The sequence below is a fragment of the Engystomops pustulosus genome, chromosome 9 (genome assembly GCF_040894005.1).
Source record: "Engystomops pustulosus chromosome 9, aEngPut4.maternal, whole genome shotgun sequence".
NCBI lineage: Eukaryota > Metazoa > Chordata > Amphibia > Anura > Leptodactylidae > Engystomops > Engystomops pustulosus.
The window spans coordinates 16,316,458-16,386,202 of record NC_092419.1 but is presented as its reverse complement, the minus strand read 5'-3'; the positions used below and the strand labels follow the sequence as shown (position 1 = coordinate 16,386,202).

Genomic DNA, 69,745 nt, shown 5'->3' with positions numbered 1-69,745 from the left:
TAGTGAGTGCAGCTCTGGTGTATAATACAGGATGTAACTCAGGATCAGTACAGGATAATTAATGTCATGTATGTACAATGTGACTGCACCAGCAGCAGAATAGTGAGTGCAGCTCTGGTGTATAATACAGGATGTAACTCAGGATCAGTACAGGATAATTAATGTCATGTATGTACACAGTGACTGCACCAGCAGCAGAATAGTGAGTGCAGCTCTGGGGTATAATATAGGATGTAACTCAGGATCAGTACAGGATAAGTAATGTCATGTATGTACACAGTGACTGCACCAGCAGCATAATAGTGAGTGCAGCTCTGGGGTATAATACAGGATGTGATTCGGGATCAGTACAGGATAAGTAATGTCATGTATGTACACAGTGGCTGCACCAGCAGCAGAATAGTGAGTGCAGCTCTGGTGTATAATACAGGATGTAACTCAGGATCAGTACAGGATAATTAATGTCATGTATGTACACAGTGACTGCACCAGCAGCAGAATAGTCAGTGCAGCTCTGGAGTATAATACAGGATGTAACTCAGGATCAGTACAGGATAAGTAATGTCATGTATGTGCACAGTGACTGCACCACCAGCAGAATAGTGAGTGCAGCTCTGGGGTATAATACAGGATGTAACTCAGGATCAGTACAGGATAAGTAATGTCATGTAGGTACACAGTGACTGCACCAGCAGCAGAATAGTGAGTGCCGCTCTGGGGTATAATACAGGATGTAACTCAGGATCAGTACAGGATAAGTAATGTCATGTATGTACAGTGACTGCACCACCAGCAGAATAGTGAGTGCAGCTCTGGAGTACAATACAGGATGTAACTCAGGATCAGTACAGGATAAGTAATGTCATGTAGGTACACAGTGGGGCAAATTTACTTACCCGGTCCATTCGCGTTCCAGCGGCGGCTTCTCCGCTCTGGATTCGGGTCCGGCCGGGATTTAATAAGGTAGTTCTTCCGCCGTCCACCAGGTGGCGCTGCTGCGCTGAAAGTAAACTCATCGCGCCGGAATGCACCGAGCTGGACCAGGTGAAGGTAAGCGGTCCTTATGCGACACATTTTCGGTTTTTAAATGCGGCGGTTTTTCCGAATACGTCGGGTTTTCGTTCGGCCACGCCCCCCGATTTCCGTCGCGCGCATGCCAGCGCCGATGCGCCACAATCCGATCGCGTGCGCCAAAATCCCGGGGCAATTTAAGTACAAGCGGCGCAAAACGGAAATATTCGGGTAACACGTCGGGAAAACGCGAATCGGGCCCTTAATAAATGACCCCCAGTGACTGCACCAGCAGCAGAATATTGAGTGCAGCTCTGGAGTATAATACAGGATGTAACTCAGGATCAGTACAGGATAAGTAATGTCATGTATGTACACAGTGACTGCACCAGCAGCAGAATAGTGAGTGCAGCTCTGGAGTATAATACAGGATGTAACTCAGGATCAGTACAGGATAAGTAATGTCATGTAGGTACACAGTGACTGCACCAGCAGCAGAATAGTGAGTGCAGCTCTGGGGTATAATACAGGATGTAACTCAGGATCAGTACAGGATAAGTAATGTCATGTATGTACAGTGACTGCACCACCAGCAGAATAGTGAGTGCAGCTCTGGAGTACAATATAGGATGTAACTCAGGATCACTACAGGATAAGTAATGTCATGTATGTACACAGTGACTGCACCAGCAGCAGAATAGTGAGTGCAGCTCTGGAGTACAATATAGGATGTAACTCAGGATCAGTACAGGATAAGTAATGTCATGTATGTACACAGTGACTGCACCAGCAGCAGAATAGTGAGTGCAGTCTTAGGCTATATTCACACTGCCGTTGCCCGCCCGTACCGTACCGGGCAACGGCAGTGTACAGGGAGAGGAGGAGGAGGTGAGCGCAGCTCACCCCGCCCCTCTCCATAGCAACCTATGGCGCACGGCGCCGTATTACGGGAAAAGATAGGACAGGTCCTATCTTTTTCCCGGGTACGGAACGGTACGGTGCCTCACGTGTGCTGCACCGCACCGCTCCCGTAGGGTGCCGTGCGCCCATAGAAGTGTATGGGGGACGTATATCGGCCGTATATACGTCCCCCATATGTTCGTGTGAATGTAGCCTTATACAGATGCTTCTCCTTATCATATACATAACTATATAAATCAAGTGACACTTGGGGTCATGACCTCTTATTGTTACCTGCGCACACATCACCTTGCATCTACACTGTCATATTGGTAGGCGTGACTAACAGGGAGAGGGGCGTAGTTTGTCGGATACATAGTGATGCCCTAATAGGAAAAACATCCGGTCACACGTCGCCCTCTAGTGGCGGGAGGACGTCTGATGGCCGCATGAGTCTCTCCCATGGTGCTCGGCGCGGCGACCCTGGCTGAGGGCGTGTCCTAAGACGACGCAGTGCAGCGCATGCTCAGTGGGTGGCGGGTGGAGAGGAAGTAGAAGAGGTGGAGCGGGAGCCGGAGCGGCTACAAAAAGGTAAAATCCCCCGAAATCTGCCCGGACTCCCCGCCCCCCGCCGATCCACGCCCCGCCCCACACCCTACAGCTGTGGAAGAGCCGCTATACACCAGGGGGAGGGGGCAAATACATAAAGACCGATATATAGACGTAACGTGCACGTCATATATGTGTGTATACATCACCCTACACGTCATACATGTATATACACTACACCTCATACATGTATATACACTACACCTCATACATGTATATACACCACACCTCATACATGTATATACACCACATGTCATACATGTATATACATTACACGTCATACATGTATATAAACTACACATCATACATGTATATACACCACACGACATACATGTATATACACCACACATCATACATGTATATACACCACACGTCATACATGTATATACACCACACGTCATACATGTATATACACCACACCTCATACATGTATATACACTACACCTCATACATGTATATACACTACACCTCATACATGTATATACACCACACCTCATACATGTATATACACTACACCTCATACATGTATATACACCACACCTCATACATGTATATACACTACACCTCATACATGTATATACACTACACCTCATACATGTATATACACCACACCTCATACATGTATATACACTACACCTCATACATGTATATACACCACACCTCATACATGTATATACACCACACCTCATACATGTATATACACTACACGTCATACATGTATATACACTACACCTCATACATGTATATACACTACACCTCATACATGTATATACACTACACCTCATACATGTATATACACTACACCTCATACATGTATATACACTACACATCATACATGTATATACACTACACATCATACACGTATATACACTACACCTCATACATGTATATACACCACACCTCATACATGTATATACATTACACGTCATACATGTATATAAACTACACATCATACATGTATATACACCACACGACATACATGTATATACACCACACATCATACATGTATATACACTACACCTCATACATGTATATACACCACACCTCATACATGTATATACACCACACCTCATACATGTATATACACTACACCTCATACATGTATATACACCACACCTCATACATGTATATACACCACACGACATACATGTATATACACTACACCTCATACATGTATATACACTACACCTCATACGTGTATATACACCACACCTCATACATGTATATACACTACACCTCATACATGTATATACACCACACCTCATACATGTATATACACCACACGTCATACATGTATATACACCACACGTCATACATGTATATACACCACACCTCATACATGTATATACACTACACCTCATACATGTATATACACTACACCTCATACATGTATATACACTACACCTCATACATGTATATACACTACACATCATACACGTATATACACCACACCTCATACATGTATATACACCACACCTCATACATGTATATACACCACACGTCATACATGTATATACACCACACGTCATACATGTATATACACCACACCTCATACATGTATATACACCACACGTCATACATGTATATACACTACACCTCATACATGTATATACACTACACATCATACACGTATATACACTACACATCATACATGTATATACACTACACCTCATACATGTATATACACCACACCTCATACATGTATATACACCACACATCATACATGTATATACACTACACCTCATACATGTATATACACCACACCTCATACATGTATATACACCACACGACATACATGTATATACACTACACCTCATACATGTATATACACTACACCTCATACATGTATATACACCACACCTCATACATGTATATACACCACACCTCATACATGTATATACACTACACATCATACATGTATATACACTACACCTCATACATGTATATACACCACACCTCATACATGTATATACACCACATGTCATACATGTATATACACCACACGTCATACATGTATATAAACTACACGTCATACATGTATATACACCACACGACATACATGTATATACACCACACATCATACATGTATATACACCACACGTCATACATGTATATACACCACACGTCATACATGTATATACACCACACCTCATACATGTATATACACTACACCTCATACATGTATATACACCACACCTCATACATGTATATACACCACACCTCATACATGTATATACACCACACCTCATACATGTATAAACACCACACCTCATACATGTATATACACCACACCTCATACATGTATATACACCACACCTCATACATGTATATACACCACACCTCATACATGTATATACACCACACCTCATACATGTATATACACTACACATCATACATGTATATACACTACACCTCATACACGTATATACACTACACATCATACATGTATATACACCACACCTCATACATGTATATACACCACACCTCATACATGTATATACACTACACATCATACATGTATATACACTACACCTCATACACGTATATACACTACACATCATACATGTATATACACCACACGTCATACATGTATATACACTACACCTCATACATGTATATACACCACACCTCATACATGTATATACACCACACCTCATACATGTATATACACCACACGTCATACATGTATATACACCACACGTCATACATGTATATAAACTACACGTCATACATGTATATACACCACACGACATACATGTATATACACCACACATCATACATGTATATACACTACACCTCATACATGTATATACACCACACCTCATACATGTATATACACCACAACTCATACATGTATATACACCACAACTCATACATGTATATACACTACACCTCATACATGTATATACACCACACCTCATACATGTATAAACACCACACCTCATACATGTATATACACCACACCTCATACATGTATATACACCACACCTCATACATGCATATACACCACACCTCATACATGCATATACACCACACCTCATACATGTATATACACTACACATCATACACGTATATACACTACACCTCATACACGTATATACACTACACATCATACACGTATATACACCACACCTCATACATGTATATACACCACACCTCATACATGTATATACACTACACCTCATACATGTATATACACCACACCTCATACATGTATATACACTACACCTCATACATGTATATACACCACACCTCATACATGTATATACACCACACCTCATACATGTATATACACCACACCTCATACATGTATATACACCACACCTCATACATGTATATACACCACACGTCATACATGTATATACACCACACCTCATACATGTATATACACCACACGACATACATGTATATACACCACACGTCATACATGTATATACACCACACGTCATACACGTATATACACTACACCTCATACACGTATATACACTACACATTATACATGTATATACACCACACCTCATACATGTATATACACCACACCTCATACATGTATATACACCACACCTCATACATGTATATACACCACACCTCATCCATGTATATACACCACACCTCATACATGTATATACACCACACCTCATACATGTATATACACTACACATCATACGTGTATATACACTACACATCATACGTGTATATACACTACACATCATACGTGTATATACACTACACATCATACGTGTATATACACCACACCTCATACATGTATATAAACTACACATCATACATGTATATACAACACACGTCATACATGTATATACACAACACCTCATAGATGTATAGATACTACACTAAGCATCATACATGTATATACACTACACCTAATACATCATACATGTATATACACTACACCTCATACATGTATATAAACTACATGTCATACATGTATATATATTACACTTCACATTATACAGGTATATATATACTACACGTTATACGTTTATATACATATAGACTGTATGTGATGGGCACAGTAGGACGTTGGCTCTCCTGAACTGTATGTGATGGGCACAGTAGGACGTTGGCTCTCCTGGACTGTATGTGATGGGCAGAGTAGGACATTGGCTCTCCGGGACTGTATGTGATGGGCACAGTAGGACGTTGGCTCTCCTGGACTGTATGTGATGGGCAGAGTAGGACATTGGCTCTCCGGGACTGTATGTGATGGGCACAGTAGGACGTTTGCTCTCCTGGACTGTATGTGATGGGCACAGTAGGACGTTGGCTCTCCGGGACTGTATGTGATGGGCACAGTAGGACATTGGCTCTCCTGGACTGTATGTGATGGGCACAGTAGGACGTTGGCTCTCCTGGACTGTATGTGATGGGCAGAGTAGGACATTGGCTCTCCGGGACTGTATGTGATGGGCACAGTAGGACGTTTGCTCTCCTGGACTGTATGTGATGGGCACAGTAGGACGGTGTCTCTCCGGGACTGTATGTGATGGGCAGAGTAGGACATTGGCTCTCCGGGACTGTATGTGATGGGCACAGTAGGACATTGGCTCTCCTGGACTGTATGTGATGGGCACAGTAGGACGTTGGCTCTCCTGGACTGTATGTGATGGGCAGAGTAGGACATTGGCTCTCCGGGACTGTATGTGATGGGCACAGTAGGACGTTTGCTCTCCTGGACTGTATGTGATGGGCACAGTAGGACGGTGTCTCTCCGGGACTGTATGTGATGGGCAGAGTAGGACATTGGCTCTCCGGGACTGTATGTGATGGGCACAGTAGGATGTTGGCTCTCCGGGACTGTATGTGATGGGCACAGTAGGACGTTGGCTCTCCTAAAATGTATGTGATGGGCACAGTAGGACATTGGCTCTCCGGGACTGTACGTGATGGGCACAGTAGGACATTGGCTCTCCGGGACTGTATGTGATGACCACAGTAGGACGTTGGCTCTCCTAGAATGTATGTGATGGGCACAGTAGGACGTTGGCTCTCCTAGACTGTATGTGATGGGCACAGTAGGACGGTGTCTCTCCGGGACTGTATGTGATGGGCACAGTAGGACGGTGTCTCTCCGGGACTGTATGTGATGGCCACAGTAGGACGTTGTCTCCCCTAGACTGTATGTGATGGGCACAGTAGGACGTTGTCTCTCCTGGAATGTATGTGATTGGCACAGTAGGACTTTGGCTCTCCTGGACTGTATGTGATTGGCACAGTAGGACTTTGGCTCTCCTGGACTGTATGTGATGGGCACAGTAGGACTTTGGCTCTCCTAGACTGTATGTGATGGGCACAGTAGGACTTTGGCTCTCCGGGACTGTATGTGATGGGCACAGTAGGACGTTTGCTCTCCTGGACTGTATGTGATGGGCACAGTAGGACGGTGTCTCTCCGGGACTGTATGTGATGGGCAGAGTAGGACATTGGCTCTCCGGGACTGTATGTGATGGGCACAGTAGGATGTTGGCTCTCCGGGACTGTATGTGATGGGCACAGTAGGACGTTGGCTCTCCTAAAATGTATGTGATGGGCACAGTAGGACATTGGCTCTCCGGAACTGTATGTGATGGGCACAGTAGGACATTGGCTCTCCGGGACTGTATGTGATGACCACAGTAGGACGTTGGCTCTCCTAGAATGTATGTGATGGGCACAGTAGGACGTTGGCTCTCCTAGACTGTATGTGATGGGCACAGTAGGACGGTGTCTCTCCGGGACTGTATATGATGGCCACAGTAGGACGTTGTCTCCCCTAGACTGTATGTGATGGGCACAGTAGGACGTTGTCTCTCCTGGAATGTATGTGATGGGCACAGTAGGACTTTGGCTCTCCTGGACTGTATGTGATTGGCACAGTAGGACTTTGGCTCTCCTGGACTGTATGTGATGGGCACAGTAGGACTTTGGCTCTCCTAGACTGTATGTGATGGGCACAGTAGGACTTTGGCTCTCCGGGACTGTATGTGATGGGCACAGTAGGACGTTGGCTCTCCTGGACTGTATGTGATGGCCACAGTAGGACGTTGTCTCTCCTGGAATGTATGTGATGGGCACAGTAGGACGTTGGCTCTCCTAGACTGTATGTGATGGGCACAGTAGGACATTGGCTCTCATGGACTCTTTGTGATGGGCACAGTAGGACGTTGGCTCTCCTGGACTGTATGTGATGGCCACAGTAGGACGTTGGCTCTCCTAGAATGTATGTGATGGGCACAGTAGGACTTTGGCTCTCCGGGACTGTATGTGATGGGCACAGTAGGACATTGGCTCTCCGGGACTGTATGTGATGGCCACAGTAGGACGTTGGCTCTCCTAGAATGTATGTGATGGCCACAGTAGGACGTTGGCTCTCCTAGAATGTATGTGATGGGCACAGTAGGACGGTGTCTCTCCGGGACTGTATGTGATGGGCACAGTAGGACGGTGTCTCTCCGGGACTGTATGTGATGGCCACAGTAGGACGTTGTCTCCCCTAGACTGTATGTGATGGGCACAGTAGGACGTTGTCTCTCCTGGAATGTATGTGATGGGCACAGTAGGACTTTGGCTCTCCTGGACTGTATGTGATGGGCACAGTAGGACTTTGGCTCTCATGGACTGTATGTGATGGGCACAGTAGGACTTTGGCTCTCCTGGACTGTATGTGATGGGCACAGTAGGACTTTGGCTCTCCTGGACTGTATGTGATGGGCACAGTAGGACTTTGGCTCTCCTAGACTGTATGTGATGGGCACAGTAGGACTTTGGCTCTCCGGGACTGTATGTGATGGGCACAGTAGGACTTTGGCTCTCCGGGACTGTATGTGATGGGCACAGTAGGACGTTGTCTCTCCTGGAATGTATGTGATGGGCACAGTAGGACGTTGTCTATCCTGGAATGTATGTGATGGGCACGGTAGGACATTGTCTCTCATGGACTCTTTGTGATGGGCACAGTAGGACGTTGGCTCTCCTGGACTGTATGTGATGGGCACAGTAGGAGATTGGCTCTCCTGGACTGTATATGATGGGCACAGTAGGACGTTGTCTCTCCGGGACTGTATGTGATGGGCACAGTAGGAGATTGGCTCTCCTGGACTGTATATGATGGGCACAGTAGGACGTTGTCTCTCCGGGACTGTATGTGATGGGCACAGTAGGAGATTGGCTCTCCTGGACTGTATATGATGGGTTGTAGGCAGGGTTATTATGCGGGAGGACCAGTATAATGTCATCTCTTTTTATCTCATTTAGCCAAAACACTGGAGGCCATAGTGAATGCCCTCGCCATGCCTGGCGACACGGAGGAGGTGACTCGTCTCCGTAAGCCCAGATTTTCATACGAGGAGAACCAGATTCTTATCCGGGAAGTGCGAGCCCATTATTCTATGCTCTACGGTGCACAGAGTCGACGGCTTAGTGTGGCAGAGCGACGCCATGTATGGGAGGGCATCGCCGCCAAGATCAATGCCATCACCAACTGGAAGCGGACAGCCCAGGAGGTTCAGAAACGCTGGAATGACTTTAAGAGGCGGACCAAGGAGAAACTGGCTCGTATACCTCACTCCACGCAGAATGGAACTGCCGAGGATGTCCTAACAGCAGAAGAGGAAACCATCTTTGCCATCTTGGGACCTGGGGTGGTACCTGGGAGGGAGCCCTATCTCCATAGGACACGGCTGGGAGCAATGGGTGAGCATCAGATTGCACAAAATCCGATTATCTCTAGTAGGAACAAGAATATCTCAGGTGACGGCTGCTTTGATTCTGCTGTAACGAGATCCGTCCTCAGGAAGTCCACTAAGCAGAAGTGATGTAGAGTTCTTCCTAGTGGCTGCCATGTATGCTAAAGCCTCCCAGTTATACAACTTCAGGCTGAATAGTACAGTTAATTAATATGAAATAATACAATGCATAATTCAGCCTTCCACTTTTTACACATTGGGGCAGATTTACTTACCCGGTCCATTCGCGATCCAGCGGTGCGTTCTATGCGGTGGATTCGGGTCCGGCCGGGATTCATTAAGGCAGTTCCTCCGACGTCCACCAGGTGGCGCTGCTGAAGTTCCCCGGAATGCAACAAAGTTCACCTATTCCTAGTGAAGGTAAGCGCGAGCCCCGCGACACTTTTTTTTTTAAAATGCGGCGGTTTTTCCGAATCCGTCGGGTTTCCGTTCGGCCACGCCCCCTGATTTCCGTCGCGTGCATGCCAATAATTCTGCACCAAATACCTCATTATGAGAATGTAAAATGAGTATTTTAGAAATGTAAGTAAAACAGGGAAAAATAGGATTGATCCTTGTATTCTTCAATGAACTGTAGAGCTCAGAGACTTGAGGAGGAGAGAACTATTTGTAGAGTTAAGAAACATGATGAAGGGAGAACTGCTTGTAAACTCAAGAGACGTGAAGAGGAGAGAACTGCCTGTAGAGTTCAGAGACATGAAGTTGATAAAACTATTTTTAGAGCTTAAAGCCATAGGGAGGAGGAGAAAACTCCTTATAGAGCTCAGAGACACAAGAGAACTGACTTAAAAGTTGGGCCCTATCTACGAAATAGGGCCTAACTTGCTGATCAGTGGGGGTCACAGTGCTGAGACCCCAACAGATCGCGAAAACAAGGGCATAACTTTAGTTTGTGGGAAAACCCCTTTAAGAGCTCAGAAATATGAAAAATGGAGAAACCTGCCTGTAGAGCTCAATGGGCAAAGAACTATACATAGCGCTCAGAGACCACAAGAGGAGATAATTTCCTGTGCAGTTCAGTTACTTGAGGAGCAAAACTGCTTGTAGAGCTTAAATACCTGAGGAGAGCACTGTCTGTAAAGCTCAGAGTCATGAAGAGGAGAGAACTTGCTATAGACACGAGGAAGAAAGAACTGCATGTAAAGGTCTCCGACCAAATTGTGTGGAGACAAAGAGCCAGAGATAGAACAAAATTGTGTGTGGTACCCAGGAGCATATACAGTATATAGAAGAACAACCAGGACTATTACTAGAGATGGCTCGTGGGGATATCCAAAGGTTTTGTGTGCCGATGGGAGAGACTTCCAGAACGTTTAGCCTCACTGCAGCACTCCACAAACCTCAGCTTTATCGCAGAGAGGCCGGAGAAAAGTCTCTTAATAACTAAAAGCTGCCTGGAGTTTATTAAAAAAAAGCTCCTGCAGGACCCTAAGACTGGAACGAATACAAGCATCATGTTTGGAAAGGTCATCATTTACCTAACGCTAAAGCGAAGTGAAGTAGGAGGTTGGATGATGGGTTACATGGAGCATAACTAAACGTAACTAAAACTTTGAAGACAATTTACAATATACTATATATACCAAGGCGCACCATTTTACTGCCAGCCCCTTTAGTATATAACCAGCCAGCCCCCAGTAGTATACAGCCAGCCCCCTTTAGTATACAGCCAGCCAGCCCCCTTTAGTATACAGCCAGCCAGCCCCCTTTAGTATACAGCCTGCCAGCCCCCTTTAGTATATAACCAGCCAGCCCCCAGTAGTATACAGCCAGCCCCCTTTAGTATACAGCCTGCCAGCCCCCTTTAGTATATAACCAGCCAGCCCCTAGTAGTATACAGCCAGCCCCCTTTAGTATATAGCCAGCCAGCACCCAGTAGTATACAGCCAGCCCCCTTTAGTATACACCCTTTAGTATATAGCCAGAGAGCCCTCTTTAGTATACAGCCAGCCCCCAGTTTGCCCAGCACTTAAAAAACGTCAACTTCAAGTGGTGCCGATGTTCGGCGCAGCTCCTCTTCTGTCTTCTCCGCGATGCTTCGGTCCCCGCAGCTCCTCTTTTGTCTGCTGTAACAGCCGTCAGAGACGCGGCCATGCGCTCTGCCGGCCAGAGCACACTATGATGCGGCAGCTGATGACATCATAGTATGCGCCAGCCAACAGAGCGCATGATGACGTCTCTGCCGGCTGTTACAGCAGACAAAAGAGGAGCTTTTGGGACCGGAGCATTGTGGAGAAGAGAGAAGTTGAGCCGCGCCGAATTTAGGAACCACCCGAAGGTGTGTATGTGAGTTTTTTTTTTATTGACCCGTGTATAAGCCGAGGTGAGGTTTTCAGCACATTTTTTTGTTGTTGAAGAAATCTGCTTATACACGAGTATATATGGTACTTCATTAAGTAAAGCAGCTTCTCTGTATCTTGTTTCTGCTTCTTTCTTCTGTAGTGAGCAGTATATCTGATTTAATTCAAAGCTCTACCCACTGCAGATAAGGAGGCTAATAATTAACTTTTACCATTCCAAGAGAATCTTTCTCTTGATGATTAAGCTCTCTGAGGACATTAGACTATCCAGGGACTGTCTGTAAGGAGTTACATCACAAACTGCTTAAATAAGGAAGAAAGGCAGAGAAAACAACAGGAGTTCTCTGGACTTCAGACTAGGCACATTTATTTATTTAGGGTTTTACACTGTTTTTTTTTTTTTTTACACTTTTCCGACGAATACGACAAAGAGGTGTGACCTAGGAGAGGGGGCATGATTTCACAGGGAAAAAAAAAAAAGACTTGCACAAACTAGACCGACTAATAGACGGCGCAGAGTATTACATCACATTGTCATTAAGGAGTGTGGAGTGCAGAATAAGGAGGCAACTACAAGGCCACAACATAGCAAAATGTGGAAGGGCTGGGGACTGCAGGAACGACCATGCATATGCAGGGATTGCTGAGAGCCGGATGATGTCACCGCCTCTCTGGCTGGAGAAAGAAGGGAGGAGGTAGGCAGGTGTACGTAATTAACATATGATGGAGGCTGTCGTGGCTCTGGTGATGCCCCTCCAGCTCATTTGCATTTTTTTTTTTATTTTTTTTTTTTGTGAAAACTAGGGAATCAGAATCTAAAACAAGACTGTATCCCTACCAAGGGGGCACACACCAGTATGTGTGTTTGGATTAAAATCCCCGATTCTGGCAGTAGATTACCTTTAAGATGAATTTAGTTATGTTATAGATTATTTTTATGCATTTATTTAGTTACCTAAAGGCTGTTCTCTTTAATACTGACTAGTTCACTCACTTTGTGTGTCCTGGAAAAAAAAACAAGCCCTGTATGGCTACTGCAAAGGGAAAATAAAAACATTTTGTCTGTTGGAATGTGACAATGAAGACACCAAGTAAAAAAATGTGATCTCTGGGATCTGAAGGATCAAAGAACGATGCTTTCTCATTGCTCCAGAATACAAAAGGAAAGAAATCTACAGCAGAACCACAACAGAAATGGTGCCACGGTGAGAAGTGCCTTCACTCGGGGTACAAAGTCCCAGTGTCGTACAGGATCTGTATCAGATTCTCCAACTTTAGAGCCACAAACTCTCAGTTGCATCAACTAGAAGGTTCTAGATCCTTTGGAGCCTTGAACTGGATTAAAATGACACCACACAATCTTCATCAATCTCTGCAGTGCCCTGAAGATCAGCGTCAAGATCAACCACAGGACACAAAGTGGTGGAAGTTGTCCTTGTGTTCCTACAGATGGCTCCTCAACTCACTACTGAGGTCACAGGGCAAGATCTGACCACTTAAGACAAGCTACACATGACACCTTCATGGTGGAGACCACCACTGTCCAGGAGGAAAATCTGGAAGGCTGTGATGAGAAAACTGATGGTTCATTGTAAAACATGGAAAAGAAGGTGCAACCCTGAGAAGAATGTCATCCTTGTACCGAGAAATGGCTGAAGGATAGAATTCAAGGGTCCGTTGTGTCCTCCGGATGTAGACTTACTTTATTCTAGTCTTCGATCACTTTATACATTTTTTTCTTCTCTGGGTACGTCTACATAATTTTCCACATGACCGTATTTGATTCTTGTTTAGTGTGTCCTTGTTAGAGACAGATCTGTAAGTGAGAAATCTTGTGTCAAGCACCTGACCACATGAGTATCTATAGTTAGCATGGTTGAAAAAAGACATTTGTCCATCAAGTTCAACCAACATATAGAAAGAGCTCTAGCAATATTGGGACCAAAGTTTCCAGTTATATTATCATTTCACAGGAAGGCAGATGTGACAGCGCTCTACACAGCTAACCCAATGTCTCTTCTTATCCACAGACTTACATTTACCTGGCCCTGGCTCATCCAGTGCAGAAAACTCCCTCAGTGGTCCCTGTTGCCCTCCAGAAACTCCACTGCTGCTTCATCCCAAGACATCTGCTTCTCCAACACCTCAGCTTCATATTGTTCAGTTGCCTCAGCTGAGCCCTTCGCCAGATCCTTCGGATGGGGACTCACCAGAACAGCTTCCCCAAGGCTCTGGTTCTCCTCTACTTGGCCCGGGGGTTGTCAGCCAACACTATGACCCAACAGTTGCCATGCTGAGAGCCCAGCAGGAAACAGCTGAAGCAATTCGGCACCTGACCTATACCCTGCGGCAGAGTATGGACCGTTTGACCAATGTCTTGGCCACCTTATTGCCTCTTATACCGCCCCAGGCAGCATCACCAGTACCCTCAGCCATTACTGAGCCTGTTTATTTTCCTACAAAGACAGAGCCCGAGTCTGAACCATGTTCTGTGGGCTACGAGGCAGAGAGTATTGAGGTACATGTTGCTGAAACCCAGGAGACTACAGTAGAGCTGCCGCAACAAACTCCATCGACCCCACCTCCAAACAAGAGAAAAAGGTTTTCCTACTTGACCCCACGTAAGCGTAGGGGCCGCTGGAAAAACGTGTAGGTGATGATAAACTGTATGATGAGGCGCAGGGCTGCAGGATTCCTGTCTGTCCCCCACCAGATAGAAGACACTGAAATCTTCCCATAGGCTCCATGTTCCTTTCTGTGTTTGAAATGTGACCTCACAATCCTCTTATAGTAGGAATTGTGCAGTAGAAGCACAGCCGACGGGACCTGAACATCACAGGGAATCTCGTTCTTCTCTCTTCCTGGTGATGACCTCTCTGCCCTTCCTTATTGGGTGACCATAGGAAGATCGTTAGTACACGTGGCTTTTCCATAATGATCCCTCGTTGATGGAAGGCGGTGGTGTCCCGTGGGAGGAAGGTTTAATAAAGCACACTGGTGCTAGGGATGTTAACGAGGGCTGACCGCTAGTAGCATGGCAGGAGAAGGTCCCTCATGTGTCCATCACAGTATGGTAGATACCAGGTGTGGTGCAGATGATGACCATGAGCATCCCAGCTGGCATCAATTTCCTGTTGCTCTCAGGTTTTCCTATGGAATGTTCCACATTGTGACAGACTTCTGCCGTCTCCCATCTACATACATATGACTAGACGAGAAAGCAATACCTACGTGTAGAAATCTGCATCCTCACTAAATGGTTTCCCCGCCTCGTTATGTTAATTAGACGAATGGGAGCGCTGATTGTGTATGTAAATAATATAATAAAGCTTCTTATTCTTAATATAACGTCTTCTTTGAGGAACTGTGATGAGATTGGTCCCATAGAGCATCACCCCACCGTCCACTGTGTAATAACTACATTCTTGGGGATGTTGGTGTACGAATTTATTTTGGAGAAGGGATGATCATTTTTTCTTACTTTTGAGTTTTTTGGGGTTTTCCAGAGCCTTCCTTGGGATCCATCGGCCTCTTCCACCTTAAACAGCTGATAGAAGAGGACCAGATTTTGTAGTCACGTGTCCCACCATTAGGGCTTACTTAGGCTACTGTATGCCCCTACCATGTATCATTACACAGAAAGTTGTTAATTTATAATTCTGGACACTATCCTTGTACCTGCACCATAGGGATAGGTGAATAGTGAGCTGGTCACCATACTAGCTAGAAGATTTCCAGAATGTAGTGTTTTCCTTTGTTCTTCAGGAGGCAGCCACCCAGAACTAGCTAATGGGTGCCTCTTAATTCCTTTGCGCACTAAAAAGTGGCTGTTTCAGCGCGTCACGAGGTGCGTCATAAACACACATGCTTCACCTCAGAATTTTTTCCAGCGGCTATGGATGAAGATGTGTGCTCCCTGGCAGCCTCATCTTCAGCGATTCTCTCACTACCGGCAACTAAGAAAGGCTGAGGGAGATTTACCAAAAAGGAGCAGAAAGAAGGTGGTCGTGTTGGACACCTTCCTGACAGATCCTGAGGACAGGGCAACTTGCAACTATGTCACCCTTGGTTGGAATAACAGAGGTGCAAAAACACCCTCCCTGTTTACCTCCTGGTAGTTCGGTTCCGTCGGGTGACATAATGAACTTCAATTCACCATACATGTCTCCGGGAGTACTCCCAGAAGAAGTAGATTGGGTGTCCAAGACGGTCACTGGGTTCGCTGCGACTTCTGAGAGGAGGAAACGCAGTGAGATACAAATGACCGGAGTGGGGCTAGCAGAAAAATCCCCTCCCATTAAATTGTTTAATCAGCGTTGGGCCATATCAGAATCCTCAGACTTCCGAGACTTTACTAGCCTTGCATTCAGAAGCACGCTAGTAAGGGAAGATGGGTTAGTGCTGCGTAACCATATTGGTATCCCCTTACACACAAGCGCTTATTGCACCAGATGGTGATCCAGCTCTGTTGTCCATTACTGGAACCGGTAATACTCCAGATAGTCCGTATTTCATTTTACACACTAGACAATTTAAAATGTCCAAGGCAGAACAGGAGGGCAGCTCAAAGATGGCAAGCAATACCCAGAGGTTTATGGTGTCTAAAATAGCACTGCTAAGACCATAAGCAGAGCAGTTCTTATAGCGGGACAGTCATTTAATTTTGTTACCAACATTAGGAGAGCTTAGTGGCTGTCAGCAGCATCTTTTTGGTCCAAAATTCATTCAAGTAGTTAAGGCTAGGAAATCATTTGCAGATTAGAAAAAAACAGCCTAGACCGTAAAATTGCCCTTTCGTGCAATGGGTCATTCATACATGTCCCAGAGACGGGCACGTGACTATAACCCGGGGCTGCATAAAAGAGAGTTTACGAAAGATAGAGGAATCTCTACAGCCAGAGGTACTCCCTACAGACCCGGGACCTCACGGAGAGGTCAGACAGATACATTTAAATACCGTCCATTCCAGGGCATACTTGAGTTCAATACAGACCATTGGGTATCACAGGTTATGAAGGACGATCTAACTCTGCCATTGGAAAAATTTCCTTTCCAAATACAGGTGGTCCCCTACTTACAGACAACCCATAGTTACAGATGGACCCCTCTGACCTTTGGTGAAGCTCTCTGGATGTTACTATAGTCCCAGACTGCAATGATCAGCTGTAAGGTGTCTGTAATGAAGCTTTATTGATAATCCTTGGTCCCATTACAGCAAAAAATGTTTAAACGTCACTGGGGCCAACATTTTTTTTGTCTGGATCTACAATTATAAAATATGTTTCAACTTAAGAACAAACCTCTGGACCCTATCTACTGCCTGTAGAGTGCCCTGCTTCACCACAGACAAAAGATTAAAAGGAGTGCTAGTTTTAGCAATAATAACGGGAAAATTTTCAAAGGCAGTGATAGGTCAGATAGGCTGGGTAAGCCACATGTTCCCGGTAGTGAAGTCAGCAGGGTCTTTAAAGACCAGTGTTGAACAAAAAGCCACTAAACAAATTCGTAAAACATAAAAGGTTCAGGATGGAAAGTATAATAGACTTGAGGCTTTACTTAGAGAAAGACATGTATCTAATAAAAATAGACCTAAAAGACGCATTCAATATTATATCAATTGCTCCAAAACACAGGAAATTACTCCAATTTCATTGGAAGAGCGGCCCATACCACTGGAAAGTCATGGTGTTTGGTCTCTAGAATTCTCCATACACGTTCACTCTAGTGCTAAAACCAATTATAACACACTTAATGTATTGGAGCATTCTATGCCTATATCTGGATATATTTTCCATTTAGATCCGGTCCAGTTCAGAGAAATATGACATTAGAACGGTTAGAAAAGTTTCCATTTAAAATTACAGAAATACTTGACCCAACCAGGTCCCTGATTTTCTTGGATTTTTGCATTGATACAAGTATATTTCACATAAGCGTGCCCATGGAAAAAAGGATAGAAGTTCAAGGGCTCGAGCACAAGTTTTACAAAAGTCCGGTAATCACATTGAGGCAGATGGTGGTGCACCAGGTGCAGGGAATCACAAATGTGGTTCCGTTACCAATTAAGGAGATAGTTCCCTTTTTTTCGTTCCCTCCTCACACACTCAGTAAGAAGGGAATTAGAGAGCAGGAACTTCCAGCCCTTCCTCCTTCATCGATCCAACCCCATAGGCAGATCTGGTAATAACATCAGAAGCTTCCCTCCCTTTCCGGAACCTTAACCTGTGATACTAGAGTTGAGCTCAGTGAGACTAGCACGCCTTCACATGATAAAAGATACGATTCCCCATCAGATCATTGCTCTCCAGATGGACAAGACAGCGATAGCACATGTGAACAAAATGGGGGTTACACCATTCAGGAAATTATGCTTGGAAGCCCTAGAATTATGGAAATGGAAAATAAAGAGAAACATAGATCTGATTACCTAATATGTTCCAGGTCAAACAAAATCGCGGTCATAGGGGCCCATTTACTAAGGGTCGCGGATCGCACTTTCGTCAGACTGTGCGCTGTTTTCGGGGATTACACATCTGTAACTGGTATTTAACAGGTGTCTGTCATGGGATTGTGTCACGCTGGATCGGATTTTGGCTTAGCTGCACTGCTTCCATGTGACAGAAATCGGGGGGAGACTGATTCGGACTGAGCGCGGGATTTAACATTCAAATTGTGCCGCTAGCCAAAGCAATTATATGTACCAAGAAGAAGAAGGTGAACTCCAGGGACCTGAGTGGGGAAGCGACACATGCCGGATATCGGGCGCACGATCTTAGTGAATCGCCGCACAGGGCACTATAAACGGACAACGCACTTTAGGTGAACTCTAGCGGCCGGGTAAGTAAATGAGCTCCATAATGTCCAGACAGAAAGTCGTTGGCAATGATAGCGTTAACGACAAATAGTTTTGTTGAAAATAAATCAACAGTATGGTCAAAGAAAGATCGACCTGTTCGCATCAGAGACAACAGCCCAGACTTAAATTTTTGTAGCAAAAACATGGTCTCTGAGGGCTTGGAGGGTGGATGCACTCTCATTTCTGTGGTAGGGTCTTCACGACTTACAATCCTTTTCTCCTCTGAATTTAATTCCACACACACACATACTACAGAAAATTCAGGAGGAGACGACCTCACGGTTAGTTCTAGTTTACCAGGTTTGGGAGTCCAAGCCTTGGTATCCCAAACGGTGCAGAAAACGCATATACAAGAAAGTCCGTTGCGGATCACTGTAGAGTGCATGCAGGGTCGCTCGGACCTATTACAGCAACTTCCTTGCAGCGAACTCATGTGGCGGCATTAAATATTCAGAAACTAAAACAGTCTCCTGTTCCCTAAGATATTCCCTAGTTTATCATCCAAAACAGCCCCCTCATGGGTATTTTATATATGCTCCCCTCACTCCCTATAGATTTATTAGATACAGCCCTCTCGCCCCCATGGATTCTTACGAACAACCTTATGAGGGCAGATACTAGTGGAATGTAAAAAATAGAAAATAAAAGTCTATATAAACCCTCGACCCTGATAATCTAAGCACATTGTCAGCACACAGCATCTCATACCACAGAGGAGCTTCCTATTACTCTGTCACACACTATATAGTTTGCCTGGTGGGGGGTCTCTAGGTTTGAGACATGGATTTACTGGTAGCAGTAACAATCAGTAAGCTAAAAGGAAGGGGAAAGAACTCTCTACAATCGTGGACAAAAGCTTGACCCAACCTACACCTCTATTGTCCAATGTATAACCACCAGTAAGTCCTTCTGAAATACGATAAAGCTTGAAAAAGATATTTGGCAATTGGACCAAAATACCACAGAAATTCTAGAAAATATTTACAACATTTTCCGCTACTACATCAATAAAACTCATGGTCCATAGAATCAGTGCCTCAATACAATATCCAAACTTTGGAGATGAAATAAAGACGGGTCAAGCAGCTCACTGGTTCTGATCTACACTGAGCTGCCCGTACAGTAACGCCAAGTGTGCTACCTGGGAACAGATCCCTCCGGGAACAGGGTACCAACAGCTGAAGGTTCCACCGCCTCAGGCTGCTGATCACTCGGAGAAGAGAAGGAACCAGCACTGGTGCTCTACCATTTTGAAATAGGTAATTCAAAACGATAGAGCACCAGTGATGGCTCCTTTTCTTCGCCACCAATCGGGTCAGGATCGGGTTAGGCGGAGGAACCTTCAGGAGTTGGTACCCTGTTGCCAGGCAGCACTCAGCATTACAGTACTGACAGCTCTGAGTGGATCGGAACCAGTGACCTTTTCAACCCTTCTTTATTTCTTCTCTGAAGTTTGGATATTGTATTTTTTCTGTGGACCATCAGAGGTTTACTGACGTGGTCCGGGAAAATTGTGTATATATTTTCTAATATTAATGGAAGAGTTTAACCTTTAAAAAGATTGATGCAAGTTGCACAGTTCTGCCCCTATCTAAAACATATGGGTTTTCTTACTAAGTGGTGGAGGTCTGACCCATGGACTCCAACCAATCACAGAAACTGGGGTTTTGTCTCCCTAAATGAATGCTGCGCCATGAATCCTCAGTCTCCTGAGCTCCCACCTTACACCTCTAGCACCTCAACATTTCTTCACCCTCACAGTCCACGCCTCTACGCCACCCTCCATCACAGCGTGCAACCCCATTTTCTCCCCTCACATTCCCTGCACCCCCCGCACCCCACATGTCCTCCTCTCACCCCCCCCGCACCCCACATGTCCTCCTCTCACACCCCCCGCACCCCACATGTCCTCCTCTCACACCCCCCGCACCCCACATGTCCTCCTCTCACACCCCCCGCAACCCACATGTCCTCCTCTCACATCCCCCGCACCCCACATGTCTTCCTCTCACACCCCCCGCACCCCACATGTCCTCCTCTCACACCCCCCGCACCCCACATGTCCTCCTCTCACACACCCCCGCACCCCACATGTCCTCCTCTCACACCCCCCGCACCCCACATGTCCTCCTCTCACACCCCCCCGCACCCCACATGTCCTCCTCTCACACACCCCCGCACCCCACATGTCCTCCTCTCACACACCCCCGCACCCCACATGTCCTCCTCTCACACACCCCCGCACCCCACATGTCCTCCTCTCACACACCCCGCACCCCACATGTCCTCCTCTCACCCCCCCCCCCGCACCCCACATGTCCTCCTCTCACACCCCCCGCAACCCACATGTCCTCCTCTCACACCCCCCGCACCCCACATGTCCTCCTCTCACACCCCCCCGTACCCCACATGTCCTCCTCTCACACCCCCCCGCACCCCACATGTCCTCCTCTCACACCCCCCCGCACCCCACATGTCCTCCTCTCACACCTCCCCCCTGCACCCCACATGTCCTCCTCTCACACCTCCCCCCGCACCCCACATGTCCTCCTCTCACACACCCCCCCGCACCCCACATGTCCTCCTCTCACCCCCCCCGCACCCCACATGTCCTCCTCTCACACCTCCCCCCCGCACCCCACATGTCCTCCTCTCACACCTCCCCCCCGCACCCCACATGTCCTCCTCTCACACACCCCCCCGTACCCCACATGTCCTCCTCTCACACCCCCCCGCACCCCACATGTCCTCCTCTCACACCCCCCCGCACCCCACATGTCCTCCTCTCACACCTCCCCCCTGCACCCCACATGTCCTCCTCTCACACACCCCCCCGCACCCCACATGTCCTCCTCTCACCCCCCCCCGCACCCCACATGTCCTCCTCTCACACCTCCCCCCCGCACCCCACATGTCCTCCTCTCACAACTCCCCCCCGCACCCCACATGCCACATGTCCTCCTCTCACACACCGCCCCCCCCCCGCACCCCACATGTCCTCCTCTCACACCCCCCGCACCCCACATGTCCTCCTCTCACACCCCCCGCACCCCACATGTCCTCCTCTCACACCCCCCGCACCCCACATGTCCTCCTCTCACACCCCCCGCACCCCACATGTCCTCCTCTCACACCCCGCGCAACCCACATGTCCTCCTCTCACATCCCCCGCACCCCACATGTCTTCCTCTCACACCCCCCGCACCCCACATGTCTTCCTCTCACACCCCCCGCAACCCACATGTCCTCCTCTCACATCCCCCGCACCCCACATGTCTTCCTCTCACATCCCCCGCACCCCACATGTCCTCCTCTCACACCCCCCGCACCCCACATGTCCTCCTCTCACACACCCCCGCACCCCACATGTCCTCCTCTCACACACCCCCGCACCCCACATGTCCTCCTCTCACACACCCCCGCACCCCACATGTCCTCCTCTCACACACCCCCGCACCCCACATGTCCTCCTCTCACACACCCCCGCACCCCACATGTCCTCCTCTCACACACCCCCGCACCCCACATGTCCTCCTCTCACACACCCCCGCACCCCACATGTCCTCCTCTCACACCCCCCGCACCCCACATGTCCTCCTCTCACACCCCCCGCACCCCACATGTCCTCCTCTCACACCCCCCGCAACCCACATGTCCTCCTCTCACATCCCCCGCACCCCACATGTCTTCCTCTCACACCCCCCGCACCCCACATGTCTTCCTCTCACACCCCCCGCAACCCACATGTCCTCCTCTCACATCCCCCGCACCCCACATGTCTTCCTCTCACATCCCCCGCACCCCACATGTCCTCCTCTCACACCCCCCGCACCCCACATGTCCTCCTCTCACACACCCCCGCAACCCACATGTCCTCCTCTCACACCCCCCGCACCCCACATGTCCTCCTCTCACACACCCCCGTACCCCACATGTCCTCCTCTCACACCCCCCCGTACCCCACATGTCCTCCTCTCACACCCCCCGCACCCCACATGTCCTCCTCTCACACACCCCCGCACCCCACATGTCCTCCTCTCACACACCCCCGCACCCCACATGTCCTCCTCTCACACCCCCCGCACCCCACATGTCCTCCTCTCACACACCCCCGCACCCCACATGTCCTCCTCTCACACACCCCCGCACCCCACATGTCCTCCTCTCACACACCCCCGCACCCCACATGTCCTCCTCTCACACACCCCGCACCCCACATGTCCTCCTCTCACCCCCCCCCCCGCACCCCACATGTCCTCCTCTCACACCCCCCGCAACCCACATGTCCTCCTCTCACACCCCCCGCACCCCACATGTCCTCCTCTCACACCCCCCGTACCCCACATGTCCTCCTCTCACCCCCCCCGCACCCCACATGTCCTCCTCTCACATCCCCCGCACCCCACATGTCCTCCTCTCACCCCCCCCCGCACCCCACATGTCCTCCTCTCACACCCCCCGCACCCCACATGTCCTCCTCTCACATCTCCCGCACCCCACATGTCCTCCTCTCACACACCCCCGCAACCCACATGTCCTCCTCTCACACCCCCCGCACCCCACATGTCCTCCTCTCACACCCCCCCGCACCCCACATGTCCTCCTCTCACACCCCCCGCACCCCACATGTCCTCCTCTCACACCCCCCGCACCCCACATGTCCTCCTCTCACACCCCCCGCACCCCACATGTCCTCCTCTCACACACCCCCGCACCCCACATGTCCTCCTCTCACACACCCCCGCACCCCACATGTCCTCCTCTCACATCTCCCGCACCCCACATGTCCTCCTCTCTTATTGACAGCTGCAGAACTATCCTCTTCCTGTAAACTCCTCCTACACAAGAACCGGTCACATGATTATGACGTCATCTCAGGTCCTTCAGCCTCCTGCAGATATCATCGCGCCGGAAGTGGAAGAGCTGAGAGACCGGAACCGGAGCCCAAACTGGAGGAACCGAGGTGCGGTGTGTGTTATGTGTGTGATATCTACTACATGATCTGTGGTGTTACATAGGACTGCAGGACACATCTACTACATGATCTGTACTCAGAGATATCACTGTGTTATCTGTGGTGTTACATAGGACTGCAAGTCACATCTACTACATGATCTGTACTCAGAGATATCACTGTGTTATCTGTGGTGTTACATAGGACTGCAGGTCACATCTACTACATGATCTGTACTCAGAGATATCACTGTGTTATCTGTGGTGTTACATAGGACTGCAGGTCACATCTACTACATGATCTGTACTCAGAGAGATATCACTGTGTTATCTGTGGTGTTACATAGGACTGCAGGTCACATCTATTACATGACCTGTACTCAGAGATATCACTGTGTTATCTGTGGTGTTACATAGGACTGCAGGACACATCTACTACATGATCTGTACTCAGAGAGATATCACTGTGTTATCTGTGGTGTTACATAGGACTGCAGGACACATCTACTACATGATCTGTACTCAGAGAGATATCACTGTGTTATCTGTGGTGTTACATAGGACTGCAGGTCACATCTACTACATGATCTGTACTCAGAGATATCACTGTGTTATCTGTGGTGTTACATAGGACTGCAGGTCACATCTATTACATGACCTGTACTCAGAGATATCACTGTGTTATCTGTGGTGTTACATAGGACTGCAGGACACATCTACTACATGATCTGTACTCAGAGATATCACTGTGTTATCTGTGGTGTTACATAGGACTGCAGGTCACATCTACTACATGATCTGTACTCAGAGAGATATCACTGTGTTATCTGTGGTGTTACATAGGACTGCAGGTCACATCTATTACATGACCTGTACTCAGAGATATCACTGTGTTATCTGTGGTGTTACATAGGACTGCAGGACACATCTACTACATGATCTGTACTCAGAGAGATATCACTGTGTTATCTGTGGTGTTACATAGGACTGCAGGACACATCTACTACATGATCTGTACTCTGTGTTATCTGTGGTGTTACATAGGACTGCAGGACACATCTACTACATGATCTGTACTCAGAGATATCACTGTGTTATCTGTGGTGTTACATAGGACTGCAGGACACATCTACTACATGATCTGTACTCAGAGAGATATCACTGTGTTATCTGTGGTGTTACATAGGACTGCAGGTCACATCTATTACATGACCTGTACTCAGAGATATCACTGTGTTATCTGTGGTGTTACATAGGACTGCAGGACACATCTACTACATGATCTGTACTCAGAGAGATATCACTGTGTTATCTGTGGTGTTACATAGGACTGCAGGACACATCTACTACATGATCTGTACTCTGTGTTATCTGTGGTGTTACATAGGACTGCAGGACACATCTACTACATGATCTGTACTCAGAGATATCACTGTGTTATCTGTGGTGTTACATAGGACTGCAGGACACATCTACTACATGATCTGTACTCAGAGATATCACTGTGTTATCTGTGGTGTTACGTAGGACTTCAGGTCACATCTACTACATGATCTGTACTCAGATATATCACTGTGTTATCTGTGGTGTTACATAGGACTGCAGGACACATCTACTACATGATCTGTACTCAGAGATATCACTGTGTTATCTGTGGTGTTACATAGGACTTCAGGTCACATCTACTACATGATCTGTACTCAGAGATATCACTGTGTTATATGTGGTGTTACATAGGACTGCAGGTCACATTTACTACATGATCTGTACTCAGAGAGATATCACTGTGTTATCTGTGGTGTTACATAGGACTGCAGGACACATCTACTACATGATCTGTACTCAGAGATATCACTGTGTTATCTGTGGTGTTACATAGGACTGCAGGACACATCTACTACATGATCTGTACTCAGAGAGATATCACTGTGTTATCTGTGGTGTTACATAGGACTGCAGGACACATCTACTACATGATCTGTACTCAGAGATATCACTGTGTTATCTGTGGTGTTACATAGGACTGCAGGACACATCTACTACATGATCTGTACTCAGAGATATCACTGTGTTATCTGTGGTGTTACATAGGACTGCAGGACACATCTACTACATGATCTGTACTCAGAGATATCACTGTGTTATCTGTGGTGTTACATAGGACTGCAGGTGACATCTACTACATGATCTGTACTCAGAGATATCACTGTGTTATCTGTGGTGTTACATAGGACTGCAGGTCACATCTACTACATGATCTGTACTCAGAGATATCACTGTGTTATCTGTGGTGTTACATAGGACTGCAGGACACATCTACTACATGATCTGTACTCAGAGAGATATCACTGTGTTATCTGTGGTGTTACATAGGACTGCAGGACACATCTACTACATGATCTGTACTCAGAGATATCACTGTGTTATCTGTGGTGTTACATAGGACTGCAGGACACATCTACTACATGATCTGTACTCAGAGAGATGTCACTGTGTTATATGTGGTGTTACATAGGACTGCAGGTCACATCTACTACATGATCTGTACTCAGAGAGATATCACTGTGTTATCTGTGGTGTTACATAGGACTGCAGGTCACATCTACTACATGATCTGTACTCAGAGATATCACTGTGTTATCTGTGGTGTTACATAGGACTGCAGGACACATCTACTACATGATCTGTACTCAGAGAGATATCACTGTGTTATCTGTGGTGTTACATAGGACTGCAGGTCACATCTACTACATGATCTGTACTCAGAGATATCACTGTGTTATCTGTGGTGTTACATAGGACTGCAGGACACATCTACTACATGATCTGTACTCAGAGATATCACTGTGTTATCTGTGGTGTTACATAGGACTGCAGGACACATCTATTACATGATCTGTACTCAGAGATATCACTGTGTTATCTGTGGTGTTACATAGGACTGCAGGGCACATCTACTACATGATCTGTACTCAGAGATATCACTGTGTTATCTGTGGTGTTACATAGGACTGCAGGTCACATTTACTACATGATCTGTACTCAGAGAGATATCACTGTGTTATCTGTGGTGTTACATAGGACTGCAGGACACATCTACTACATGATCTGTACTCAGAGAGATATCACTGTGTTATCTGTGGTGTTACATAGGACTGCAGGACACATCTACTACATGATCTGTACTCAGAGATATCACTGTGTTATCTGTGGTGTTACATAGGACTGCAGGACACATCTACTACATGATCTGTACTCAGAGAGATATCACTGTGTTATCTGTGGTGTTACATAGGACTGCAGGACACATCTACTACATGATCTGTACTCAGAGATATCACTGTGTTATCTGTGGTGTTACATAGGACTGCAGGACACATCTACTACATGATCTGTACTCAGAGAGATATCACTGTGTTATCTGTGGTGTTACATAGGACTGCAGGACACATCTACTACATGATCTGTACTCAGAGAGATATCACTGTGTTATCTGTGATGTTACATAGGACTGCAGGACACATCTACTACATGATCTGTACTCAGAGATATCACTGTGTTATCTGTGGTGTTACATAGGACTGCAGGTGACATCTACTACATGACCTGTACTCACAGATATCACTGTGTTATCTGTGGTGTTACATAGGACTGCAGGACACATCTACTACATGATCTGTACTCAGAGATATCACTGTGTTATCTGTGGTGTTACATAGGACTGCAGGACACATCTACTACATGATCTGTACTCAGAGATATCACTGTGTTATCTGTGGTGTTACATAGGACTTCAGGTCACATCTACTACATGATCTGTACTCAGAGATATCACTGTGTTATATGTGGTGTTACATAGGACTGCAGGACACATCTACTACATGATCTGTACTCAGAGATATCACTGTGTTATCTGTGGTGTTACATAGGACTGCAGGACACATCTACTACATGATCTGTACTCAGAGTGATTTATCACTGTGTTATCTGTGGTGTTACATAGGACTGCAGGACACATCTACTACATGATCTGTACTCAGAGATATCACTGTGTTATCTGTGGTGTTACATAGGACTGCAGGACACATCTACTACATGATCTGTACTCAGAGATATCACTGTGTTATCTGTGGTGTTACATAGGACTGCAGGGCACCTCTACTACATGATCTGTACTCAGAGAGATATCACTGTGTTATCTGTGGTGTTACATAGGACTGCAGGGCACCTCTACTACATGATCTGTACTTGGTTATCTCTGAGATTTTGCTGACCCCTGTCTTGTCTCCCCCTCAGTGCTTGGTCTCCCCTCCCATCATGGCTCTCAGTGTTGCCTCCCAGTTCTTCTCCCAGGATGCTGCGGCCTCAGACGTCATGTCCACCTCAGAGAAGGTGAGTTTGCGGTGGGAATGTGGTAATGGTGGTGCCATCAACTGAGGTTTTATGTGTCCTGCTTGGAGGTGAATCTCTCAGGTTTATTTGGTAGGTGACAGGGTCCTGCTCTGGGATTGGTCTCTCGATCGGGTTCTGCAGGGGTTCCATTTCTCTGCTGGGGGTGAGGGGATCCATCTCTAGGGTTGGGTTCTGCAGGGGGTGAGGGGGTGCTGCTCGCGGGTCGGGTTCTGCAGGGGGTGAGGGGGTGCCGCTCGCGGGTTGGGTTCTGCAGGGGGTGAGAGGGTGCTGCTTGCGGGTCGGGTTCTGCAGGGGGTGAGGGGGTGCTGCTCGCGGGTCGGGTTCTGCAGGGGGTGAGGGGGTGCTGCTCGCGGGTCGGGTTCTGCAGGGGGTGAGGGGGTGCTGCTCGCGGGTCGGGTTCTGAAGGGGGGGGGTGCCGCTCGCGGGTTGGGTTCTGCAGGGAGTGAGGGGGTGCTGCTCATGGGTCAGGTTCTGCTGGGGGTGAGGGGGTGCCGCTCGCAGGTCGGGTTCTGCTGGGGATGAGGGGGTGCCGCTCGCGGGTTGGGTTCTGCTGGGGATGAGGGGGTGCCGCTCGCGGGTTGGGTTCTGCTGGGGGTGAGGGGGTGCCGCTCGCGGGTTGGGTTCTGCTGGGGATGAGGGGGTGCCGCTCGCGGGTTGGGTTCTGCTGGGGGTGAGGGGGTGCCGCTCGCGGGTTGGGTTCTGCAGGGGGTGAGGGGGTCCATCTCTAGGGTTGGGATCTGCAGGGGGAGGTGGTCGATCTCTCGGGTCGGGTTCTGCTGGGGGTGAGGGGGTGCCGCTCGCGGGTTGAGTTCTGCAGGGGGTCCATCTCTCGGGTCGGGTTCTGCAGGGGGTGAGGGGGTGCCGCTCGCGGGTCGGGTTCTGCAGGGGGTGAGGGGGTGCCGCTCGCGGGTCGGGTTCTGCAGGGGGTGAGGGGGTGCCGCTCGCGGGTCGGGTTCTGCAGGGGGTCCATCTCTCGGGTAACGTCTCCTGTGTCTTTCTCATTATCTTGTATTTCCTCTTCGTTGCAGGTGGTGGAGCTGCTGAACATGGCTGCTCTTGCCACTAATGATTCCAAGATTACCATGTTGAAGCAGGTGGGTGTGACTGTTCCTTGAGGGGAATTTAAGCTCCTCCCACTTGTCAGCACAGTTTAACTATCGAATGTATTTCCAGGTTCAGGAGCTGATCATCAACAAGGACCCGACGCTGCTGGACAACTTCCTGGATGTGAGTGGCTGCTCTGGGCCTGTCCTTATCCTATGGATCTGAAATTACACTCTGACTGCCCCCCCCCCCGCACCCCTGTTCCACGGGTCATTTCTCCATTTCCATGGGGGAGCCAGCAGTTGGGGCGTCTCCATATAGATTGTTTATACCTGATCCTATGTAATCCCTTTCTGCAGGAGATTATTGCTTTCCAGGCCGACAAATCTGTAGACGTCCGGAAGTTTGTGGTGAATTTCATAGAAGAAGCCTGGTGAGTGCAAGAGGTTCCCTATGTCTCCTGCTCTGAGGTCAGGGCCGGGCCTGGGGGGATTTGTAGGTGGGTCACCATTGTTTCCTTTTCTTTCCTGACAGTAAGTTGGATAACGAGCTGCTCGTCAAGCTGATCGCTAACCTGCACATGCTGCTGAAGGATGAGAATGTCAACGTGGTGAAGAAGTCCATCCTGACCATGACGCAGCTCTACAAGGTGGCTCTGCAGGTTAGTGCAGCAAGGACGGGGGCTATAGTGGTGTGACCTCTGTGTCGGCCCCTGTACATGCCGTTGCAACAGATGCTGGGGGTCTCTAGTGTTCCTCTTCTCTATTCTCCTCCATCCATCTACTTCTACTTTACCACTGCTACATTTAACATGTGTGCAATCATCTTGACCTCCAGGACCTGGTCCAGGTCCCATACCAGAATCCTATATTATTAGAGGTGCAGGGTCTATATCACCAGGAACACCCTAGGGTGGCTCGGTGGCTGAGTGGGTAGCACTTCTGCCTTGCAGCGCTGGGGTCCTGGATTCCCATCCAGGTCAACATCTGCAAACAGTTTGTATGTTCTCTCGGTGGGTTTCCTCCAGTTTCCTCCCACACTCCAAAACCTACTGTTAGGTTGTTTAGATTGTGAGCCCCATGGGGCATAGGGACCAATTTGCCATGCTTTGTGCAGCGCTGCGTAATCTGTAGGCGCTATATAAATAAAGAATTATTATTATATTATTAGAGGGTAAGGATCTATATCACCAGCAGCCGCCTCATATTATTAGATGTGTAGCGTGGCCTCTTCCACCTGGTAGGTTTTGTCTGATGCCTTTTTCTGGTGCACTTTAGTGGGTGGCCCGATCTCGTCCTACGTCCGATCGTCAGGAGTCCTGCTGGGATCTGGTCTCTGAAATGGCTACGGACATTCTCCAGCTTTTGGAGTCTGACAATGATGGGATCCGCACACATGCGGTGAAGTTTGTGGAAAGCTTGATTGTCACTTTGTCACCTCGGACTGTGGATAGTGAGATTCCTAAGAGACAAGAGGGAGACATCAGCCTGGAGCAGATCCCTACAGATCATCCCTTTCTGAAATACAGTAAGTATCGATCGTCCCACATTGTAGAGTCTGGACAGGTGGGACACCAGGTCTCCCCTTAGGGTGATGATGGGTGCTGACAAACTTTTTTTTTTTTTTCTCTTTTTTCAGACATATTACGAGATGTTGGGAAGCAGGCTCTCAAAGAACTTCTAAAATTCATGGCTCACCCAGCCATCTCTAGCATCAACCTCACTGCGGCCCTCGGCTCTTTAGCGTCCATCGCTCGTCAGAGACCCATGTTCATGGCAGAGGTCATCCAAGCCTACGAGACCCTCCATGGTGAGATGAAGGAGCTGCTTTTATTCTATCCCGGTGTGGACTTGAGGGGAATCTTCTCACTTTTGTTTATGTTGCAGCAAACTTGCCTCCAACTCTGGCCAAATCGCAAGTGAGCAGCGTAAGAAAAAACCTGAAGCTGCAGTTGCTCAGTGTCCTCCGACACCCATCGTCTTGTGAATACCACGGGCCCATCAGCACCCTGCTAATGGATCTTGGTACCGGTCAGGCAGAAATTACCCGCCACCTTCCTCCACCCAGGGATCTTGGCCGCAAGAGGACCAGAGAGGGTGGAGAAGGCGGCCAGAAAAAAAGCCGCACAGGTAGGATTTACTAGATGACTGGTTATTAGATTAAATGGACTTATTGGAAGGGTTTATCGCCTCATTGGGAAAACCAAAAATTGAATGGGAAATAATTGGAATTGCAGCGGAAAGGGGTTACGATCGTGACAAGGTTCTACGGTTTGTCGCTGGTAACATCCGTGTTATTTTGCAGACACTCCTTTGGCAGATGATGATGATGAGAAGGACACCATCCCGCACCCTACACTTCCCCCAGCTGCCCCCAGCTCCCTGTCTGCTACTGATATCACTGCTGAATTTCTGCGTCCGCTACTTGCTCCAGAGAGTGTTGCTAATCTGGTGAGTTTACAGCATGGCTGATGATGGGTCTGGTGGGTGTAGAGCTCTGCTCCTCTAGCATGGCTGATGATGGGTCTGGTGAGTGTAGAGCTCTGCTCCTCTGGTGTGGCTGATGATGGGTCTGGTGAGTGTAGAGCTCTGCTCCTCTAGCATGGCTGATGATGGGTCTGGTGAGTGTAGAGCTCTGCTCCTCTGGTGTGGCTGATGATGGGTCTGGTGAGTGTAGAGCTCTGCTCCTCTAGCATGGCTGATGATGGGTCTGGTGAGTGTAGAGCTCTGCTCCTCTAGCATGGCTGATGATGGGTCTGGTGGGTGTAGAGCTCTGCTCCTCTAGCATGGCTGATGATGGGTCTGGTGAGTGTAGAGCTCTGCTCCTCTGGTGTGGCTGATGATAGGTCTGGTGAGTGTAGATCTCTCTTCCCCCAGCATGGCTGATGATGGGTCTGGTGAGTGTAGAGCTCTGCTCCTCTGGTGTGGCTGATGATGGGTCTGGTGAGTGTAGAGCTCTGCTCCTCTGGTGTGGCTGATGATGGGTCTGGTGAGTGTAGAGCTCTGCTCCTCTAGCATGGCTGATGATGGGTCTGGTGAGTGTAGAGCTCTGCTCCTCTAGCATGGCTGATGATGGGTCTGGTGAGTGTAGAGCTCTGCTCCTCTAGCATGGCTGATGATGGGTCTGGTGAGTGTAGAGCTCTGCTCCTCTAGCATGGCTGATGATGGGTCTGGTGAGTGTAGAGCTCTGCTCCTCTAGCATGGCTGATGATGGGTCTGGTGAGTGTAGAGCTCTGCTCCTCTAGCATGGCTGATGATGGGTCTGGTGAGTGTAGAGCTCTGCTCCTCTAGCATGGCTGATGATGGGTCTGGTGAGTGTAGATCTCTCTTCCCCCAGCATGGCTGATGATGGGTCTGGTGGGTGTAGAGCTCTGCTCCTCTGGTGTGGCTGATGATGGATCTGGTGAGTGTAGAGCTCTGCTCCTCTGGTGTGGCTGATGATGGATCTGGTGAGTGTAGAGCTCTGCTCCTCTGGTGTGGCTGATGATGGGTCTGTGTATATTGCAGGTTTCGGACGCATTTTCCCCTGTCTTGTGTGTCCCATCTTCATTCATTGTTGTGCCTTGCTCTTGTTTTGTCCTTAGGTCCTCATCAGTATGGTCTATCTGCCCGATACCATGCCAGCCTCCTTCCAATCTACGTATACCCCAGTAGAGTCTGCTGGAACGGATGCTCAGATACGGCACCTTGCACGTCTTATGGCTACACAGATGACTGCAGCTGGGATCGGACCTGGTAAAGTGAAAGCATCTGATAATATGTTGTGTGTAATAACTGGAGCCTTATTACAAGGTGGTGTAAGATTTAAGGCTGCTTGTAAGTTTTCTCATCCATGCGTTGTTGTTCTGCAGGTGTGGAGAAGGTAAAGGAAACGCCAGCAGAGGTTGTGGAGGAGGAGGAAAGTGTGAAACCAGAAGGACTAGTCATCAAAAGAAGGGTCTCCTCCCTGCCCACCCAGGGCCAGGCCATTTCTGTGGTCGGCTCCCAGGCAAAGGACATCAAGGATGAAGATGTTGGAGCTCCACTTGCCAAAAAAAGACCTGAGCCCATCCTGCCTGGTACACAGCTGAGGTAAGGGGACACTGGACATGGATGTGTCCACACTTGGCGGCTTCCAGGGTAAAAGCTTACGGTATGTTTGTCTGTTCTCCTTAGGGCAGCCGCAGCAGGAGGCCGGAAAAAGATCTTTAAACTCAAAGAAGTTTTAGAGCCCTTGACTGATGCCCAGATCAAAAACCTGAAGCTTGCGGCCGTGCAGAGGATCCTTCAGGCGGAGCGGAGTGTGGGGGGCAGTGGCGCAGCTCAGGTACAACTCCCACAGGAGAAAACATCCAGTGTAGGGACATGTCCACAAGGGGTGACTTCCAGCATGTATTACAGGGATGGACATGTCAACGGAAGATCATATCTAGTGGGAATTACTAGGTGGGACATGTCCATGGAAGGTCATATCTAGTGGGTATTACTGGGGGGATGGAAGATAACATCAAGCATGTTACTGTAAGGGACACGTTCACAATAAATAATGGGAGAATCTGGCTCTATATCGTCCCCAGGGCTCATGACCTTGATGCCATTGTCCCTCAATATGACTCCCTCTCTTCTACAGATGCGGGTGAAGGTTCTGGCGCGGTTGGTAACCCAGCTTGATACTTCTCTCAAAGCCGAAGTCCTGGGTCACTTTCTGTGTGACCCACGTGGACGTCTGGACCTGGCTCTGGCTTGGCTCTTCCAGGAGTATTGTGAATATCAGTCCGGGGCCGGAGAGGATGGATATCAGGAGTGTCTGATCGGAATACTGACTGGACTGCAGGAGCGCCCGGACCAGAGAGACGGGTGAGCAGCATCTGATGTTACCTTACATGGACAGAATACTTTGTACAGTTATTCATTTGTACAAATTGCTGTTCTCGTACTTGTAGGGTCTTTACTAAAGTTGTTCTGGAGGCTCCACTACTCACAGACTCTGCATTGGACGTCATTCGGAAATACTGCGAGGACGAGGTATGGCACCACTTGGGTCGTGTATGAAGGGGGATGAATTTTCACTTCTTAGAGACCACCCCAGCAATACTTTCTCTTCAGTCCCTCCTATTGCCCTGCTGTTCATCACCCGCTATACATCTCCCTTTCCTCTCAGGGTCGGAGTTACCTGGGGATGTCCACGTTGAGGGATCTCATCCTCACTCGCCCTGCCCGGCAGTTCCAGTATTTGCATTTACTCTTAGACTTGAGCTCTAATGAGAAGGATAAGGTAGGAGTCGCTTCTGTGTGCCGTGTCCCTGTGCCTGGTCCTTGATTCGCTCCTTACCCTCTGCTGTGTTCTCCAGGTCCGCCAGCAGGCGCTGCACCTTATTAAGCGCATGTACGAGAAGGAGAGTCTCCGGCAATACATTGAGAAGTTTGCACTTAATTACCTGCAGCTCCTCGTCCATCCGAACCCCCCATCAGTGCTGTTTGGGGCAGATAAGGACACAGGTAAGGAAGGGCTATTGATCTCTTGTGGGATGAGGGGGGCAGAAGGGGGCAGTGGACATTTTGATCACAAAGATTTGTTGACTCATCGTGCAAACTCTACTCTTATCTCTTCTTTTCAGAGGTGGCGGCCCCCTGGACAGAGGACACGGTGAAGCACTGCTTGTACCTCTACTTGGCCCTACTGCCGCAGAACCACAAGCTGATTCATGAGCTGGCGTCTGTCTACACCGAGGCCACCGCTGACATCAAGCGCACTGTATTGCGAGTCATCGAAACACCTGTGAGTTATCGGAGGTCTCCTTTGGAGCACAGAGCCCTTAGGTCCTCTAGAGTAATGTGATTGCAATTTCTCTGCAGATCCGTGGTATGGGTATGAACTCTCCAGAGCTTCTATTACTGGTGGAGAATTGCCCCAAGGGGGCAGAAACCCTGGTGACACGCTGCCTGCATATTCTAACTGACAAAGGTATTTGCCAGACATGCTCCATGTTTGTAGGTGGTGGATTCTGTAGTAGCCAGGACAGACCAGGGTTTCACCACCTTATTACCCCAGTCACCCTCTTTCTGCATCAATCCCGAAACATGGGGCCAGATCCCTTCTCTCTCATAGTAACATCGTCCATGTTTGTTTTAGTTCCACCTTCCCCTGAACTTGTGAAGCGCGTGCGGGATCTATACCAGAAGCGTCTCCCTGACGTCCGCTTCCTGATCCCGGTGCTGAATGGTCTGGATAAGGTAAGAGGAGAAGCCAGGTTCTTGATGAATCCTTCTGCAAATTTTGGGCTCTGCTGAAATCTTACAACTTCACTTTGATTTTTGATTTTGTTTTGTAGAAAGAGGTCATTCAGGCTTTACCCAAACTCATCAAACTCAACCCAATCGTTGTGAAGGAAGTCTTCAATCGACTGCTGGGAACGCAACACGGTAAGAGATGCCAGCATTCCGGGCAGGCGGGTAACCTGTCACAATGTGTATGATATGAGGCCCCCCCCCCCATATCCTTTTGTATGAACACCCCCTAGGGCAGTGATGGAGAACCTTTTAAAGCCTCAGTGCCCAAACTTCAACCAAAAGCCACTTATTCATTGCAAAGTGCCAGCGCAGCAATTTAAGCAGTAATATATTTCTCTTTGTTCATTGACAACTTTCAATCCTTCATCCTTAAGGACACCAACACAGTTGAAAGGAGGAGGGCAAATTCATCTGTCTGGTGAACTTCATGCTGGTGTGAAGGCCTGGGTGCCCACAGAAAGGGCTCAGAGTGCCCCCTCTGGCACCCGTGCCATAGGTTCGCCACCCCTGCCCTAGGGCTACATTCACAGCGATGATAAGCAGTTCATCACAACGACCACCCTGCTTCCCTGTCCAGAGATGCGCTCCCTCCCTGAGCCTGTCAACTGGGCAACATATATTCAAGTGTCTTGTAGACCCACATCTAGCAGTCACTGTCCTCATTACCTAAAATTAGCTTCTGAGAGGCTTTTAATAGGGAAGTAAGGGAAGCAAACCACAATTGTAATCACATATCTGCCTGATGATCTGCAGGGACATTTTCCGTGCATGGGCGTACGATATTGGCTCTGGGTATAATGTGTCTGTTCCTCTTTAGGAGATGGAAGTAGCACGATGTCTCCTCTTACTCCTGGAGACCTGCTGGTTGCTCTCCATAATATAGATTCCAGTAAATGTGACATGAAGTCTGTCATTAAAGGTAAGTCTTTGTGATCCTTGACCTCTGTTGTGCCTCCTGTGACTCTTCAACCTTCTCAGCCTCCTCCATCTTCTCCTCCAGCCACCAACTTGTGTTTCTCTGCACGTTCTGTGTACACATCTGAAGTCCTGGCGGTGGTTCTCCAGCAGCTGATGGATGCTACACCACTGCCCATGCTTCTCATGAGAACGGTTATCCAGGCATTAGGCATGTACCCAAGGCTAGGGGGCTTCATTATGAACATCCTCACCCGCCTAATCTATAAACAGGTAAGAATTGTGGAGTATATCAGTCCTTTTCATTGGAATTCACATGACTGATATCAATCTATCTCATGCTATGAGAGGGAACATATCCCTAGGTCCACTCGGTGATATCCAAGACCCAGAGTGGATGTAATAAGAGTGGGACTAGTTCTTCTTGCTTGGTGACATTATTACATTATTATCAACAATATTGAGACAGCCCAGGGTTTAACTTTTATTTTAGGTCTGGAAGTATCCTAAAGTTTGGGAGGGTTTCATTAAGTGCTGCCAGAGAACCAAACCACAGTCCTTCAGTGTCCTCCTGCAGCTGCCTCCCCCACAGCTCCAATCCGTCCTGCAGATGTCTCCTGATCTTCGAGATCCGCTCTTGGCTCACGTTAGGACTTTTACCCCTAATCAGGTAAGTGATTAGGATAAGTCTTTGTGGCCCGGGGCCACTGCCGAGGCCAAGCTTGGTGTGGATTTGTGTCTCTGTGTGGCCCGGGGCCACTGCCGAGGCCAAGCTTGGTGTGGATTTGTGTCTCTGTGTGGCCAGGGGCCACTGCCGAGGCCAAGCTTGGTGTGGATTTGTGTCTCTGTGTGGCCCGGGGCCACTGCCGAGGCCAAGCTTGGTGTGGATTTGTGTCTCTGTGTGGCCCGGGGCCACTGCCGAGGCCAAGCTTGGTGTGGATTTGTGTCTCTGTGTGGCCAGGGGCCACTGCCGAGGCCAAGCTTGGTGTGGATTTATGTCTCTGTGTGGCCCGGGGCCACTGCCGAGGCCAAGCTTGGTGTGGATTTATGTCTCTGTGTGGCCCGGGGCCACTGCCGAGGCCAAGCTTGGTGTGGATTTGTGTCTCTGTGTGGCCCGAGGCCTCTGCCGAGGCCAAGCTTGGTGTGGGATTGTATTTGACTGCCCAAAGCAGGTGCATGTAGTAATGGATTTTCTGTCCTCTCAGCTGGCCCATGTCCCTCATGCCATCATGGCAATTCTAGAAGCAGAGTCCAGGACTGACACTGAATCAGAAGACCTTCCTCCCGCTGATGAGGTCAGTAGTGTAGCCGCTGATGCAGGATTATACCGAGACCCATCTCCAGCAGGTGTTCTGTCATTCCTTTATTGTTTAAGGCGCTGGAGATCCAGTCTCAGGAGCTCATCGCCTACAGGCTCAGCCAAGAGAAATCCCTAAAACGTCCGGTTGTGGAGGAGCCGAAAGCAAAGAGTGTTCCGGAGGAGGAGACGGAGATGGATCTTCCCGTTATCATGATCGATGAAGAGGAGGAGATACAGACGGTCTGTTGCTGCTTTTATATGTTTTCTTTGTTTAGCCAAAAGTCAAACTTTACTTACATTGTGACTATTTTTACTTGTAGAAGATTCCGAGAAAAGAGTCTCCAAAAGAAGAAAGTGAGAGCAACCCCAAACCAGCGCAATCTCCCCCCTCCGAGGAGCCGATGGAAGAAGGGGGGGAGCAGCGAGAAGATTAGATGGTTGTAATGTTATAGTTACTGACTATTAAAGTGTCTTTTTTTTTTTTTTTTTTTGTATGTTTGTTTCTTTCTTTATGCTGTTCCGATGTCAATGTGGGGGTGTAGCTGGACTCTGATGGAACAGTGACGGCTTCAGAAGATTGTGATTTTCTTCTGAAATAAAGTAAGTGGCTCTACAGAAGCTGCAGAGATAACAAACTGTTACTTGCTCTTAGGCTCCTGTATCTCTCCTGCCAAAACAGAAAACACTAGAAGAGATAGATCAGCCAATTGTACAACAAAGATGTCACAGAAGTCATAAAAAAGTGTAAAGACAGGATCCAACAATGGGTCCAGACCTCCAGTGTTGGGCTGTATTGGCACAGATTCTCCTGTGGTCATTTCAGCTTACTCCGTCATAGTGCCAGCTGACAATGTTGGACTTCCACTGCCGAACATTGCACACCTTGTTGTTTGCAGATGCCACAACAACAGCCCTCTACCCCACACGGCAGCCCGTGGGAAAGCTTCCTCCTATATTCCTTGGAAATGTTCTTGAAGGCTCCACTTATTGAATCTAATTTGAAGGGTACGCAAGGTCATATAATTATCCTTATTAGACACTCCCAGAATGCACAGGTTCTGAGAGGCACAAAAAGTGATTTAAAGTTGTCCACACAACTTCCGAGTATGGCACAACAATAAATCACAACCCTGAATGCCTATAAGACCCCTTCCACTAGCTTCAGTGAAACATAGCTTTATCAACTCATCTAAGCTGCCACCAGTTCTCCTTTAATATAAGCCTGGTCTGTAACAGGATTATATAGGGTGAGGAACCAACCTGGTAGCAGGTATATAAGCGAGACATGGACCTTGGAGAAGTCGTAGCTTCTCAAGGGGAAGTCGTAGGGTCATTGTTCTGGTATCATTGGATCAGGGTGAATCCCTGGATCACATTGATACCAAACCTGACCCATTTGCTATGATATTTTTATATATTTATATCTCTGGACCCAAGGGTGCTGGAACCTAAATAGACATATCGATATGATATGATCTTAAGTTAATAGAACACACTGGCGCAATCAGTATAGGAGTGAACTAGAAGTTGTAAATTGCCTTTGCTGGTAATGACAGAATGCAATGGTATTTGCACTAATCTATGTTGAATGCTGTTCAGATGTTGCTGATTCCTCATGTAAGGGCTATCCTTACATTCGTTGGATGCACCTACCACCAGATCTACCTTAATAGGTAGATGCGTAGTGGTAGGTTTCCTTCAAAACTTTATTTCACTTTATTTCCAGACTCCCTGCCAGCAGTGTGGTGAGTCCTGAGGGAGGGGGACAGCTGCAGCCTGTGTCTCCTTATGTATTCTTCCTCTACTCCACACCATCCCCCCCCCCCTCCTTCCACTGCTTGCTCAATGCACATGTCAGAGACTGGAGAGGAGACTGAGACACAGGCACACACACTTCTGCAGCTTCTCCTACCTGGTGACTCGCCACACGCTGCTGGAGCCAGGTAATGTAAGATAAGCTACTATAAAGTACTGAAATTATTACTAATGCTGACAAATAGTATGGGCTATTGGAACCTGTCACCAGCTAAAAATGACATTACTGGTGACAGGTTCATTTTAATCTCGTTTTTACTCAGGAAGCCTGCTCCAAATCACACAGGAGAAGTTGCCACCTGCCTTATGTTATCTGGCCCCTCTTTCTGGGCCAGTCAGGGCCCAGATACTACAAGACTCACCTTTCCCATAAAGCAGCAGCCCTCTTCTTCTCTGTGCAGCTGCTATACGTGGCTCTGAAGCAAGCACTTATGTGATGACACCATCGTGCCTTCTGGCTACAGCATTGCTTACAGTGGCCGCACAGAGGAGGACTGCTGCTGCTTTGGGGAACTGGAGAAATCTGAGCATTTGTCTATATTTTTGAATGGAAGGGACATACACCAGGTGGTTACGGACAAGGGACCAAGTGAGGTGGCTAGAGAAAAGAGGCTATCACATTGCCTTGTGAAGCTCCCTTTTCTGTGGCCTACAGAACAGAGTGCACTATAAGAAGGGGGTTGCAGAAAAGGCTACTGTGACTATCAGAGATACTATGACTACTTGCTACCATGTGAGGAAACTGAGTATTGGATACTATAGGGGCACCTTTTGGCCATGCTGATGTCTCAGGTTATTTATCAATAAGCTAAGCTTTGTGGTTGAATGTAATGCCATGGCCATACAGTGACATCTGTCCCACAAAGTCTAATTGCTTCTTCTGAGCACATACTGCTTTTTGCGGTCTGCATTTCCCGCTGTATGTGATATACAGGCAGTCCCCGGGGTTACGTACGAGATAGGACTTGTAGGTTTGTACTTAAGTTGAATTTGCATGTAAGTTGGAACTGTATATTTTAGAATAGTAACTCCAGACATTTTTTTTTTTTTTTTGTCTCTGTGACAACTGGATTTTAAAAATGTTGGATTGTCATTAGAACCAGGCTTAACAGTAAAGCTTAATTGCAGACGCCTGTGATAACAGTTAGTTGTTTATTGTAGCCTAGGACTAAAGTACCCCCCTAAAGAAAATATAATTTCATAAACTGCCATTTGAGAGCATTGCCTCTATCCCTTCATTGTCCCTCTACATGCTTGTAAACCTAAGCAATGAGGTCCTAAAGCTGTATGCAAATGACCTGTGAAATGTCCAATGAGTCATTAGCATATTCAAGCTGTCCGGCTTATTCATGAGTGGGAGGTACAGCCACACCCCCAGTGCATGACTGACAGCCTGTATAATGGATGCTCTATGTGCTTGCTCCATGTGCTCCACGCCCCCTGCAGCCTGTGTGTGTATGAGAAAGATACAACAGCTCCAGGATACAGCCATGTTTTGTCAGGCACTTGTGTAGCTGATGTCTGTGTCTCTGGGTATAGACGGATGCAGCATGTCAGAAGGTGCAGCACACAATAGCCATGCTTTACTATACATTACACACAGACATGAGCAGGGGGAGGGGTAACAGGGGTGACATCACTGCCTCTGACCATGTGACCAGCCTCATTTACATAATAAAGAATAGATGATTTTACAATGATTAATGTATGAATTGACTAGATAAAGGCTGGGATGGGATCCTTGTGAGCTGCTCCAACAGGTAGTAGTGACAGGACAAGTGGCAGAGACCTGATGACAGGCGTCCTTTAAGTATGGGACCATCTGTATACAAAGCAGAAGGAATCAAAAAGGATGCTACCTTCTGCCAGTATAAGCATGTTGAAGTGTTATGCCAGGTGCTGGTGTGTGCGCTGAACCCTTTTTTTTTTTAATTTAGAAGTAATCAGAACCTAAATATAATTTATTAAACAATTTAGATCCCAACTCATCTCTAAACAGGAGAGAAATAATAGAAAAACCCCACACAAAAGTAAAAAATATAGACATTTATTCTATTCAAAAGAATATCCATTAAAAAAAGTTCAGGGAGTCATTAAACATCAATTTCAAGCATAAAACATAAAAAACAAAACCATGAACGCTGCATAAATAAATGAAGATATAGTAAACAATTCGATGGACGTTTACTAGTTTTCAAGATTTAAGTCCATAAAAAGTCCACTAACAAAAAAAAAAAAGCACTTAAACAAATGTGAAACCCTAATTATTCAAGAGTCAGTAGCAGCTCAACACAAGTCCATGTCCATTCTGTTCCTAGCTGGACCCTCATAAAAGTTCTTAATCCACCTCCTCAATGGTAGGTCCACAGCTGCTGCCTTGTCTGGCCTGGGCTCCACAGCTAGAGCCGGGCATACCTCCGGGCATTCCCCCTGGCATACCTCCCTGGTACATCCTGGTGATGATGGGTTGGCACACCTTCTCCAGCTCCTTCTGCTTATGGGTATACTCTTCTTTCTCAGCAAGTTGGTTGTTCTCCAGCCAGGCAATGGTCTCCTTACACTTGTCTGAGATCAGCCTCTTGTCTCCATCACTGATCTTTCCCTTCATGTTCTCATCGTCCACCATGCTCTTGATGTTGAAGGCATAGGCCTCCAGGGAGTTTTTGGCGGTAATTTTCTCTCTCTGGGCATCATCATCTGCTTTGTATTTCTCGGCATCTTGCACCATCTTCTCGATTTCCTCTTTGCTCAGTCGGCCTTTGTCATTAGTAATTGTGATCTTGTTCTGTTTGCCGGAGCTCTTGTCCACAGCAGACACATTCAGGATACCATTGGCATCTATATCAAAGGTCACCTCAATCTGGGGTACACCTCGAGGAGCTGGGGGTATTCCACTCAGTTCAAATTTACCCAGCAGGTTATTGTCCTTGGTCATGGCTCTCTCTCCCTCATATACCTGAATGAGGACACCTGGCTGGTTGTCAGAGTAGGTGGTGAACACTTGGGTCTGCTTGGTGGGGATGGTGGTGTTACGTTTGATGAGAACAGTCATAACTCCTCCAGCTGTTTCCAGACCCAGAGAGAGAGGAGCCACATCTAGTAGGAGGAGGTCCTGCACATTCTCAGACTTGTCTCCCATGAGGATGGCAGCTTGGACCGCAGCCCCATAGGCCACAGCTTCATCTGGATTGATGCTCTTGTTCAGATCTCGGCCATTGAAGAAGTCCTGCAGCAGCTTCTGCACCTTAGGGATACGTGTGGAGCCTCCCACTAGGACAATTTCATGGATCTGTGACTTGTCCAGCTTGGCATCTCTCAGGGCTTTCTCCACTGGGTCCAGGGTACCACGGAAGAGGTCAGAACACAGCTCTTCAAAGCGGGCTCTAGTGATGGAGGTGTAGAAGTCAATGCCCTCATACAAGGAGTCGATCTCAATGCTTGCCTGGGTGCTGGAGGACAGGGTGCGCTTGGCTCTTTCACAGGCGGTCCTCAGTCTCCTCAGGGCCCTCTTGTTTTGGGTAATGTCCTTCTTATGTTTACGTTTGAATTCTTCTACAAAGTGGTTCACCATTCTGTTATCAAAGTCCTCTCCACCCAGATGAGTGTCACCTGCTGTGGCTTTTACCTCAAAAATGCCATCATCAATGGCGAGGATGGAGACATCAAAGGTGCCACCTCCCAGGTCAAAGATGAGGACGTTGCGCTCTCCCCGGGCTCCCTTGTCCAGGCCGTATGCGATGGCGGCTGCTGTGGGCTCATTGATGATTCTCAGGACATTGAGTCCGGCGATGACCCCGGCGTCTTTGGTGGCCTGGCGCTGGGAGTCGTTGAAGTAGGCTGGCACGGTGATGACGGCATTGGTGACTGGATGACCCAGGTAAGCCTCAGCCGTCTCCTTCATCTTGAGCAGAACCATAGAGGAGATCTCCTCCGGGGAGAAGGTCTTGTGCTCTCCTTTATACTCCACCTTGACCCTGGGCTTTCCCCCATCACTCAGCACTTGGAAGGGCCAGTGCTTCATGTCAGACTGCACCACAGGGTCATCAAACCTTCTGCCGATCAGCCTCTTGGCATCAAACACGGTGTTGTGGGGGTTGAGGGCCACCTGGTTCTTGGCGGCGTCTCCGATGAGTCTCTCGGTGTCGGTGAAGGCCACGTAGCTGGGGGTGGTGCGGTTGCCCTGGTCGTTGGCGATGATCTCCACTTTGCCATGCTGGAAGACCCCCACACAGGAGTAGGTGGTGCCCAGGTCAATGCCAATCGCCACTCCTGGAGGTGCCATCTTCTGTGAGGTGTGAGGCGCAGAGCAGCTTCTTGGTGACGGCTCAGCAGTGAGGAGCGTATCCTGAAATCGCGCTTTGCAGCTCGTATTTTTAGTGACTGCTCCTCCGCGCTGCACGGCCGCTATATATCTCCGTACAGGGTGCACACGTCACCGGCCTCCTGACCAATCACAGTGCGGTCCTCACCACGCTCCTCGTCACTCGGCAACAATCCCGAAGCTTCCCGAGTGTTCCCCGTACAAGCAGCCAATCACAGCGCAGCTCTACTCACACACTGCGGGAACATACGAGAGCCTTCCAGAGACTCTGAGATGTAACCAATCAGCGCCGCGGATGGCAGTGACGTCACTCGTCTACTAGAAAGTTCAGGATAGTTCCCGAGAGCGCCGTCAGTGAGAGAACTTCACAGCCAATCAGCAGGAAGGGGCGGGGCGTGTATGAGCTCGGGGCGGTGACACCTGGTGCCGGCTTCTTCTGCTCTGTGTGTGGTGGTGACGTCATGCGCGCAGTATAAGCTGTATACCCCCTCATGTGTCTCCTGCACATCCTGCAGTGATGGGACTACAACTCCCAGCAGAGATAGAGGAAGCAGTAGTAGTCTTATAGCTGCTGTTACTTACCGCTAGAGGTGAACATGGTATCACCCACCTTATAGTGAGAGACACCTGGTGTCAGGGAGACGTGTGCGCCCATCTATGCCATAAAGGGAGATAATACAAGTGACTCTCAGCACCTCTGTTATAAGCCGGGGGAGGGGGGGGGGGGGTCACACCTCGCATTTGCCATTAGTTGTAAGGACACATCAGGAGGATTCCAACATGTCTTCACAATGTATGGCACAAACGTGTCCCAATGTATTCCTTCATACCATATACCTGTACATTACCTGCCTATACACCATATACCTGTACACATATACCTGTACACCGTATACCTGTACACTACCTGCCTATACACCATATACCTGTACACCATGTTAGGGATTTTTATGCAGGGCCCCAACAGCCCTCTTGACTTTTGTAAGGTGAGTCCTAATTAACCCTTTCATGATTGAACATAAAGACTAAGCCAGACAATCTCTTAGTCAAGATCTTCTACCGTTTAATAATCAAAATGCATAATATATATCAGACAGAAGAGTCATCAAAGGGGTGTGAATAGTATACTCCAAACCTATTGGTCATCAGCACATTCTGGGAAAAAAGTGAATTAATTGTGCTCAGTTCTCAGAGACCTTGTACACAGATATTGTTTATACTAGTTTGCTGAGAAGGAGATGATAAGTGGCTCCAGAATCATAATATCATGCAGCATCGAGGACAGACTGGCTTCTCATTAAATGTCAAAGGGTATTAGCTGACAGGCAAGCAAACATGTTACATAAAATTAAGTTTGAATCATGACATTAACTTGACAATGGTGAGGGAACATGGCCGCTGTATCTAAGATGGCGGACAGTAGTCAAGATGGCGCCCGAAACAAGTGCGACCTCCTTAACACACCATATACCTATACACCATATACCTGTACACCATATACCTATACACCATATACCTGTACACTACCTGCCTATACACCATATACCTGTACACCATATACCTATACACCATATACCTGTACACTACCTGCCTATACACCATATACCTGTACACCATATACCTATACACCATATACCTGTACACTACCTGCCTATACACCATATACCTGTACACCATATACCTATACACCATATACCTGTACACTACCTGCCTATACACCATATACCTGTACACCATATACCTATACACCATATACCTGTACACTACCTGCCTATACACCATATACCTGTACACCATATACCTGTACACCGTATACCTGTACACCGTATACCTGTACACTACCTGCCTATACACCGTACAGGTATACAGTCATGGCTCAAAGTTTTGAGAATGACACAAATATATTGTCACATGATGTGTCCTTCTGGTTTGTCAGATGTGTTTATCACATACAGAGATACAAGTGCAATCTGCTTATTATGAGGAACAAAAGCTTTTATTGTCAGGTAGGAGGAGTTGCTGCAGCCAGTCAGTATCTGCAGAACCTCTCCTTCTTCTTCAGGACCTCTGCAATTCTCCCTGGCAGCTCCCAATCGCCTTCTGCACCAAATCCTGACTGATCGCCGTCCATTCCTGCACAATCACTGCTGCATTGTGTCACAATGTGTTGGTTTTTGTTTGTCCACCGTCTCCTGATGATTGATCACAAGTTCCCAATGGGATAAGATCTGGGGAGTTTCCAGGCGATGGACCCAGAATCTCTATGTTTTGTTCCCTGAGCCATTTAGTTATCTCCTCTGCTTTATGGCAGGTGCTCCATCATGCTGGAGGATGCATTGCTCATCACCAAACTGCTCCTGGAGGGTTGGGAGAAGTTGCTCTTGGAGGACATTCTGGTCCCATTCTTTATTCATGGATGTGTTTTTAGGCCGATTCCCTTGGCTGAGAAGCCGCCCCACACATGAATGGCTGCAGGAGGCTTTACAGGTGACATGAGATAAGACTGGTGGCATCGCTCACCTTGTCTTCTCCCAACAAGCTGTTTTCCAGATGATCCAAACAAAGGGAAAGGGGATTCATCAGAGAAAATGACTTTCCCCCAGTCCTCAGCCGTCCACTCCCTGTACCTCCTGCAGAATATCAGTCTGTCCCTGATGTTTTTCTGGAGAGAAGTGGCTTCTTTGCTGCCCTCCTGGACACCAGGCCTTGTTCCAAGAGTCTCCGCAGTCTCACAGTGCGTGCAGATGCCTCACACCTGCCTGCTGCCATTCCTGAGCAAGCTCTGCACTGCTGGAAGCCCCATCCCGACATATAAACACTTTTAAGAGTCGTCCTGGCACTTGCTGGTCCTTCTTGGGCGCCCTGAAGCCTTTTTGGTAACAATGGAACCTCTCTCCTTGAATTCCTTGATGATGCGATAGATTGGTGACTGAGGTGCAATCTTTCTTGCTGCGATACTCTTCCCTGTTAGGCCAGTTTTGTCAGTGCAATGATGACTGCACGTGTTTCTTTAGAGATAACCATGGTTACCAGAAGAGAAACAATGATGCCATTTTAGCTGCTGCTTTTAAGGCGCCTGCAATGAAGTTGAAATGTGTTTATGGGGAAAAGTTCATTTTCTAGGCAAATATTGACTTTGCAATGAATTGCTGTTAAGCTGATCCCTCTTTATAACATTCTGGTGTATATGCAAATTGCCATTATAAAACCCGATGCAGTAGACTTTGTAAAAATTAATATTTGTATCATTCTCAAAACTTTTGGCCATGACTGTATACAGAACATGCCTATACACTGTATGCCTATACACCATATACCTGTACACCATATGCCTGTACACTACGTGGCTATACACCATATACCAATACACTGTATGCCTATACACCATATGCTTATACACTATATGGCTAACACTATATGCCTATACACAATGGGGGAGATTTAACATAAGTCTTTTAGAGCAGAACATTTCTAGTTGCCCATGGCAACCAATCAGAGCTCCGCTTTCATTTCCCCACAGATGTTTATAAAATTAAATCTGAGCTCTGATTGGTTTCCATTTGCAACTAGAACAGTTTTATCTCTCTGAATACAGGGGGAGGAGTGTACGTCCGCAGCAGACAACGATTGGCTACTGCTGATGAATGGAGCGTTCCTCAGTGATGGCATTATCCTAATATGGACAGTGACATCACCAGGTCCTCCCTACTGCTGAGCGACATATGCGCTCGTTGGGGCTGTGGGGAGAGATGCAATACGCTGCCGTCCATTGAAAAGATGTAGCCTGCCACGTCTTTCTATCCTGAACTTTTGACAGACAGAATGTTTAGTGGTCAGATGGAGGCAAGAACTATGCCTCCGCCTGCCACTATTTGTCAATATATACGTTAAAGGGGTAATCAGCATAATTCTTATACAAGTGGGTCATTAAAATTAGCAGAAAAATGCTGCTGACATAGACTGTAATGATGTATTAAAATTCTACTGGCCCATGTCCATTGATTTCAGTCCGTTGATTTCCTACGCACGTAGAAGATACAGAACAGTCCATGGCCGCTGGTCACATGTCCACATCACATCTCCTGCACCTGCGTGGGTAGGTCATGTGATCACCACTATGTTTGACTGCAGTGGGCCGGTGTGCAGTGATGGCATTTACACACATTAATATGGTAATAGAGCAAGAAAGTCTGTTACATCATTACTGGGAGCAGAGTATAAGAGGTAGAAGGAGTTACTGAGACCTAAAGGATCATGGGACTTGTAGTTTCCAGTGGCGGCCATCTTGGTGATAAAAATTTGTAAATCATAAAACCAAACTATTTAAGCTCCAGCCTGTGACTAATCACATTGAGTTTTGTTATATTCATTTATTTATAGCATTATGGGTTTTTGTATCAGACGTTTATACTCCCAGAATAACCCTTTAAGCGTATGCGTTGGGCAGCCTTACCAGACATAATTCCTGGAAACCTATCTAAAGCCTGAGACAGCAGAGAGCGGTAAGAGAGCTCCACTTTATAAAATATTCTAATGAGTCGGAGGTGTTCAGTTCTATGTGATGCACCCGAGTGCATCCTGGCTCCATCCGCTAATCAATTATGAAAGGCCCCATAGTAAAATTTCTCCCAGACGGAGACGTCATCCTGCTGCCTGCAAGTCCTGCGCACGTGTAGTAGCACTCGCGCAGACGGCTGGAGACCGGGTTTCCTTGGGCAGCCGCACTGGTCTCCAGCCAGCTGGCATATTGACCCGCAGCCTATCCAGAAATTCCAAGGGGGTCACAGGGGACAACCACCACCCTGTCTTTATACAGCTGAGGTTTACGCTTCCTAATATTTTTCGTTCACCTCTGTCCGTTATGGCAAGTTAAAGAAAATTGGAGAGGAAAGGAAGCGGTAGCCCCCAGGAGGTCACTGACACATGGATAAGCCAAAGCTGCGTTTGCACCCAGTATCTGGAGCACATGAGTTGTATCGCCCTGGGCACCTCCAGGCGCTTTGCACCGGCCGCCTCATGCAGACATTTTGGCAATGGGTGGAAGGGAGATAAATACGTTGAGGGTGCAAACTTTACTGATTGTGAGGAATCTGCATGTGGACACCACAAGTTGTCAGAGGGGGTCAGGGTAGTCAGATTGTCTGCAATGAGTGAGTGAAGACCATGTGATTTTTTATGTGGCGTCCAAAGCCCCCAGCACTTGACCCCCATCATAAAAGAGAGAGAGAGAAAAAATAAAGCTGAACCTGACTCCGTATAATCTCTTCCTCAAATTACTTATTGAGGGGGGACATTTCCCTCACATGTAAATCCTCACTATCAATGTACTAGTGCTGACCTGTCCTAAAGGGAGGTTCTCGATAGTAATTTATGTGCGGATCCTTTAACCCTTGATCATACATAGTAGGCGTTGTGTGTGTTTTTTTTTTTTAAAACTTTTTTTTACCAACACAAATCTGGCCTAATGTTTATGCAGGCCAGCCAAAACATTAACCCCTTAGTGACCCGGCCTGAAAAGGCTCTTGCGATCAGGGCATTTTTAGCGAATTTTTGTAAGTGTTGGTTTAAAGGAAACCTACCATTTAGAATGGTCGGTGTAAGTTGTAAGTACCGAGCATCAGCTCAGGGTGAGCTCAGGGTGAGCTGGTGCCGGTACTTACTTTCGTTAGTGTTATAAACCGCGGTATCGAGGTTTTAACACTTTTTAAACTTTAGAGCAGGAGAGGCTTTGGCGCTGCACGCGACCGTGCGCACGCAACATCTCCAGTATTTCCTATGTAGGCGCGCGCACAATCATGCGCACGCAGCGCCGAAGCCTCTTCTGCTCTAAAGTTTAAAAAGTGTTAAAACCGCGATACCGCGGTTTATAACACTAACGAAAGTAAGTACCGGTACCAGCTCACCCTGAGCTGGTGCTCGGTACTTACAGCTTACCCCTGCCATTCTAAGTGGTAGGTTTCCTTTAAGGGACATAACTTTTTTTTTTGCAGTGTTTTTTTGGGACACGTACAGCTAGTTAAAATGTAATAAAAGTACATAAAAATTATAGTACATCTTTTTTGTTGATTTTCAAATTAACTCAAAATTAACATTACCAGTGAATTCCCTATTTTGTTTCGGTCGTTTTGATATATAATAAGGCTCATTTTTTCCCCTGTAACTGGGGCATCTTAAGGGTGAAGACACACGTGGCGTTTTTAGGTGTGCGTTTTCAGATCATAAAAAACTCATGCGTTTTTGACAGGTTTGACCAGCTATCTTAATTCAAACTGCTAAAAAAACGCATGCGTTTTTACAATCTGAAAACACACACCTAAAAACGGCCTAAAAACGTGTGTCTTCACCCTCAGAGTCTCAGTTACAGAAGAACTGGACTGGGTCTAATTGATCCGGTAAACCAAGGTCTACTCTACAAGGGATTGACCACCCCCTAATTAAGCAACTTGCTAGAATAACTTAAGCAGGGAGCGTATGTATATCTTAGTATGACATTCCTTCCACACAATCTGCTTCCAATGGTAGATTTAGGCGCAGCAGAGAGGAGGAGAGGGGATGTATACAGACTAATAAGGGACAGAAGGGGCTGCTGGTACTTGTAGTTCTTCAGCAGTGTAGTCAATGTCTCACACTGGTCACTTGTCCTGGGACCTGTAGTTCACATTTACTGCACAGATCAGATCTCATTGTATACAGAGTCCTCATGGGAGTTGTAGTCCCATCACTGCAGGATGTGCAGGAGACACAGGAAGGGGGATACAGCATATACTGCGCGCATGACGTCACCACTATACAGAGCAGAAAGAGCCCGCAACAGGTGTTCCTGCCCCGAACTCAAACACGCCCCGCCCCTTCCTGCTGATTGGCTGACAAGTTCTCTCACTGACGGCGCTCTCGGGAACTATCCTGAACTTTCTAGTAGACGAGTGACGTCACTGCCATCCGCGGCGCTGATTGGTTACATCTCAGAGTCACTGGAAGGCTCTCGTATGTTCCCGCAGTGTGTGAGTAGAGCTGCGCTGTGATTGGCTGCTTGTACGGGGAACAATCGGGAAGCTTCGGGATTGTTGCCGAGTGACGGGGAGCGTGGTGAGGACCGCGCTGTGATTGGTCAGGAGGCCGGTGACGTGTGTACCCTGTACACAGATATATAGCGGCCGTGCAGTGCTGAGGAGTAGTCACTGATAACACGAGCTGCAAAGCGCAACTTCAGGAGAAGCTTCTCACTGCTGAGCCGTCACCAAGAAGCTGCTCTGCGCCTCACACCTCACAGAAGATGGCACCTCAAGGAGTGGCGATTGGCATTGACCTGGGCACCACCTACTCCTGTGTGGGGGTCTTCCAGCATGGCAAAGTGGAGATCATCGCCAACGACCAGGGCAACCGCACCACCCCCAGCTACGTGGCCTTCACCGACACCGAGAGACTCATCGGAGACGCCGCCAAGAACCAGGTGGCCCTCAACCCCCACAACACCGTGTTTGATGCCAAGAGGCTGATCGGCAGAAGGTTTGATGACCCTGTGGTGCAGTCTGACATGAAGCACTGGCCCTTCCAAGTGCTGAGTGATGGGGGAAAGCCCAAGGTCAAGGTGGAGTATAAAGGAGAGCACAAGACCTTCTCCCCGGAGGAGATCTCCTCTATGGTGCTGCTCAAGATGAAGGAGACGGCTGAGGCTTATCTGGGTCATCCAGTCACCAATGCCGTCATCACCGTGCCAGCCTACTTCAACGACTCCCAGCGCCAGGCCACCAAAGACGCCGGGGTCATCGCTGGACTCAACGTTCTGAGAATCATCAATGAGCCCACAGCAGCCGCCATCGCATACGGCCTGGACAAGGGAGCTCGGGGAGAGCGCAACGTTCTCATCTTTGACCTGGGAGGTGGCACCTTTGATGTCTCCATCCTCACCATTGATGATGGCATTTTTGAGGTAAAAGCCACAGCGGGTGACACTCATCTGGGTGGAGAGGACTTTGATAACAGAATGGTGAACCACTTTGTAGAAGAATTCAAACGTAAACATAAGAAGGACATTACCCAAAACAAGAGGGCCCTAAGGAGACTGAGGACCGCCTGTGAAAGAGCCAAGCGCACCCTGTCCTCCAGCACCCAGGCAAGCATTGAGATTGACTCCTTGTATGAGGGCATTGACTTCTACACCTCCATCACTAGAGCCCGCTTTGAGGAGCTGTGTTCTGACCTCTTCCGTGGTACCTTGGACCCTGTGGAGAAAGCCCTGAGAGATGCCAAGCTGGACAAGTCACAGATCCATGAAATTGTCCTAGTGGGAGGCTCCACACGGATCCCTAAGGTACAGAAGCTGCTGCAGGACTTCTTCAATGGCCGAGATCTGAACAAGAGCATTAATCCAGATGAAGCTGTGGCCTATGGGGCTGCAGTCCAAGCTGCCATCCTCATGGGAGACAAGTCTGAGAATGTGCAGGACCTCCTCCTACTAGATGTGGCTCCTCTCTCTATGGGTCTGGAAACAGCTGGAGGAGTTATGACTGTTCTCATCAAACGTAACACCACCATCCCCACCAAGCAGACCCAAGTGTTCACCACCTACTCTGACAACCAGCCAGGTGTCCTCATTCAGGTATATGAGGGAGAGAGAGCCATGACCAAGGACAATAACCTGCTGGGTAAATTTGAACTGAGTGGAATACCCCCAGCTCCTCGAGGTGTACCCCAGATTGAGGTGACCTTTGATATAGATGCCAATGGTATCCTGAATGTGTCTGCTGTGGACAAGAGCTCCGGCAAACAGAACAAGATCACAATTACTAATGACAAAGGCCGACTGAGCAAAGAGGAAATCGAGAAGATGGTGCAAGATGCCGAGAAATACAAAGCGGATGATGATGCCCAGAGAGAGAAAATTACCGCCAAAAACTCCCTGGAGGCCTATGCCTTCAACATCAAGAGCATGGTGGAGGATGAGAACATGAACGGAAAGATCAGTGATGGAGACAAGAGGCTGATCTCAGACAAGTGTAAGGAGACCATTGCCTGGCTGGAGAACAACCAACTTGCTGAGAAAGAAGAGTATACCCATAAACAGAAAGAGCTGGAGAAGGTGTGCCAACCCATCATCACCAGGATGTACCAGGGAGGTATGCCAGGGGGAATGCCCGGAGGTATGCCCGGCTCTAGCTGTGGAGCCCAGGCCAGACAAGGCAGCAGCTGTGGACCTACCATTGAGGAGGTGGATTAAGAATATTTATTAAATGGACACAGACTTGTGCTGAACTGTTGCTCGTATGATTAAAATTCAGGAATTAACTGACAAAATATCTGATATTTGGATTTGTTGCTAAAACCTTCTGTTAAAAGAGGATCAATATTTTCTCTATGTATGCAGTCCTTGGATGTGTATATGCAGTTCCTTCTGTCTCTCACGTCAATTTTTTTTAATATGTCATATTGTTTTCTACTTAAATAAATGTGCAATTCTTATGTTTTGCCTCCTGTGTCTTATTATAAGTGTGATAAGTGAAGGTTGGACTGCTTAGAGCAGGACTGCAGAGTCTGAGTTGCGGAGTCTGTGACCATTTTGGTGAAGTCAAAGTTGGGAAAAAAGGACAGATCCCGACTATAAATACATTGTTCCAATTATAATAAATTATAAATAAATTATCCAATTATACTCGAGTATAAGCCGAGGTACCTAATTTTAACACAAAAAACTGGAAAAGAGTATAAGCCAATGGTAGGAAATGCATTGGTCACAGCCTCACAGTATATAGCCAGCAAGTGCGTGCTCCCCAGTATATAACCAGAAGCCTGCAGCCCCCTGTCCCATAGTGTACAGCCTGCAGCCCCCTGTCCCATAGTGTAAAGCCTGCAGCCCCCTCAGCGATGCCCAACCTATAAGAAAAAAATGTACTCACCTTCTGACGCCCTCCCGGCAGGCCCTTTTCTAGCCATTGATGTTCTGGCTCCCTATCTCCATGCGGTGCCGGCGGTCGGCTTACACTCGACTACACTCCCATGGAACCTGGCTGATTGTATCACAGCTGAATGGGTCAGGCCCATTATATGGTAGATCTGGAGCTTAGCATAGATCCAGGTGGACAGGAACAAAAGTCTGTTCAGATTACTATCCCAGATGTAGAGTTTCTGAATTAAACTGATGTATCTGCCAACCGGGATGTGCAGCGTATATACATTTCTACGGCAGGTCCTGCCTGCCAAACTTTAACCTGTGAAAGTTTGCACATTGCCAACTCCACAGCCTGCTGCGCTGCTATTTGCACATAGGACGTTTAAAAATATCATGGCAGTGGCCAACTTCAATCGGTTATATCTCCTGAACCCTGGCACCTAGAACCATAGGAAAATTAAACATAAGAATTTACCCTTTAATATAATATCTGGATGCTTCGCAGAAACACAGATATCCACCCTTAAAGTTGTAGTAAAAAATTTAGATTTTATGTACATCTTTTCATTTCTGATTGTGAATTTAAAAGTGGATATCTCCAGTTTTGTGAAGCATAAATCCTTACATTTCAAAGGGTACACTCTAAAGTTTAATATGACACCACAATTGTGTTTTTAGGTGTGAGGGCGCCGTCACACGTTCCACTAGTGTTGCATTCATAACGCAACGCTAGTGCACAGTTGGCGGGCCTAGGCCGGATCGGGCCTAGGCCGGATCGGGCCGAGGCCTGCCCCGTGAACGCAACACTAGCGGAACGTGTGACCTCCACCCAAGGGTTCAGGAGATATAGGCGTATCTATGTCAGCTGAAGGCAAAATGTAGAAGAAGCTGCAGGAAAGACTTTTTCACTTTGCAGAAGTACATGCACCCTCTGCATTTGTAGCTGAATCTGGGAAAAGGTAATGGAATAATGCTTTACATATATGCAACATATTTTGGTAAATGTTAATTTTGTTATTTACTTATTTAAAAAAAACTTTATTCAGAAAAATGATGGAATAAAAGTAATTAATAAAATTTAAGTCTCACATACGTAAAAAAAAAAAAACACAAAGTAAAAATTGTTATGATTTTTAAAGCTTTTCCAAAGATATTGTCATTTTAAAAAGCGCATAACGGAACGTCAAATTAACCTGTACATTCAGTCACCAATTACCCTCAGTCATGAAGGGGTTAAAGAGCATGTCACAGTTTGAACGGTTTTCTCACGGATCACTTGTAGACTATAGTTTCTGAGGACATCAAAATACACCATTCAGCAAACACCCACTGGCCCACATTGATCAAAAATAGTGCAATCTATTGCTCAAGGGCAGCTTTATATCCGCTGAAAGTACAGTATACAATGAAGTTTCCCATTGAATAACATGAAACTCTAGAAAACCGTAAGTATTTAATACAGAAAGTTTATTGGAGAAATGTAATAGCTTTTATTATGAAAGCAATAAAAATCATATGCTGAAACTGGACAACCCCCTAGGCAGTGTTTAATTAGGGAACCTTTGGCTCGTCAGAAAAATGTATCCTATAGCTTAATGTATGATGCAAATCAATTTTACCTGACTCGCAGGGTCATACAGGGGTCTCCGTTAAGAACAGATGGAATCGACAGAATGACACAAGAACTCCTTTCAAGGTGAATGGTCTTCACAAAAGTCATCACGCCCTTCCTGATGTTAATATGGGGGAGAATCATAGTGTGGAACAGATTCAACTCGTTAAAGAGAACGTTTTCACCTTTGTAATACTCAAAGACACCCTCTAATTTCAAGCATATGAAATGGAGCCAAAACCATTCAAAAATCTATGTGCAGCAGATGCGGCCCAACTCAAGTTTCATGTATTGGCTTCTTCCTTGGCAGAGGGCGTATCTGGAGTTGGGCTGCAGATTAGCACCTGCTCCATGTGGATCGTTGGGAGGATAATACAACTGGAACTGTTCTTTTATAACCAGTTGCAGCTGTGCCACACTAGGTCTCCTTTTTTTCTTCTTATTAACATCACAAGGGATACAGAGAATTAAAAAACAGGAGAAAGACCAGAGTAACCTGGGAGGCATTCCTTGTGCTTTCCACAGATTGCACAGTCTATTCGGAAGAGACACCTGCAGGGCTACTGTTCTCGTAATCTACAGTCAAACACGAAGGTAATTTTTTATGCATGTATGTATGTAGGTATGCATTTTAACCTATTGCTAAATATTTTACCAAACTTATTAGGGTGCATTTTCATGTTTAGATTTTTGCATGCAGTGGCAGAGGACAGATGCAGGACACATTCTACTTTTCCTTTTCTCAATTTACTACAGGTTTTGACCTTAAAAACTGCATGCAAAAGCCTGAAAATATAAACGCGCCCATTGATCGATGCATAGGCAGGTTGTGATTGAAGTAAAGTCACTAAATTTTGTAGAGTTGGTAATGCACTCTTTGTGCAGGAGGTGGGTGACTGGAATCTAAATCACCAGGAGGGTCGTGAGATTGCATTTTGGTCAGGTTTGCTTGGGTGGAGCTAATTTACAAATGCATATACAAAAGATAGTATAATATGTGATCTATATGGTTACACCCCTTGCCTGGTTGTTGCACTGTCCTCCTATGAATGCCTGTGGCCCCAGGGTGGTGAGCTTGCCTGGTTGCTAGACCACCATATACTTTTACTTTGGGCCATATATCTATTTCTGGGGTGCGCAACCTACATCCTGTAGTGCACATTGCATCTCCTGACAGGCAGCATAAGTAGCCAATGAAAGCTTCCATTGGTGATGGAACGCTCACCTAAGGGCACAACTACAGTTGTAGCAGCCATAATAGCTGCTAAGGGGCCCACAGTGTCAGGGGGCCCTGGCTTCTGGGGTATTGGGCGTGTATTGAGTGTGAATATGCTGTATGCGTATGTATACGTTGTAGGTCTGTATATTGTATGAATGTGTGCATATGTGATGTGTATTGTGTTCAACCCCCCCTCTCAAGATCAATCACGGTGTGCACCTGCACTAGAGAACCTAACAAATTAGCCTAAAAAAACCCTCCCATCTATGCAAGATGGCGTCTTTACGCTAAATTTTACTCCTCTGGCACTCAATTTTGTCATGGAAACCAAACGCATCACACCATACACTTATCACAGCTGTCACCACTCACAATTACGGCTTACAAGTCGGTTAGACTAGACACATACACCCAGTTACACACTGTTCTAGGGGCTGTTCACCTGGACACACACTGCTTATAGCTACTGCTAGCACACAGAAAATGGTGAAATAAACAGACCTTACGAATTAGATTGGCATAGAAATCCTCGAAGGAGAATCGAAGAAATCCTGCACAGTTCTACAAAACTAGTTGCATCTTCTTGAAACTGACTATGAACTGATGCTGGCATGCTGTTTTTGAATAATCACCTAATCCGCCCCCCTTTGTCATCGGAGAGGGGCGTGGCTACACCTGAATCAAAGTGGAAAGTTGGGGGCATATTTCCTAATTATGTCATAGCTTCTTCCATGGGTCTCCTAAGGAGAAGATCTGCCCAACACATTTCCCAGTATGAATTAACAAATCCAACAGTACCAAATACCATTATGAAATGTTGACCTAATAACTATTTTCTTGGCTGCCCAACTCCATTTCCTTGGTGCTCGACACCCCAAGAATATCAGAGGATGCTGATCACAGATTCTTTGACCAGTGTGTATATGATGCATGGGTGTATATGGTACTGGGTGTATATAAGTTGTATATATAATGTGTGTGATTGTAACTCATGTGTAAATGTAAAAGTTTGTAGGGGGGTCCCCATTCAGAGGTTTGCTGTGGGGCACTACCTCTCCTAGTTACACTCCTGCGCTCACTGCTCCAAATATTCGGAGCAGGAGATGACCAATAAATTGCACTCGCCTCTCCCAGGACATTTCCTGCTCCTAGCCACGCTGTGCCAGGAGAGGACCATTAAGCAGTCAGTAAGGCTTTTCTAAAGCTGTGAGGCACAAAGATCCAGCGGGGAATGCTCGGAGAGGCCGGCTTGTATTCAATTGCTGGAAATGGCCAGCACCAATCAGCTGTGCGCTGGCCCTTTAAATCCTCGAGTGCCGGTGCCGTGCCCTAGGAGGCGGGACACGCGCGCCAGGCTGCGAGTAGCGGAGCGTGGAGAGGTAAGACAGTAGTGCGAGGAGCTGTGGACCGAGACAGGCACGAGTGCACCCACGACCCGGATGTGGGATCACCAGTGACATCTGCTATATATTCCACAATGTAAATGTCCATTTAAGCTGTATAACTGTCGAAGGGAGGGGGAGTCTTTGTTTTGTTTTTGTTGTGTGATTGTAAAATTGAAAAAATGTTCAAATAAAAAGATTGGATTAAAAAAAAAAGAAATAAGGCATAACAGCTTAAAAGAGTTCCACAACAAATTAAAGTCATTGTTAGTATAATTAAAAGTTGTCCAATTTTCCAATATACCGGTACTTTCAGTATAAATTCCTTACGGTTTCCTAGACAGACACCGATAAACATTGGTCCGTGGTCATATGTTATCATACATGTGCACGGCTTGTTAAATCCCTGGTCATGTGATGTCACACAGGTGCAGAACTCGGTTTAACATTGGTCTATGAACACAGACGTGAGAAGTGCCGTGCCACAGACTGATCACCCTCCGGGGGACTAAAATCTGAGCATAATATTGCTATATGATGAACGTTTAGTCCGTTGCACGGCACATCTTATGTCCAGGATCACAGAAAAATGTGAAACCAGCCTAAGACAGAATTCTGTCAAATTTATCAAAGCTTTAAGAAAGTTTTTAGAGAGTTTTGCAGCTAGTAGGACAAATAGGTGTGCCCTCTAAATGGGAGATTGGGTTCACTAGGAAAAGTCAGTGCAGCAAAACTTATGCTAATGCACCAGAATTTTGTCATGGATTTCTGATGCAAACTAAACCAACTAATACTATGGGCAAAGTACAACTAGACATAATTTATGCCAGAATTATCATCCATTAGCATTTTAACCCCTTCCGCGTCAGGAACAGAAAGAAAGCGATGGCTCACAGGTTTCCGCGTCAGGAGCAGGAGGAGAGAGAGGGCTCATGAGCTGAGCCCTCTCCGTACCAGATTGGCGTTTGCCCACCGGTGACACCTGTGGTCGGTGCTGCCAGAAGGGATTAAAAATCTTGATGGCCGCACCCCATCAGGTCATCGTGGGGGCGTTGTATGACCCGAGGTCTCATTTTAACCCATCTTTTACAATGTGCGATTTGCACATTGTAATAGATGGGGAAAATCCTCATATCCTACCATATACTTTAGTATGGAAGTATATGGTAGGATCAATCAGACAACCTAAGGTTAAAGTACCCTAGTAAAAATCATAAACATTTTAGGCATGTCCTATCTATCAAAAAATGATAAAAAAATAAGTCGAATATGCAAAATTTAAAATTTCTATAAAAAGTGATCAAAATGTTGTACAGTCCTCAAAACGGTAGCATTAAAAACACCTCAAAGTCGCAAAAAAAAAAAAAAAAAAATCACACCACCCACAGCTCGTACACTGAAGTATGAAAAAATTATTAGCAGCATAATTTGGCAAAATGAAAAAAAAAATTTTGTACAAGAGATTTCAATTTTTGTAAATGGTCCAAATGCATTTTTTACCATCACCATTTCACTGTATTGGAATTTAGTTCCCGCTTCCCAGTATACGGCATGGAATATTATATACAGTCACTGTGAAGCAGAAAACGAGCCGCCACAGAGCTCTGTACATGGAAAAAGAAAGAATTTATTTGCAGCAATTTCCGTCAGCTTCATAGAGATTAATGGAGCAGAACAGTCATGCGCGGCTGTCTGCTCCATTAGTCTGAGGAGCGGCGAGGGGTCTGACGGACGCCTCATTTTTGCGATCTGTGGGGGTCTCAGCACTGAGATCCCCACTGATCAGCAAGTCAGGCCCCATCCTGTGAATAGGGCCTAACTTTAGTTAGTGGGAAAACACCTTTAAGCAGCCTGGTGCTGGCTACCACTGGGGTCTTGGTACAATGTTCCTCTTCACTTGCGGTAAGGCACCGGTTGTGATCACTTACATCTCATGTGCTCCGATGACGCCGTAACTGATCCTCTTGACTGCCAGGTTCCTGAGCTCACGCTGCCGATGATATACTTGGTGCTGAAGTGGTGGAGGGGCTGGGGTGATAGTGGCAAGTTGGTGCCACAGGGCAGGCAAATCTACAGCTGATGCACAGGCAACTGTCTATAATGGGCTGCAGGTGATACAATGCTGATCAGGTATCATAAGGGGAGGTAGGGGGTAAGTTGTGTGGGTTGGGGTAAATTGAGGGGGAACAGAATAATTATTTAAGCTGCTGCTATGAGACACTAACTGGCAGCAGCTTCTAAACCCCCCTCCCACAGTCACAGACGTGTTCTGATCAACAGGAACCTCTATATTCATGATGATGATGAGAATGAAGTTCACCCCTCCTCTCCCCCTCCGTCCTCCAGTAGTCAGAGCATCACGGGGCGATGCTGCCACCTACAGACCACAATTAACGAGGAGATGTAGTTATTGAATTCCACCTCTCATTCAAATGATGGGAGGAGAAACTGACTGACACCCTGCCTGCGCCACTGCCCGGGAGGTAAGCACTGACTACTCTCGAGTGACTGTGGATGAAATCTTCACTCTGCATCACAAGTGCCGGGTGTCCTGTGCGCTCCGGTCACTTGGGGGCGCTCAGCACCTGCGTGACTCCTCCAATCATTCCTTTCTTGCTTAGCAACAGTAGGAAAAGTTTTCCGAATCTCTCAGCCAATCATCGAGCGGCTTGTTGTTGAGCGCCGCTGGTCGACTTTCGCGCCGTTTCTACACTGTGTGAAGAGATGCTTTCTGTCAGGTGAGGGGCAGCGCGAGGCCAGCGGCCGACCAATCAGTGTGCAGAACGAGACCCGCGCTTTCAGTCAGAGATAAAAACGGCCAATCAGCGCGGAGCCGTTGAGGCTGTGCAGTTTTGTTGACTGTAGACACTGGTCACCATTGCCCTGACCAGACAGGTGGCTGATGACTGAGGAGACCTTTGTGTAGGTAGTAGACATGACTATTCCAGCTTCTCTCAGATGTCACTAACACCAATTTATTGTGCTCACTAACATGTCCTTAAAGGGAGTGTCCAGGTTTTGACATTACCTTTTCTTACAGATGTGAGTCATTCCGGAGGTAATAACTTGGAGGAGGGGGGGGGGGGGGGTATAACAGCGTCTATTAAAATTATGGAAAGGACACACATCAATTTACTTGAGTTTATTCATACATACATACATGTTTTTGATCCATTTTGGGGACCAAAGTCTGCAATTTGGTTAGTAAAATTCATGGATACACATCGATACCGTGGGATATATTTATCATACGCTGACATATGATGGAAGTCTGGCCCCGCTGGATACATTAAGAGGTTAAGGCCTCCTGATGTATCTGACTGTGCACAACCACGGGGCAGCAACGCCTCCTCCTGAACCTCTAGGACCCTTGGTGTGAAGTGGGCATAAAGGGGATAATAATCGTAATGACTGGTATCTCCTCGGGCATTGTGCTTATTTTAGGGCTTCTACACCAGTTTTCTGTAGTAGTAATAGTAGCCCTGATAAATGTTTTTTAACTGTGCACTGTTAATGATTTGTAGTCCTAAACTAGTTTTGTGATTTACTCGCTCATTGCTACGACATTTTCATTGCTTTGCTTGTATATAGTGAGACACGCATTCTGTATAACACTTCCTGTTCAGACTTATGCAACACTTTTTTTTAGTGATATAATCAGCTGCTTCTTGTGTTTTACAGAAACCAATATAACCAATGTCCGGTTATTTGAGAAAAAGTGTTGCAGGCAGTGATAGCACTGAACCTGCAGAATCACTGAACCAAAATATACATAAAGCACAGAAGAAAGAGAATGAATCAGCAAGAAGAGAAAGACTTGCTGAAAAGCAGTGTGATCCGTGTGAATTGCAACCCGATGTCCAAGCACCAATACACAGTCCACAAAATATTCAGCTTTTAGACGTTTTCTCAGTATCACCTATTAGCAAACTGTATAACTCACATGTGTCATCAGTGTTTGATGAGAGTCAGCAGGTCTCAGTTGGTAGAAGTTATACGGGTTCCAATGATCATAATTTAGTGAGTGAATTACATCTGAAAGGCATATCTTTGGATGCGGATACCATATCCATATCTTCAAATGAATCTGATTGGGATATTCGGGAAGTAGGTGAACAGATCTCTGACAATATAGACACAAAAAAGGATGAGAGCAAAGACAAATATCTTAACAATTTCTTCAATACGCTATTGACAGAAAAAGGTGATCCACCGGATGAGCCCAAACTACCTACCTCTGAGGAGGCATAAAAACTACTGCAAAAGCTGAAAGCGTACAGTTACATTCAGTAGAAGCAGCATTATCCCAATTTAATAAGACAAGAGAAGGATTAAATGGGGCACAGACACTAAGCACCTTAAGAGGGCTTGAGAACAGAGCAAGGAAAAATTTGAGTCAGTCAAAACTAGACATATTACCAATGATCCAGACAAGATCTACTGCATATCCAGAAAAGATCGGGATAACAAATGTTGTTCAGAGAAGGTCTACTTGTTGTGTATTAGATAATCAATCAAAGCATGAAAATATAGGAAGTGAGCAGTCCATGAAAGTTTTCTGCTGTGCACGTGATTGGTTAACTTATATTTATGGAACCCAACTGATCTGCTCGAGTACCTATGCAGCAGGTTCCTCTACTTCAGTAAGCCAGCCTGCTCTAGGACCAAGACCCCACAAAGATGATGACTGCTCAATAAAAAAGGTTGGTAATATTACTGCCAATATTGTCCAAACAGAGACTACATCACCTCTAGAGCTGAAGGCAGGAGATCAGCTTCGGCTACCTTTTAAAAAAAGATGCAGATCAAATGAGAACTTTGAGGAGAGATGCGGGGCACAAACATACACATTGAGAGAAAGCTCTGAAGTAGGAAAAGGGGAATCACAGGTGAAGTTTTCAGAAGAGAGGAAAAGCCATTCAAAAGAAAAAGACACCCTTTTAAATTCAGTCTTTGATTTGAAGAGTTCAGAAACCTTTGATAAGTCTAGGGAACTCTTTGGGGAGAATCAAAAGAAAGCAAAGCATTCTGATAATCGGCTGCACAGTAGAAAAGATAAAAGGGAAAGCATACTAGTGACTTCAGATAGCGCACAGACATCCTCAAATAAATTTGATTCGGATATTATGGAAGCAGATGCAATGATCTTTGAAAATGTTCCAAAATCACTTTCAAAACCGCATATTTCTGAAGACAAACCGCCAGCATTAGTAATGTCCAAATTACAAAGCGGGAAAAGTCGTAGTGATTGCAATGTCAGTAAAGTAGACCAGGATGAGAACATACTCAACAATGACCATTACAAGCTCAACCCAGTAATAAATGGAGAAACAAGGAAAGAAGAGAATGTAACACAAGCCTATGGAGCCTTGAGTCTTGAGAGAGACAGCATGAAGAGTCCAATTCAGTTTCAACCAAACAAATTGATGACAAACAGTAGACATGCAGGACCAGAATCTTCTGGTAAGATTTGCCACTTCATATTCAAAGTCAGGGATCTCACACATGATGACTGTCAAGTTACCACATCCTTTGAAGAAGTAGTAAGAAGTACTTATATAGAAGAAAATACATCACACAGTGTAAACAAGAATAATAAAAATGACGATGCACTTCTAAATAAATCCAGAGAAAATGGATGTGTATACGGAAACGGTATATCCTTAGCTTGTGAAGAAGTCGTTTCCGAAGTAAGAGAAGAACCTTCATCAACCTCTGGTGTTGAGGAAATCTCCGGAGAATTAACACCTTCTTCAGAAATCAATAACGAACAACACAGACAAAATTTGACCCTTGGTGACCTAGAACTTCAGAATTGGAAAGATCAACTCTCTGAAATAATAGCTGAGTACCCATCGGGCATGCTTAATACAAGTCAGTCAGAAGATAAAGAAATTGCTGTTGTTAATCAGAAAGATTCTAGTGAGGAAGTTATTGACCTATGTCTTGAAAACTATGAGGATCTGTTAAAGCCTTCGTATGATGAGTACAAAATCTTGCTCTGCAATGATGGAAGAGATTATAGAAACCACAGTGAAATGCCATCATCAGATAATCTGACCAATGACACTACAGCAGAAAACAAACAAAACAATACTAGCAGAACAGAATTTTGTTGTTTTCTAAGTTGGTCGGCTAGTGTTTGTGGCGAACAATCCAAATGCCGATGCACATTTCCAAATTCTGGAGGGAATGAAAAGAAAATATGCCCAGATATCAGTCAAAACTCCTGCAAAGCAGAGTCCCCCTTAGTCAAACATGCCCGTAATACCAAAAAAGGTACAAGATCAGCTGATCGGATATCAGGGCCACGGCAGAAAACGCGGGGTAACGCTTGTGAAAAACCTAATCAGAAAAACAGCAACTCAAAAGAATACAATTCTGGTGACGGGTCAAGAGTGGGAAGAAGAAAATCCAAATTGGTAGAAATAAATTTAAAAGAAAAATCAGATCCGCTGTCTGGAATGAAGAATTCAGCATCACATAATCGGACCAGAGAAAATAAAAGTGACCGAAACCAAAATGTCCAATCAACTTATATGTTCCAGACCAACAAAGAAAAAGCTGGACCACTATCATCTGCAACAATGGACTACATTCAGGGTCTGGTACGGTGCAACAGTAGTGTGCCTTGTGTAAGTCCTACTGTTACTGAAAATAAAAAGAGCATATCTGCCAATCCAAAAAAAGTTATATTTTCACCGTTAACTGAAGTTTGTGAATATCTACAAACAAAACCTTCTATATCTGTACACCAAAGCGATAAAGCAACAAAGCAATTGAAAGGGGTTAATCAAAGTACCCCAGTAAAGAAACAAGACCTCAATGATCGACCTTCAAGAAAGAACTCCCAAAATAAGCATAACCAGCGACCAGAGGAACATGAACTTGATTTGCTTGATAAATCTAAGCTACCTGCCCAGAAAGGCAGTTCTCTGGATAAAATAACACAACAATTGCAAAGAACAGAAAGACTGCACAAAGTAAAACTATCTGAGAATACATTGGAAGTGAACAAAACAAGCCATGACAAATTGAAAATACAGCACCGAGATGTTTTACAATTATTTCCTGGTAAGACAGACCAAATATGTTCCCAAAAAGAGGTGGCAATTTGCACGACTATCACAGGAAAAAAAATGGAATTACAATCAAAGAGATGTTCTACAGGCAGTAAAATTGGGCCGATATCTTCAAAAAACGTCAGTGCTGGAGCAATGGATTTTAATGACAAAGCATCTGTTGTAAAGCAAAATATCAGTTGCCATTGCCGACAAGCAAGAAATAAAGGGTCAAGAGATAGTCTGCACCTATCACATCACAGAAAGAAGCACTCTGGAAAGAAAACACAATATACACAAGTACAGTCAAATGTAAATAAATCAAATACTGGTAGAAGGGGAGCAAGCACACGTAAAGGTAGTTCAGAACCTTTGCAAGTATATATAAAAAGGGTAGAACAAAGTTTACAATCAAAGACAAAATTTTCAGGACTCTTTAAAGATGGCAGCTCTTTACTTAAAAGCAATATGGTTGGAAGCTCTCTATCAAAACAAGACTTGAAAAAATACTCCAAAAGGCAGTATAATTTACATAATGTTATGGCTAGACCAAAAAAGCAGAAGAGATCATATGTCCCCAGGCAAAGGTCTCCAGGAGTATGTCCACCAGAGCTTGACATGCGTACACAGGATATTCATAGTGCAGATGTCCACATCCAAGAAGTAAATGAAATTCAAGAAATGAAGAGTTGGCAAAATACACAGGGATCTACCAAGAATTCAGTCCCCCTGTTTAATAACAGAGAAGTGTTCCCAAATTTAGAAACCAAAGCGGGTTCCCAGTTTAGAAAGTTAGATGAGCAACAAACACTTTTCAAAGCTACCATTGTTAATAAGAATACATCTAGTGTGGTAAAACAGAACAGTAAAGACTTTAATTTGCTACCAGTCAAGAAAACAGCTCGGGAAATCGTCCCTAAAGATGAACCACATTCAACTGACAAGATGGAGAAGCATATAACCGGAGGTATAAAAACTCGCTCTAGGATGAGATGTGAACAGGACAAGTCATTTTTCCCAATTTTCTACTTTGACTATCAACTAAAAAACTCAACTGCAGCGCAAGAAACCAAAGGCGATGATGCGCATGAGGAATCTGGGCAGCAGCGTGCAAATAGACATAAACAAGACAAAGAAGATAAAGAAATTCCAGATCCACCAAAGAGAAAATCTAATAGTCTTGGATCAGAAAAAGATTTATCAAAAAGAAGAAAATCTGAAATGTCCAATCGGAAAGGTGTGACTGCTGAGAAGAAACCAATCTGCACCGAGGAATCTGTCCTAGATCTAGAACTCAGAGCTGGAAGTCTACTCACTCATATAGGTGACGGTAAGGTGACCTCCAAGCATGATGTTTCTGTTGAGGTAAGTAAAGCAAGTCAAGACACCGATCAACCACCAAATAATAAAATTGGGAAACTCTCATACCCCGAAAATAAGCTTGAATCAATACAAAATTTGCAAAACCAACACATGGAAGCAAACAATCACGGGTCGGATGTTTCTTCACATGAGATCAAAGCAGGTTCCTCTCCACGGCCAATGTTACCAAGTTCATCTAATCAAGTAGAAGTTGAACAAGATACAAATTCTATGAACGACTTGCCACTTCATCTAGAAAAAGAAGCGTCACCAACTCCTGATAGATCACGTGTATGTTCAATGGATCGATCAACTCATAAAGAACAGACACAAGTCAGAATGTGTGTTATTAGACTTCACAGATTGCCTCTTTCATTGGAAAGACAATTTCTATCATAATGCAAATGTAATGGGCAAAGTGATAGAGAAACCCGGTGCTGAACAAAGAGAGAAATAACTTAGGAGAAGCTCAGTGGCTTCAGCTTACAACTCACAATGTAGAACTGCAAAACACAATTCCAATAAAGAGCCAATATTTAAAAAAAATGTTTTCAAAAAATATTTCTAGGGAACTTGTCACCAGAACACTGTTTTTAGGTTTTCCCATATCACCACAAGCATATCCGAAAACAGTTTTAATCAGATTTCAAACAATTACTTTTATATAACTTTACCTGGCTCCCTGCCTAGTCTTGCTCAAAGTAAGTGCCCCTTCCACAAACAGCTCGTCTTCCTCCATTTTGAATTAAACACCTCCCTCCGCTACATTGCTACTTGCCTCTGCTTCCCTGTATACTCAGACCTGTTCATTGAACTCGTTGAGCACAGGGTTGCGGCGGCTACGTAACTCGCTACAGAGTTTGCATACCTGCATCCTCATTGTCTACCAACCCTGTGCTAAACCTGGAGCATGTGCAGATAGAGTGGAGACCGCTGTGGCTTCTTCACTTCGAACTGCGCATGTCCACAATCTGATGCTGCAAGTGCTAGAATTGCTTGCTTGGTCCACGAGTGTATGCAGGGATGCTGAGGTAAGAAGCAATGTAGCAATGGGAGGTGTATTTTAATTCAAAATCGAGGAGAGCGAGCTGTTTGTGGAGAGCGGCACTTACTTTGAGAAACGATGACCACGCCCAGAGGACGACTAGGCAGGGAGCCAGGTAAAGTTTTATAAAAGTTATTGTTTCAAAGAAAAAAGCCAGAAATCTGATGAAAACTGTTTTCGGATATGCTTGGTATTGACTTTAACTTTTTATAATTAACTTTTATAATTAATTGTATTAATGTTATTCATAACTAAATAAATTTTTGGTTTAACATTTGGGCTCCCTTGTTTATGTTCTTTTTTCCCCCTCTGTGCCTTATGTTTTATACATATCAACCCCCAAAATTTGTAGTAGATGAAGTTGTTTCCTTATATATTCTGTGCTCTCCATTCCCACTACTCCTGCCAATGCCTTTTTTTTTTGTTTTTGCATTTCCATTTTTTGCTCCTCTTAAAAAATCCACAACTTTTAGGACTCGGTCACACGGTGCATTTTGGTTGTGTTTTCATTTAGTTTTGAAGGACATTACAACAGCTGAGGAGAGGTGATTTGCCTAATTACATTACTGTTAACATTTGCATTTATAAAACGCAATGTAGACGCGATATTAACACATGCATTAACAATGCGTTTGTTTTAACACATGTTAACATTGTGTTTAGATCGTGTTTTGTAAACACAAATGTTAATAAATGTTAACAAGGACCAAGCTCTTAGCTAGGGATCTTTAGCCGGACATACCTGGAGGACAACCAGACTTTGTAACCTGGAGAGAAGATAGGAGGAGGCCTAGGTTTTTTTTATCAGCCGGGAGCTTGGTTCGAGCCGAAGCCCGTAACAAGGAAAGGAAAGTCTGCTCCAAAGGGACTTCAGGTCCCGTACCAATTCTTCAACAGGAGGAACATCGGATGACACAGACAGAGGAAGAGGAGGGCGTGGATGCAGTCTATAATTGATAAAATATGCAGCGGAGCCTACAGTTGCTAAATTCAAGAAGTTGTAAGAAAACTGCTCAAGTCAACAACGTGGACCTATTGTCCTGACGGGCAGAAACAAAATGGAGGAGATGGCAACCCAGGGTCTGGTTAACTCTTTCCACCTGCCCATTAGACTGGGGATGATAGCCTGAAGAAAAGTCCAACTTCACAGAGGAATCGCAAGAATTTAGAGACAAACTGAACCACCTGGTAAGAGACTATGTGCTGGGGAAGTCCATGGAGTCGGAAGATGCGATGGAAAAACTGGCTGGCAAGACGTGGAGCAGACCTGGCAGAGGAACAAAATGGGACATTTTGGAAAAACAGTCAGTTGCCATTCAGATGACAGGATTGCCTGATGAAAGCGGCAGGTCCAGTCGCTCAGGAGGGATTACATGCCAAGGAGCAGGTTCTTCCCCAATGACATCCGAGGCATGAGAGAGGGCGTCAGCCTTGATGTTCTTCTCAGCCAGACGGAATTGGATAAGGAAATTAAAACGGGAAAAGAAGAGTGACCAATGCGCTTGTCGTAAATTGAGTCGCTGTGCAGTCTGGAGATAGAGGAAGTTCTTATCATCTGTGAAGATACAGACCAGAAATTGAGCTTCCTCCAGGAAGTAAAGCCACTCTTCTAAGGCAAGTTTTATTGTCAATAGTTCCTGATCTCCGATGGAGTAATTCCTCTCTGCAGAGGAGAAAGTCTTAGAAAAGAAACTGAGAGTTTGGCCTTTAGGACCTTTCTGTGTAAGCAC

The 69,745-nt window shown here is 46.4% G+C and overlaps 4 protein-coding genes and 1 long non-coding RNA gene across 5 annotated transcripts; 4 read left to right on the top strand and 1 right to left on the bottom strand.

Moving 5' to 3' along the window:
- The first annotated feature begins 2,315 nt into the window (after nucleotides 1-2,315).
- MYPOP (Myb related transcription factor, partner of profilin) lies at nucleotides 2,316-15,910 on the top strand. The gene is made up of 3 exons (XM_072123683.1): nucleotides 2,316-2,502; nucleotides 9,772-10,209; nucleotides 14,593-15,910. The coding sequence occupies exons 2-3, from the start codon at nucleotides 9,807-9,809 to the stop codon at nucleotides 15,213-15,215; spliced, it is 1,026 nt and encodes a 341-aa protein (XP_071979784.1). The 5' UTR covers nucleotides 2,316-2,502; nucleotides 9,772-9,806; the 3' UTR covers nucleotides 15,216-15,910.
- An 8,355-nt stretch (nucleotides 15,911-24,265) lies between these two features.
- Nucleotides 24,266-38,793, top strand: SYMPK (symplekin scaffold protein). The gene is made up of 27 exons (XM_072123224.1): nucleotides 24,266-24,381; nucleotides 28,668-28,763; nucleotides 29,813-29,878; nucleotides 29,958-30,011; nucleotides 30,188-30,261; nucleotides 30,363-30,489; nucleotides 31,106-31,355; nucleotides 31,467-31,637; nucleotides 31,715-31,957; nucleotides 32,133-32,278; nucleotides 33,412-33,562; nucleotides 33,679-33,898; nucleotides 33,983-34,133; nucleotides 34,437-34,663; nucleotides 34,750-34,831; nucleotides 34,968-35,081; nucleotides 35,158-35,305; nucleotides 35,425-35,585; nucleotides 35,663-35,771; nucleotides 35,940-36,040; nucleotides 36,139-36,229; nucleotides 36,915-37,016; nucleotides 37,098-37,285; nucleotides 37,506-37,682; nucleotides 38,218-38,307; nucleotides 38,388-38,552; nucleotides 38,633-38,793. The coding sequence occupies exons 2-27, from the start codon at nucleotides 28,689-28,691 to the stop codon at nucleotides 38,744-38,746; spliced, it is 3,597 nt and encodes a 1,198-aa protein (XP_071979325.1). The 5' UTR covers nucleotides 24,266-24,381; nucleotides 28,668-28,688; the 3' UTR covers nucleotides 38,747-38,793.
- Nucleotides 38,794-42,364: 3,571 nt separating this feature from the next.
- LOC140077027 (heat shock 70 kDa protein-like) lies at nucleotides 42,365-44,456 on the bottom strand. Its single transcript, XM_072123869.1, has one exon. It carries the CDS (start codon nucleotides 44,407-44,409, stop codon nucleotides 42,466-42,468), a length of 1,944 nt encoding a protein of 647 aa, XP_071979970.1. The 5' UTR covers nucleotides 44,410-44,456; the 3' UTR covers nucleotides 42,365-42,465.
- Nucleotides 44,457-51,498: 7,042 nt separating this feature from the next.
- Nucleotides 51,499-53,907, top strand: LOC140077009 (heat shock 70 kDa protein-like). The gene has a single exon (XM_072123848.1). It carries the CDS (start codon nucleotides 51,722-51,724, stop codon nucleotides 53,663-53,665), a length of 1,944 nt encoding a protein of 647 aa, XP_071979949.1. The 5' UTR covers nucleotides 51,499-51,721; the 3' UTR covers nucleotides 53,666-53,907.
- A 7,275-nt stretch (nucleotides 53,908-61,182) lies between these two features.
- On the top strand, nucleotides 61,183-62,436 carry LOC140076990 (uncharacterized). Its single transcript, XR_011849684.1, has 2 exons — nucleotides 61,183-61,473; nucleotides 62,229-62,436. It is a non-coding gene; the product is annotated as an uncharacterized lncRNA (long non-coding RNA).
- Nucleotides 62,437-69,745: the final 7,309 nt, after the last annotated feature.

Bases quoted from the DNA above. Each gene is read 5' to 3' on its own strand.
- LOC140077027 (XM_072123869.1), bottom strand. From the start codon at position 44,409: ATGGCACCTCCAGGAGTGGCGATTGGCATTGACCTGGGCACCACCTAC.
- LOC140077009 (XM_072123848.1), top strand. From the start codon at position 51,722: ATGGCACCTCAAGGAGTGGCGATTGGCATTGACCTGGGCACCACCTAC.
- MYPOP (XM_072123683.1), top strand. From the start codon at position 9,807: ATGCCTGGCGACACGGAGGAGGTGACTCGTCTCCGTAAGCCCAGATTT. The intron at 10,210-14,592 runs GTGAGCATCAGA...TCTTATCCACAG, and splicing joins GACACGGCTGGGAGCAATGG to ACTTACATTTACCTGGCCCT.
- SYMPK (XM_072123224.1), top strand. From the start codon at position 28,689: ATGGCTCTCAGTGTTGCCTCCCAGTTCTTCTCCCAGGATGCTGCGGCC. The intron at 30,012-30,187 runs GTGAGTGGCTGC...CCCTTTCTGCAG, and splicing joins TGCTGGACAACTTCCTGGAT to GAGATTATTGCTTTCCAGGC. The intron at 38,308-38,387 runs GTCAGTAGTGTA...TTATTGTTTAAG, and splicing joins ACCTTCCTCCCGCTGATGAG to GCGCTGGAGATCCAGTCTCA.